We start from the raw sequence: 72089 nt of genomic DNA, 5'->3' as shown, positions 1-72089 counted from the left end.
TACTTGATCACCTACAAGAGTTATATGGTGAACAGAGTCGCGCAGCGAGGTTTGAAGTATCCAAGCGACTCTTCAAAGCCAAGATGCGCGATGGGCAGTCTATCCATGAATATGGTTTGACCATAATTAAGGATCTTGAGGAGCTTGAGAAGCTTGGCAGGACCATGCACAAGGATTTGCAAACGGATTTGATCCTACAATCGTTGCCATCTTCATATGGACAGTTTATTGTAAACTACCATATGAATAAAATTGAATGCACCAAGCTTGAATTGTTGAATATGTTGGTGACAACTGAGGGAGCCTTGAAAGGTTCAAGGGGCACAATTCTCGCTGCTGAGCTAGCTTCTACTTCCAAAAGAAAATCTACTGGGAAGAAGAAGAAGCCTGCGAAGCCTGCGAAGAACACTACAAAAGAAAGGATATCTCCCGGCGCTTTTTTTGGTCTCTCCCGACTCTTTTAAGCGTCGGCGAATTTCCAGCCCACGCACCGCAAAGCGTGGGTCAGACGTCGGGCAGGTGGGCGTGGGTCGGGTTTAACCCGACGCGTCAAAAAAGCGTCGTCGCTCTATGCCGACGCTTTTAAACGTCGTTCATTTTATACGAACCCGACGCTTAAAAGCGTCGGCGTACTTGAACCGACGCTTCCCAGCATAGTTTGTGTTGGACTATGCCGACGCTTAAAAGCGTCGGCTTATGCTACTTGACCGACGCAATAAAGCGTCGTTAAATATCAAACCTATGACCGCTCCCATTTTTTTTGGGTTGCGGTCATCGCTCAAAAGAATTATTTTTTAAAAAAAAATATGAAAGAATACCATCATCAGGGTTCACATGCCCCCACCAAGGTCCGAAGCCAGAAAACATTTCGAGTGGTGAAGAATGCGAATAAGCTGAGATTTTAATGCGATTCAGAGTCCAAACTGTTGGTGATGGACTTGGTAGAGCAACCTATTTTTATTTCTTGGATTTGGACAGTGCTTGCTTGTACCTTTTGGTGATCTGCCAAAAGACCAAACACTAGTCATCTACAGTATGAAGAAATACATACCTTTAGCCAACAATCTGGTGACCTGAAAGCACAACCTTTTGCAAACAAGTTTCTAATCATGATGACAAAGACAAGCATCAGGAAGAGGAGGGAGGAAACTCTAAAGAAAACACAAGACAAATGCACAATTCTTACAGCAAAAAAAGAAAAAGGGTATATGATGTTGTTGTTTTAGTTTATCATATATAAACTTTCAAAGCATTACTTAATTTTTTTACAAGCACCACCATCAAGCACTTGCTCATGAGTTCATCATGCCACTAAACTGAAATTCAATTTCCACAAGCTCTTATTATTATTGAAGATTTCACCTAAATCCTGCATATATCTATCAGCATTGAAGATCCCACTTGAAACCTCTTCATTTATCTTGGTTTCCTAAGAAGTAAGAACTGGTCAACATAATGTCAATGGGTTTCAATGGCTAGCAAGTTAACACAAACTCTTAGTAACCATTTTCTTGCTATGAATGCAATGCGAAGTTGTAAACTAAAATTAGATATCAAAAACTAATTCTAAGCCGAATAAGAACTCAGAAGCTAAAACTAGCACTTTCAAACGATGTCATATCAATCCCCACTTCCCAACATCAAAAGGAAACAAACTTGACCAGTTCCCACAAAATATACTGCAATACAGGAGTGGCCCAGGTAAAGTTTCTCCTTGCACGTAGGCCGAACTCAGTATCTTGATGGTACCAAAAGCAACAGCTCAACAGCTGAACAAATCTTCTCATACAACATGCTGCAATACAAGGTACAACAGCAGCAGCAGCACCAAAATTCAGAAACACTTGCTACACAAAGAAACTACCTGAAGTTTCAAAACTCTTGGAAGTTCAATAAGTGACGAGCAGCTGATCTTCTCAAACTTCTTCCATAGTTTGGGAAGGCTTTCGGTCTGGCTGCTCACAACTCCACCGCCACCGTCGTTAAATATCAAGCCAAAGGAGCCAAATTGAAATGCAATCCTTTAAATGAGTTTCATACTGTTTCAAAGACCTTTTGGTTTAACATAACTGAAAATATTTTCTCAATTTTCTCACAAATCCAAATATACAATTAATCCTGTGACCAGCAGCGCTGAAGAGGTTAAAAGAGTACCAGTCCAACCATTGCTTGTGTGTGGTTTGCACCAAAAGAACTCTCCCACACCCAGGAAGAAGACAGGTTTCTTGAGTTGATCTTGAATGTTTGAATGAACATAATGGGATAAATAGAATGAACAGTTTACTTTCATGAAGAAGATGTATTCCAGTTACCTCATCTAGTTCGTGGGAGTCAAGTCGTCCAGCCGGACTGCCTGTCCTGAAACCATGTTCCTGTCAAGTCAACATAGAACATACTAATTAAAGTCCTTTCCAAGATCTATACTTATCAAAGTTCTGGCATAATCATATTTTGGAAATTGAGGTAAGTATCAAAAAAAAAATTTTGTAAAAGCAATTTTTAATACTCTGTATACATTAATTCCTAACAAAACACATACACTAAATCACATAGATAACAAAATACACGTCACAAACAAGAACTTTTCATTCAAAACATCCATCTCAAATTCGTAAGTACACAATCTACGATGTATCAAGAGTCGACGGCATCATCATCTCTACGAGTAGATGAAGTATCAGCAACCTACAAGAAAAAAAATACTTTAGAAACTAAAAATACGAAAGTCATCACGCTCATACAAGAATACATTATAATTATATAAAATATTCAAATATATTTAGTTATGTACCGGAGGAGCAAATCTCTGCAAAAAAGATGAAATATGGTCAAGCTGATTCTGCAAAGATTGTATCTTCAACTCTTGGCTCTGCTTCAACTCCGCCATATCAGTCATATGACTCTGCCTCATCTCCTCTATCCTTGTCTCATATGACTGCTTTATCTGTGCCATCTCTGTCTTCAAACTACAAACCTCTGCAGTGCTAGTACCTTGTCTGGCATCTTGGGTATATCGGCTCACTGCAGACAGCTGAGTGGGGGTAACTCCGATACCGTAACCCCTCACGCGACCATAACGTTTTGGGCCCATCAATTCTGCATAGACCTGAGCCTCGACGCGACTGGCCACGTCGGATGATGATGACTCCCCGACGCGCTCTGAAATGAGATTTGTAGCTCTTTCCTATATCTCTCTCAAAAAAATAAACAGTCACATTAATAATTTAAAAGAAGTAAAATTAATAAAAAAATTATGATCAAATAAAAAATGAATACATACAACTATATCTCTCGACTCGTCCCGGACAAAGCTGCCATCTCGGTGAGTGTGGGTCATCTTATAAAACTCTACCTCACCAGGCTCTCTTCCATGCTCTACTATCTACACATACGGAAAGTATATTGCCAAACTATATATCATGATACGTGCTATATGTTAGTAGAGTTTCAAATAGTTTCAAAAAAACTTACGAATTCATTTCTACGTCTCGCATAACTCTTCGAGCCTGAAGTATGAGGAACTGCTTGAGATGCTCGTGCAGCTCTACCAATATTAGAATATGTCTGCCAAAATAAAAGCACACAGTATAATATTATTCAATGCATATATTTGCAATCTATATTAATAATAAAGATAATATAAGATATTGAAATAATATACGTGACCTGTCCTTTTTCAGAAAACCATTAGTGAACAAGCTTCCTCCACTGCTGAGGGTATACATCAGGAGGAGTCACACGAGCAACCTCCTCCTCTGTCATACCCTCACGCTTGAAGTCCGTCTTCAATTTTGCTTTATATTCTTTCCATTTGCGGTTGAGAGACTTTAGCACCCAATCATGGCTCTCTGGAGGGAGTACAAACTTACCCTACAACAAGATACAGAATGTTATAATAATATTAAACCTCAAAAGTAAAATCATGGTAGTAAGCAAATTAACATACAGAATGTGTCAAATTAAAAAGAACAAATTCAATTCATTACCTGTATGAGTCTAAGAAGCTCAACCTTATACGAAGGAAGCATGTCATTCCACTTCGTATAGTTGAGCGGACACAGCTGACCCTTGCGTGCAACCGATCCTAAAAAGCTTGATAGAAGACTTCCAGCTCTATTGATTGGCTGCTCCAATTCGTTGCATCGGATGATGATCTTCTACCCGGAGGAAGCTTCCACACATCCTTTGCTTGAGTGGGTCTCCGTCTCGTCCTCACTGTCCCTTGTCCATCTATTCAAATTAAATAAAATGTCTTAAAAAGTTGAAGACAAATATGAACATAAAATATGAACTTTAAATCGAATTATCCTGGATCCGGAGCTCATCCTCCGGAAAATTAGCAGGAGGCTCGCGCTGAGATCCTGACTCGTGCTGCTGGTGCTCATATGGCTGCTGGGACTGCAGAGACTGCTCAGAAGTAGATCCCACCTGAGAATGCTGGAACTCCACATCTCTAAATCGCCTCCCTCGGGGCATATTGTTACCTGGTATGTACAAAAAAGAATCAATATTTGGTTAAATGATAAATTTATACTAAATAAAGGGCTAATAAAAGATAATATAATAACTCATTCAACGTATGTTTCATAAATTTTACTTACCATTATGAAACTACATTCTCATTCAACATCCATCCTAATCAAACTCATTGGCGCATTTACTTCATCAGTTGGCACAACATTATAAGGCATACACTGAGTATAAGTATTATCGTCCTCCTCTTCCAACCTTTTTTCCATATCATACAAGTCCCTAGATTTCGTCTTAATAACGAGAGACCAATTTTTATCTTTTGAGTCTTGCACAAAAAATACTTGTCGAGCTTGAGATGAAAAAATAAATGGATCATCTTTCAATAACACACCAGTATGTATCAACCTTGAAAAATTTACAAGTGCGAATCCATTTATATCTTGCCTCAAACCTCTAGGTGAGTTTATATCCACCCAATCACATCGAAATAATACTACCTTAAACTTTCCATAATAATCCAGCTCATAAATATCTGTTAAAGCACCATAATAATTTTTTCCATCCGCCTCAACCATAACCCCACTATTTTGGATTTTTCTAAATTTCTCACGCTCTTTAGTATGAAATTTAAACCATTTTTAATGAACCCACCATATCTGTTGACAATATTATTCGGACCTCGAGCAATGACTATTAACTCCTCGGAACAATTCCTCTCCATCATCATTGGTACCTAAAAAGAATTATAGAAGTAATGATTAATTTCTCTCTATAAAAATTAAAAAAAAACTTAATATATTAGATATCTAACCTGTTTGAAAAGCCATTCTGGAAATAACTCAACCAACCATCGTTGCTCAATCCTTGGTGTAGGACGAATGTTATGGTTGAGACTTCGCTGAGCCATTAAAAATTCTCTGCACGATCAGAAAATCTTTAATTAAGTATCAATATTACATTCTCCTGACATGACAGTAAATTTAGATTTTCATTAACCGTACTAACCTGCGAGACGCGGATATTATATCACTATGAAGTAAGACATAGCGATGTGCCTGTGCCAACGATTTCTGGTCAAGAACAACACTTTTAACTTTTTCCAAAACTCTTCCACCAGATGAGAACTTGTAAACATCTGCATTCTCTATAAAATCACAATTCCTTTGAGGTCGATTGAAAACCGTTTCAATACCTTCAAGATATCTCGAACAAAATGTCAAACACTCCTCAGCAATATATCCTTCAGCAATCGATCCCTCGGGATAGGCTCGATTGCGTACATAATCTTTTAAGCGCATAAGAAACCTTCAACAATAAATTTATAAAATAAATATCAAAATCAAACTGATTATTAAATTTGGCTATTAGAGTTTAGAAAAATCACCTCTCAATAGGATACATCCATCGGTAGTGAACCGGTCCACCAAGTTTAGCCTCTGCCGCTAAGTGAATGAGTAGATGAACCATAATAGTAAAAAATCCAGGAGGAAAGATCTTTTCCATATGGCATAGTGTAAGTGTAACATTAGACTCCAATTGGTCAAGCTCCTTAGGATCAAGAACTTTAGAACATAATGCCTTAAAGAATGATGACAATTGAGAAACAATTGCGAAAATTTGTTTCGGTGTTGACGATCTTAAAGCCAATAGAAAGATATCTTGCATCAAAATGTGACAGTCGTGATTTTTAAGATTTGAAAGTTTACGCTCTTTGAGATTTACACATCGTGAAATATTCGATGAGTACCCATCAGGAACCTTCATATTTTTCAGAACTGTTAGAAAAAGATCTTTCTCTTGAGTAGACATTGTATAACATGCAGGAGGTGTATAAAATTTATCATTGGCAAGCTCTGTCGGATGAAGCTCTTGTCTTATGCCCATATCTTTCAAATCAAGACGCGCTTTCAAGTTATCTTTGGTCTTTCCATCAAGATTTAACAATATTCCAATCAGGTTATCACAAATGTTCTTCTCTATATGCATCACATCAAGGTTATGTCGAAGAAGATTATACTCCCAATAAGGTAAATCAAAGAAAATGCTCTTTTTTTTCCATAGTTGTTTCTGTGTAGATGCTGCCATTGTTTCCTGACCATATATGTTGTCTTCATTCTCAAAAAAGTTGTCAGCATCCTCTTCAACCTCTGCTATTAATCCCATACACATATGTAGTTTCATAGGAGCCTAAAGTTGATCTTATCATTTCTCATAAGGGTAAGTGCACCAATCCAAGATATTACGAATCAAGATCTAATATGCATAAGGGCAAGTAATGCATAATGCATCCACATTCCACAGTATACATGAAACAGATCCATAGTATATGCATGAAACAGAAAAAAACAAAAATCCATATTATATGCATGTGACAGTTGGGACGAATCAAAGCATCTATAATCCCACTAGGCTGTATTTCATCTTGTACATTTAAACCTATACAAAAAAGAAGAGAAGATTTCCAACTTATATTCTGCTTTTATTGAATGTGAATTGGATGCACCATTATCATATGAAGTATTCTGCTTCATATGAAGCATCCAATTTTATTCTGCTTTTATATGAAGATTTAGAACATTATCAATAGAAAGACACCTTCCGGCCGTCCATGAAGCAAAACAAGTAGAGAGTTAACTATAAAAGAGGCTACCACCCTCACAACAGAAGTATTCTTCTTCAAAAACATATAGCATTCCTTTCATTCCACACGCACACACACAAAACAAAAAAAAAAAGAGGCTCTTGACAATGACTTTATCATTGCCAGGCTAAAACCAAATCTAGAAGGTAGGTGCAGTTGAATTAGTTGGAGAAGTAAAGCTTATCTAGTTAAGATGTATGTCAAATATATTAATTAGTTTGAGCAGGACTTTGCAACTACTGCTAAATATATTAATGCAAGAGGTAGTAAAGCTTATCCGGTCAAGATGTATGTCAAAGTTCTCTGAGTAATTGGTTCAAAATGTGGAGCAACAATCAAGGACAACAAAAAAAACAACTGATATCCATGGAAACGCTCAACTCGAAGAAATGATCCCAGTGTTTTTACTGTATGATCTCCAAGGCTAAAATGGCAGACAAACTATAGCTCATACTAACTTTTCTGGCTATACCGTTTCGCATTAAAGCGATGATAGCATCGGATTTTTGACAAAGGCATTGATACTGCTTGGTGTTCTCAGCATACTGGGCAAATTGGCAATCAAATTCCTTTTGCATCAACATACAAAGAGACTTCAAGCTGCTGGCTTATGACCATTACACATTTACCAAATTTGGCTTCTCTTCTCTGAGTCTAAAAACTTTCCATAGTCTCTCATCCATTAATAGCTATTTGTTTGACATAGAGGATACTACATGAAACAAACAATAGGACTTCCTACAATCCCTCACCAAAACTTCTTTTGAATCCTTGAACAGGGGATCCCTTTCTCATCCTGAGAAGCTGACTGGGGAGGAGTGCTCAAGTAGGCATTCTATCAGTTTCCATAAATAAAACACCACAGATAAATCCTATACATCAATTTCAGAACAATGACCACTGCAGTACAAGTAAATGAGATGATGTTAATGGAGAGGGCACCTTCTTGGATCAGTCACACCATCCTGCTGGTTTAAGTGGAGTAGCTTCCTCTGTTGTTTAGATACCACATAATTAGAGGACTGATTGGTAGCAGGTACAAGTACATATCTGGTTTAAGTGAAAGAATGCTTCCTGTTTGAATGCCTGGGGATGCTCAACTTGCTATGTTTTTTAGGTCAGTAAATCAAGCGTTTTCGTGAGGTAAATTCTTGTATATAAACACCAGGGCAATCACCAGATTGGGGTTGAAGGCTGATGTGCCATGGAAAGAATAGCTAATCCACATGCTAATCAATTAATTTATCCCCTTAACATGCAAAAATCGTAGTGCAAACATTAATCAGTTAATCTATTCTATAAAAGATAGCTAGGAAGATGACTACACAGATGCATGGCACGCAACAGTTTCATCAGAACACAAATATGTGCTGTCAATTGATTTTTGTGCTGCAATGATGAGCTAGAAGGCTGCAGGTTATATAGATACCGCGACAAAAATTATTTGAACTACATGAATGAACAACAGGGAACCCGATACTTTCCCGATTAAAATCCTCAGAAAAACCGAGAAACATCATTTGCCCAAGAAAGAAGTGCATACCTGAGATCAGAGAAGACAACGGCTCGCGAGCTTCAAACTCGGATCTCAACGCCGTTAATCTGTTCCAAAATCTTAACCCTTGTTCCCCAACAGCTCCGATGTGGTAATTAGCTTCGGAATCCAGCCACTGGTGACGCCTCTGGATCGATCCACTGTAACCCTGCGAAGATTGAAAGAAGGGAGGAAGAAGGGGTGAAGAATAAGAGGTGAGATTGGGTATGGGAATGCGGGCAGCAGCGAAGTGAGAGCAAACGATACCCTTACCGTGGCCCAAAAACCCTAAAATTAAAGGCTGCTACCGTCCCAACTTGAAACCCTAGAGAGGAATCCCCTTTTCTTTTCTTTCTTTTCCATAATGGAATTTTTTTTCTGGATATGGTACGAAGAACCGAATCCAGGGGCGCTTCACCAGCTTCCCCTTTGTTTCCTCTCAAAGGCCCAAGGGGTGTTGGGGTCGGTCGTTCGGCAACACGGAAGCTTTGCAGAAGGAGGCGGAGAAGGAGGAGAACAAGCGAGAAGAAGGAAGCGGAGGGAGGAGGAGAAAAATACCTCGGTTGGGGTCAGTCGGTCGGCGCCGGAGAGGAGGGAGGAGGAGAAGGGGTTGGAGTCGGACGGCCGGCACCGGAGAGGAGCAAGACGGAAGTGATGATAGCGCCGGAGAGGAGCAAGATGGAACCTAGGGCAGCGCCGGAGAGGAGCAACACGGAAGCTGAAATAAGGGCTCGATCGGGGTCGGTCGCTGGGTTAGGGTGGTGTGCTTGCATTCGACGACGCTTATAAGCATCGTTGTAGGTCTGGAAGAACAATGACGCGTAATAGCGTCACCCTATAACCAATTCCCACGCTTACGAGCGTCAGTTGGAAATATGGACTATGACGACGCTTAAAAGCATCGTTTATTCCTTTAAATTGCCGACGCTTATCATAAGCGTCGGCAAAAGTATAAGAGGAGGCCAAATTTGCCGATGCTTTTCCATAGCGTCGGCATTGAAGAGTCGGCTTTGCTTCTTTCTTTTGTAGTGGAAGCAGAAGACCGAGAAAAAGCCGAAGAAGAAAGTTTCTAAGAAGAAGGCCGAACCCAAAGAAAAATGTTTCCATTGCAATGAAGATGGCCATTGAAAGAGGAACTGTCCTATCTACATGGAAAACATAAAGAGCAAGAAGGGTAACACACCTTCTGAAGGTATGTCTAGTATGCTCATTATTGAAACTAATCTAACGGTTTCTTCTATTTCCAGTTGGGTTATAGACTCTAGTTCTAGTGTTCACTTGTGCACTACCATGCAGGGTCTAAAGGAAAGTAGAAGGCTTATGGAAGGTGCGGTAACCCTACGGGTTGGCAATGGAGCAAGAGTTGCTGCTGTTGCTGCGGGCAATGAAGTCAGAAATAGACTCAATGCATTCCAACCAAGTATGGACCTTAGTAGATCCGCCTGAAAGTATAGTACCTATTGGGTGTAAATGTATCTACAAAAGAAAAATGGGTTCGGATGGCAAGGTAGAGACCTATAAGGCAAGGTTGGTGGCAAAAGGTTATAGTCAGCGCGAAGGCATTGACTATCAGGATACCTTTTCACTGGTAGCCATGCCGAAGTTCATTCGAACGTTGCTTGCCATTGCAGCTTATCATGATTATGAGATATGGCAGATGGATGTGAAAACTGCATTCCTTAATGGATATCTTGAGGAAGATATCTTTATGGAACAACCTCAGGGTTTCACTTCCAAAGATAGTGATCACAAGATCTGCAAGCTGCAAAGATCCATTTATGGACTAAAGCAAACATCTCGGAGTTGGAACACTCGTTTCGATGATGTGATCAAATCGTTTAATTTCATCAAGAACGAAGAGAAACCATGTGTGTACAAAAAGGTCAGTGGGAGAGCTATAGTATTCCTCGTATTGTATGTGGATGATATACTCCTGATTGGGAATGATATTCGTATGCTCACATCGGTCAAGTTATGGCTGTCTAAGAAGTTCTCGATGAAAGACCTAGGTGAAGCATCTTATATTTTGGGAATTAAGGTCTATAGAGATAGATTTAAGAGGATGCTTGGCATATCACAGAAAATATACATAGAGGAAGTGCTGAAGAGGTTCAGTATGGAAAACTCTAAGAAAGGATTGTTACCCCTAAGGCATGGGATAAATCTCTCCAAGAAGATGTGCCCCAAAACATCTAAAGAGATTCAGCGAATGAGTAGGATCCCTTATGCATCGGCAATAGGGAGCCTCATGTATACCATGCCATGTACTCGACCTGATATAGCATATGCTGTGAGTGTCACGAGCAGATATTAGTCAAATCCAGGTGAGGAGCACTAGATAGCTGTGAAAAATATCCTTAAGTACTTGAGAAGTACTAAGGATATGTTTTTGGTCTTTGGGGGAGGCACAGAGTTAAAGGTAGAAGGATATACTGATTCAGACTTTATGACTAATCCTGATGATAGAAAGTCTACATCAGGATATGTATTCTTATGCAATGGAGGATCGGTAAATTGGAAGAGTTCCAAGCAACCGATTATTGTAGATTCTACCATGGAAGCAGATAGTACATTGCTGCATCAGATGCTGCGAAGGAAACAGTGCATGGTCCACCGACTCATCGGCTCCGCATGCCGTGCATTCAAGAGGCATCCTCAATTCCCGTCCGCTAAGTACTACTTTCGTCGGAAGCCAATCCCATACGACATTTTATAAGAACAGTGCGGCCCTTGGATGGAGGCCTAGCGCCAGAGCCAGGCACACTCCGGACCTGGCTCATGCTCCGGCTGGAGCACACGGGAGAGCTCCCCCACCTTCACACTGGTCTTATACGACGTGCTCCACATCCAGATATCAGGATCCGCATATTCCGGAATTGGAAGGGACCGGACCCTTTCAGCTGGTTTTTAATGTTGAAACGTGAGAAAAATTAAAGCCAACCTTGTATATTCCCAATTAGCCGTAAGGCAGCCCTGGCCACTGCAAACACCCAAACTTGATTGTTTGGCGTCCCTTCTTTACGAATCCTCGTGTTGTACACCGCAGCCCGACGTCAGCCTTAATTATAGCAAAGAAAGAGAAACATAGCAAATCAAAGTGCTATGATGCTTGCACCAAAAGAAAAAAAGTGCCATGATGAATCCAGAGGACGAGGAGAACAAGCCTATCAACCGGCTATCCAAGCAACCAGAGGAGATTGGTGACTGGAAAGAGAGTGGGAACGGTTTAAGCAAAAGCATCGCGCATTTGGAATGGCCTTCTTAATTTAAGCAGTCTTCATGCCTTGAATCAAGAAAGTAGGATCCCACATGGAGACAGCAAGACACAAGTCTGCGTGGAGTTTGACAGCAAATGAAGATACTTTAGAAAAGAAGCAACTGGAATGGAGAAAGAGGGTAGGATCCGAAAAAGAAAGAGAAAAAGAAAAAACAAAAGGTCTACTTGATGTTCACCCCTCATGGAAGTTGTCTCTAAATATCTTCTTACATTATCAAAGTATTTTTCAAAAAAAAATTCTACCCTCGAAGCCCCCACTAATAGTACGTATGATGTTATTATTGTCATTTCTTTTATCTTAGTATCAGTACTCTCCTCTCTCCCACCCGTATCAGCAACAAGAGATTGGAATCACCAGGTAGGGACCCATGGAGAAAACTACAAAACCAGAAGACAAACAAACGCATATACTTAAATATATTGACCCCATCAGAGCTTGGGACAGTGTGGACGCAGTGACAAGCCACCAGAATCTGCTCCTCGTGTATCAAACCCCAAAGCCCATTACAATCATACCCATTCAAAGATTCAATCAAAGTGCTAAAAGCCATCTCAAATCCCATGAGGATTTAGCTTTACAGGAGCTACTTTCATGGGATTCTCTCTTGGAAGATGGGCTCAAACCATATTTAAACGAGTAGTGCCTGTGGGATGTGGTGGCTCCCCATTTCAAATGCCAAGCTTTTGAGGAGGGACGCACATTTATACATTTATAAATCAGTTTAAAACAGAAGAGAGAGTGGCGATTATGGGATGGCAGGCCTAAGAAGGAGATCTCCGAATCACACATTTAGCTGGTTCAGGGTGGTCTCTCACACAGCTCAATTCTTGAAACCAATCAACTTCGTCTGTCATCCTCGGACGTTGCAGCCTTTTGTTTTTGTTTTATTTCGCCCCCCGCCACCCCACCCCCCCCCCCCCCCCGCCCCCCCCCGCGCGCCTTTTCCCTCTCAGTCGTTTCACGTGTCATGGGTGTCGGGCCACCGGGCAAAACTCGCACCAGCTCGACTTGCCTCCGTAAAAACAGTTAAAATTTCTAACATGATAAAAATATTACAAAAAAAAATAAATATGAGAATAATAATTTTCTTAAAGACAAGGCAGCCAAGTGGACCCGGGTCGAGCACTGGTGCTGGCTTCAAACCGCTGCTACGTAATATTCGCAGTCTTTTAGCTGCATGTAGACTCTCCGGGATTATACATATCTACAGAGAGGCGAACAGTGTGGCTAACTGGGTAGCCTCATATGCTGCTCACCATACTAGAGGATTCATTTATGCTGGCATTGACGAGGTGCCTCACGCTTTGCATCATTTACTTTTCTTTTGATTCTGTTGGCCTAGCCCATACATGATATGTATAAGTGGCCGATGTACCAAAAAAGAAAAAGAAAGAAGCAAAATCCTGACTACATGAAAGATTAAAAATAATTAAGTACAAGTCAATTATTCTCCAAGATGGAATAGCCATGACCTGGATAATTAGACAAGCTGATTTAGGCTCAAGGATGCAAAATGCTCTGGATGCTCAATCAATTTCTTCCAATGTGGGATGAGACTTCATGTTGAAAAATTTAAGATTAAGTCAACAAATGTGGAATTAATCCTTTCAGCATCATTGTGATATATAGAAGACGTGTAAAAAGCCTTGTCCCTGTTGGGATAGTCAAACATTCACGTATATACAGTGTGAGAGAGAGATTGAATGAAGCCCCCGTCCTTTCCTTATGGTGCAGATTGTAGATCAAAGCATCTAAACTCATACTATTATAATTATCCCCTCCCTTTTTATCTCCTTTTCTATTTATCTGATGCCGGTCGAACGCTCTCCACGATCACAAGACTGGCTGCAGGGTTTGTTATCTCTTTACGGCATCCCTACGCGAAAGGAACCCAACACCATGATAATGAGCTTATATTCACGGTTCATTTATTATGCCTGTTGATTATGTTTGTCGATCATGGTATTACTCAATGAGAAGCTTTTTATTTTTAATCATCAAAAACATATAAAGATACTATTGATTTTTGAAAGATCGACTATTAAACACCTACTCTTTGTTTTTAGTGTGAGTAACCCTAATATCCAAAACATGCAAAAATAGCAGGATCATGATTTAATGTAAGTGGACGATTATGATCATTATCATCGATTGATATACATTTAAGCCTACTGAATTTCTATGATCAATTAACCTTTTTATCGATTAGTAATTTGATGACTTAATCTTTTTGACCAATTCAAGCCATACTTCTTATGCATCATTTTCTTCAGTTCGATTGACTTTTCTTAACCAATTTGATTGATGCCCTTAGTCGATCAGCTTTTTCATGCTGATTTGAATGATGCCCCTAGGTAATTTTGCCGTAGACTGGTCAACCTTTCCAAGCCACGTCGCATTTTCCCCCTGGGCAGCTTGCCATGATGAATAAATGACTTAATATTGTTTGATCTTTGTATGATGCCATTTGATAAATATGATGGCATGACATCCATGACTATCGAAAATGGCCTAGAAAGACTACATTGTAGAAACGACTATTTGACTGATTTCATGAAACTAAATCTTGCTACGTGATGTATTAGACATCCCATGGCCTCTATTGTCAAGATATGTGCTTTGGCCAATTTGTGCTTTGTTGAGAAGTTTCTCCCACTTTTTGGCTTCGAGAAATGGTTGAGGTTTCTTTATGAGTATCAAAAGTTTTCCCAATTTTCTTCAATAACAATTTATCTTCATTCCCAACTGGCTTACTACCTTAGTGCTTTTCTTTTGACACTTATCTTATTAGGCCCTATCGGGCATGCCAAAACTAGTGGCTGATTTGATTGTTGGCATGTTAGATCGATCACATCGATCCATAGAATTAGGTTAATAATGAGACAAGATTTGGCTTACTTTAGTAAAAAGACTTAAAATTTCTAATAAAATAAGAATATTACAGAGAAATAAAATAAGTGGGTAATATCTTATAAGAAACTAGCCAAATAGAGGCTTGATTACATGAAAGATTAAGAATAATTGAGAATAAGAAAAATATCCTTCATAGTGGAATAATTGTCATGATGAAGAACTAGATAAGCCAATAAGGGTCAAAGATGCAGAATCCTCTCCAGATCTAGGTCTAAATTAGGATTAGACTTCAAGTTGGAGAATTTTAGACCAAGATTAGGGATACAGGTTCCTCTTGATGCTCACCATGGTAAGAGATGCTTAAAAACTTTATCCATGTTAGGGTAGTAAAAAATTCATACATGTAAAGTGTGATAGAGATGTTGAATGAAACCGTCTTCTTCTTATGTTGTAGATTAGTAGTTATTTCCAGCAATAACTTTTATTTTTTAAGTGATTTCTTGTCTTAGTAACTCCCTCCTTGATACTTTCGCTTCTACTATCCTAACAACTCTTTCGTGATTAATATCGGTGATCAACTACTCAAATTTGGCTTCTTGTATGAGTGACAAGTTGTCAACTATGATCTCTCTAAATTTCTGGTTATCAGATATTAATCAAATCTTAATACTTTATTATAGTCGATCGAAGATTAATCGATTTTTGTAACAAAATATTACCTTGTTGTAAATGTTTGGAAGTCTGCTATTCTCTAATCTATCAAGATGTTGACAAAAATTCATAAATTTGTGGTGTGGTTAGTAGGAACCATTATATCTAATACTCTAGATGTAAGAATCATCTTTCTACTTGATATAACTTAACATCAAAGGCCACCTAAGCCCTTGGATTACATTGCTGGGTTCAATCGGAAGACCAGGACCATAGATTTTCTTTCCTTTGGATTACGTTGCAGCCTCCAAATTAAAACCTCAAGGTTTCACCAAGTTTCATTAGGTGGGTCCCAGCGCTCACTGGAGCATTATAGCAGAAGCTTGTGTCCCCCAAATGATCTCATAAAAGCCATGCATGAATAATCTCGGTCAAATTGCCAAAATGCACAAGGTCTAACCGCTGGACCTTGGCCCAGCTTTCAGCCCTCCTTGTTTTCTACCTCCTTTGCATGCAGCTTGCGTTTCATCCTTTAACAAACAAGCTGTTATGTCATGTATGGTAGCTTCTGACTGTATGGGCGTATATTTAGTTTCACATTAATTATTTTCTGAATAGATCTTAAATATTTATATAGAATCCAAAAATTTAAATAATAGCTTTTGCCTAGCCATTTCGACCCATGACCTATATAGTATCAGAGCAGATGTGGCCCATGACCTGTATGGAGTAGAAGATCTTATGCAAAATATGAATAATCGATACCGTCATTGTAATTTCTCGGATACATGGGCTCAAGCTAAGAACCTTAGCTTGTTGGATGGAGAGGTTTGACATGATGAGCCTCCGTAACGTAAAACTTTATGCAGGAATCTACATTTTTCTTTTTTTGGATAAGTATTACCCAAGCAATAATTAGTTAGAAAAATAATTTATCAATATTCGTTTATATATTGAAAAGTGGCTCCGAAACCTATTATCCATGCTTCTTTGTATTATGACTCTTTGGATAAGTTGTTAAGATTTATATCCGTTTTGTTTATAATACTCTTTATGCTTTCAAATCCAATTTGCATATGTATTGCCCCTTTATGATTGAAGCCCGGTTTTTTCTAACCAAACCAGGCTGCCCATATAAATCAGTGAAAATACGAAAGAAAGGGATATTTTAAGCGAAAAATATAAAAGGCTCACCAAAATCCATGATCTTTTGGCCTAAAATAGGCTGGGAATTGCAGCGATACTGCCTGGATTAGAATGGATTAGAATTCATTAGAGACGAAGAGAAGAAGTGAGCAGTTAGGATTTGTTAGCGTACCAACACAAGAGAGGTATTTTAGGGACAAAAAATACGATGAAGTTACTCGGCTGATGGGAAACTACTTTACTTATCTTCCAGATGGGTAAGTATTTCAATACTGACTATGGAAAACTTTCTTAGCAATCTCTTTTTTTTAGCGGAAGCACGGGAATGTGCATAAGTTGGTCAGCGAGAAAGTTGATAGATTTTTTTATAATATTTTACCCTAATAGAACCAACCCATAATGGTAACCTTATCCATTGCACGACGGATATGTTGGAGAATTTACATTGTACATCAGTACCTCACATGACATGCACGTGAGTACAACCAACAAAATTAGAAAAAAAAAAAAGTTGATGAAGAGAGTAAAAAACATCTGCTTGGTTCTTCCAGAAGAATCCACCAGAATGATACACGAAGCCACCCAATCAGTTGCACTGTTCGCTTTCTGGTAAACATAGGTGGCCTGAAAGGAGCCACATCCTCTTGAAACCTCCGGATATTATGGAGCAGTAACTGTCCGTCTGCCACAATATATATGCCGATCTTGAATTCACTCGATCACCGTAGCCGAGTCTCTCTCAAAAAGGATGCAAGCTGCACCCGATGAAGAAGAGAGCTTCCATTATAATAAAATGAAGCAACTCCAGCATGTTTTTGTGTGTTCTAAGAATGCTTTGGAAGCTACGATCGGCTAGCCGGCCAACCTAGCCCAAAGGTGGGCACATTTAACGGTCGCTACTCTTGAACAATATTAAACTGTCCACCCGTGAACCTGTTCTATTAAATAAAAATTAGGTACATATTGGGTTGCTTTGTCGGGGATCCAACCCATAGTTATTGAGAGATGACGTAGGGGTCTAGAAGTGGATACAACCCAACGCACTGCCGCGACTCCAATTGACAAATTTTAAGGAAAACAAGAAGCAAGGTCTGCGATTGGGCTACCCTGAAACAAACCTCTCCAAGACCGCAATGCTTCCAATTTCCATCTTGAATTCTAAGCTTATCATACCAAGACCCCGCTTCTATTAAAAATAATAATAAATAATAGTAATAACAGAAAAATAAGAAAGGCAATGAAAAGCAGGCCCCAAAGAATGAGCAACTGGGTAAGTTGCAAAGATGTATGATGAGTTCCTAAAACGGCTTAACCTAACTCTCCAAGAATGATCTAAAACTTGCGGCAACTTCAATCCCAAACAGCAAAGGCACAGTAGATAGACAGATTAAACCCTGCTGTCTCTTTGCGTAGCTCTGGTCCCAGCCAAGATGCCATTAGAGCGATAGTACTAACTATATATTCCTGCATGAGAGATGGATAGAGATGGATGACAAACAGTTTTCTTAGTGGGGCATCAAAGACAAACTTGGTCTCCCAACTACATGGCCGCAGGTCTGAAGGCGGGGCAGAGCACAGTTCGCCATTCTCTTTGGTCATTCATCAGCCAAAACAAGCCACAAGACTCCATGCTCACTGCACGGTTCTGACATCCCTTGCCAACTACAAAACCAAAACAGATCTCTGGTTACACAATCAACTAAAGTGATTTAAGGCCATAGGCAGCTAGGAAGGATTAAATAAATTCTTCCATGCATGTACTAAGCATTCCATTCCAGCTTATCTAAAAATGATACATCATTACCTGTGTACGTACGTCAAAGTCTTTGCAAGATGCTTTTGCCCTCTGCACAGACACTGGTCATCAGGGTGCAATAAAACGTTTACAAAGCTTTCTTCAATGCACGCAACCTATGTACACGAGCAACTAAAGTGAAAGGAAATCTTAATTGTTTGTCCGATGTTGAAGGTACCAACTCTTCGGTCTGTTAAAGCCTCCAAGGTTGGCTGCAAGTGGCCTGGGCTTAAGATGATCTCAATGAATTTTGATGGAACATAGCTAATTCTTTTTCTAAAAAGAATATATCCCGTATGGACGTACGTCTTTGTACAAATTATTAGACAACCTAAGAAACATGTTACAATTATCTAGTATGGGTTAATATGACTCAAATGATATGGCCTGAATCGAGCTTAAGAAACAAAGATGTTCTTTTTTTCACGTCATTTTGGTCTCCAGAATATTTCAACGAGAAAGGGCTTAATGATGGTGTTACGTCAATTATTACGAAGACATTTTCTTGAGTGGGCAAATTAGTTCAAACAACTTTACAGATTATCCAAAGATTTCTACCATGGGATTGTGTGCGTGCGCCTGATGGGTCTTTAATTTGATTGCCTATAAGTATAAACACCTTCACATATTCTAGCCAGACTTAACCAACTGGATCCCAAGCATGGAAACAACCACAAATTAGATGGAAAGGTGGCGATGACATGGATTATTTGGCGTGAAATAGATGCTCGGATCTTTACAAGGAGATTGAGCTATACCTTGGGCATGTTTCACTATATATTTTCCTTTGTAAACGTTTCGAACAACGCCAAAGAAGCAGTAATTGGTGCCTTTTTTTCTTATCTAGAACAAAAGGAGAGGACAAATGGAGCCACGGACTGGATGGCTTTGTATGTGGCCAATCACTCTGGAGGCATGCTATGAATTGAAGAAGAGAGTTGCTTAGAGCACTATGTGACTTGTTGTTTTCTCACTTTATTAGATATATCTATACTAAATTTGTATGAACCATCTGGGTCAAAACCTCGGCCGCTTTAAGCGCAACTTACTGGGTTCTCAAGATTGCATGAGCGTAGTGGGTTGCTTGGGTCCTAAGCCCATTGGGCTTTTTAATCTAGGGTAGTTTTCTGTTGGCAAGGTTCTCTTCCCTTGTTCTTTTCCCCTAAACTCTTCTATGGTTTGGATTTGTCGTTTCACTTAATGGAATCAGGGTCACTTAGGAGCTTTTTGGTATTGTTCTTGTTTTCTATTTTTCATTTTCAAAACTCAAGGAAAAAAGTCAACTAGACTGGACATATATGAAGAATCCTTTTTTTTTTCAAAATTATTTGTAAAATGTTTATAGCTTCCATAACAAAGATTCATTGTTTTCGAAAAATAGTAAAATAAAAGTAAGGGATATCAAAAGTTTCATGCAATTCATGAGATATTTTATTAATTTATCCAGAAACAAAAACAGGAATACAACAATGAATGCATCATCATCCACTTAGACTAACTTTAGTGTGACCGTAAGAAAACCCACTTGTTTCGTTTACACACTAAAGATGGAATTTTTCGGATGTTCTTCGAACTCTCACGTCTCTATGAAAGTAACTAGGCGTTGTTTGCAAGTTTGTCTTGTGTCGAAAACAAGATCTTGCTTGTAAAGCTGAGAATCGCAAATTCCAAAGACCATCATCGGTTTGAGAGTTGAGACTCCACCAAAACAACGGCAAGAGGATGCCATTGATGTTGGAGTCAAGCTTGACATGTCATTTTACCTGCCTTCCACTATATCAATGAGTACTCCCAACACATTCTCGCTCTCTCTCCGCGCGCGCAGCTTTGGCCTTTTGGCCTTCCACTTGTGCTGGAAGCGTCATATGGGACAAACGTCCCCTTTTGTTGGCGGTCTGGTGGAAACAAGGGAAAGTTTTTTTCGTTTTATTTGGGCGGCCGGAGAGGACCGGGTCAGTCGGAAAAAGAGTTGATCAAACGGAGGTTTTCACCCTCTGAAAAACGCACACTAAGCCAAGATTGTGGAGACTTTTGACACCCACGCATCGATATCCCCAGGTGGAGGGTTATCCCTCGGAGGTTACAAAAAAAAATTACACCTAGACTTCATCTACCAACTCAGCTGTGGATCGTATAGAAGTGGAAGAGATAATGCTTTATTGACCACACACGAGAAATATATACGTGAAAAGTAATCATAATCCTAGCTAACAGATTTGAACAAACACGCTAAACAAGGATAGAGTTAGAGTTGTTACAACCAAACAAGAACTCTACGGATAGGTCTTATATGTTGTAACACGCTAAACAAGAATAGAGTTCAGAGTTGTTACAACCAAACAACAACTCTACAGAGATTTTATCTGTTATAGATCGAGCCTATAGCAGCCCGCCATATGGTGCTACGATACTTAAAAGTAAAAAAAAAGCTTTTTTGTTTTTTTTGCTAAGCCAGAAGAATCATACTACACGGGTACGAATACAGTCAAGAAAATCAAAAAGCAGTACATCTCGGAGAGCATTAGGCAACTCCACCTCACCCACCCATAGGTGTCCTTCAGAATGATTGGCAACAAACGAAGCCACCCAATCAACCGCCTCATTCGCCTCACGGAAAGTATACTTCGCCTGAATAGCCATCCCATCTCGGACCATGGCCCGGATATCTTTAACGGATATCTCTACGATCATCATCCTCGAGCGCTGCTCGGCCCGATCCCCAAGCTGTCTCTCTCTCTCCCCTCCTTTCCGACTCTCCTGTGCCACTTTCTCCTTTGCCATTCCTCCCCCGCTGTCCCCTCCCTCTGCTCCCCCTCCTCTACTCCTCTCACTCCCCACTCCCCACTCCCCTCTACTTCTCCAACTACAAACCATGGTATTGTAGCTCTGTGGTGTAGCCGGTCATTGGCTCGGTTTATAGCTGAGCTGGTAGGCCGAATCTAGGATATAATTTCTCGAGCAGCTATCATTTTTTTAGACATCCATTCGATGCATTGCTGATGGCATGGATTCTCTAGTTTAGCGAGGAATCCTTACCCACTAGCTAAAGCAATTCAAGCTTTTGGTAGCTACAAATACCATATCATCATATAAACAGCCATTCAAGATGCATGTTACGTGGCCTGGCCATTTTTAGAACATGTACAACAAAGATTGTAGCCAAGCCTATGAGCTGATCCTCCCTACTATTGATCATTTTTTCTTGGATTGCTCTTTTGGGGTCAAATTTTAACCAAAAAAAATATATTTTATAAGGATATGTTTAACCCTAAAAATTTCAAACAATACCTTTCACTAAGAGTTTTTAGATGTGATAACAGTCCTACACTGTTACAAATGGCATTAAAACAAATTTGGCTCATAGCCCATTATAGATTAAAGAATACTGCAGCATGGATCTATTTTATATGAGATTTGAGTGTGGATTTAGTAGTTCAATAATGACCTGGATTTGGGAACACTAGAAATTGTACTTCAGATATGTATCTGACCTATTTAGCACGCACTTTACGTTTATAAACTTGATCTAGGCCGTAACAAATCTCCAGGTTCACTGGTTCTTCTGGCCTATGCTCTTTATGAGGACAAGGGACGTAGATCTGAAAACTGAACTGGAATTCCAACTGCATCCCTATGAGCTTATGCTAGACATAAAGTTATACCTTTACAAGAGTGGATATGAGTTTATCAAATATATATTAACCATATGTGTAACCCAAGTTAATCATTTGCAAACTCACTTTGGGAGATGAGACTTCAAATTTAACCCGCGCCTAGTCAATCCTGGGGTTCCATCACCCCTGCTGGATGTTATACATTGGTGGAAATAACGACTCGACGCTTTAGACGTTGCATCCTTTAAACAAAGGAGATAACTGACATGGAAAAGTTCTCCATTCAATCGGGGCATCAAGCCCAAGTATAAATGCATTCTAGAGCTGGATTATTAAGTTTCTTAGCAATCTCTGACTGCATGCAAAACAGCTATCCTTGCAATTTTCAAAGATTGCAGCCAGAATTACTTTCTAGCAATATAATATGCTCCCTGACTTGCATCTCAGCACACAAGATCACAAAGTCATGAGCTAAAACTTTCTCCACACTTAATGATGGCTACTTTGCAGTCCTAGAGGCCACCATGACTTTTCTAAAAGATACGATCCAGATGAAGGGAGGAGTGAGAGATCCAAGCTTAGTTGTCAACAATGGGATGAACACGATGAGTCACGAGCTGTCATTTGACCCACAGCGTTTCCTCTTAACTTCCTTCACATGTCAAGTACAATGACAACGCCGTTCCGTAGACTTACTTTAAGACATCCGACGGGTCTCCCTACACTGCAAGAGGAGAAGTTCTGAAACTCTAACGTCCACTGAAATTTTTTCACCTCTCATGACCTAGCTTCGGATTATAGTCAACTGGCCTACGTCAATAACTCTAAAAATTTTCTTTAATAAATAGCTTAAGTGTGTTTAAACTTTTTTTAATCTTTTTAAAATGATGTACTGCCACAATTTTTCGTGCTGCATGCATGGTACTACCACTCAAACATAACATCTCAATTCTCTAACTCTTATCTAGACTAGATGAATTCATCATGATTTATTTATAAGAGCCATCTAAGAGGCTAAGATCATGATGTGTCAACTTATCGATTTGTATAATTTCTATAAAAATTACTCTTTCGCAAGAAATTAGTACATGAAAACATGGTTGGAGATGTATAGAAACGTGGTATGTAAGCGAAAATAGTGAACCGCAGTCCCAGCAGTGGTTACACCACGCTTGCCACTGGAGGAGGTTCTAGGTTCTCCAATTGGTATGGATGTTCCCTCAAGTTTTGGGCCAACTTAATTGTACTATATAGTTAATTGTAAAATAGGCTTGTCCCTTGGTTTAAAGTTTGCAAAACTATCAGCATACTTTCAGAACATTTAACTAGACCCCAAAACTTTGGTACACATTATCCACATAACAAGTGCAAGAATATTGTACATCTAGACAACCATCCCCATAGAATGAAATTTAAACGTGATCAATCAGCATACAATCATTGCGAAAAGGTCATTTACCAACAATTCTTTGAACATTGGACACAATGAGGCATAAGCCTCCTCTACCAACCCACTACCCCTGCGTAAGCAAGAGCATCCATTGTTTGTCCTGGTCAAAAAATCATGTCCAAGCTCTAAAGTTTCGGTGTGATATTACTATCTGGTGTGATGTTATTTAGAAACAAAAACGTTGATTTTGGTTAAAAAAAAAAAAGCAATCCTAAAAATATTAAATTTTGTTTATTGCATTAATATCTGAATTTTATAGTATTATTTTGTTGATATAAATGGGTGGCTCTGGAGGCTCCTCTAATATAGAGCATGAAAAGATGAATATATGCAGCTTTATCTCCGCATGTGGAGAAATTAAGTAACAATGAAGCAATTTTATCATTGCACCAAGATACACTTCCTTACCGTAACAATTAAAATATAACTATTGTGAAAATAAAATCCTAACTAATGGATCGTCATAATGAAAAATGTAACTAATAGAAAGCTAGTGAAATGCTTGTACTAGCATAATAACAAGAGTACAATGAACTTCGACTTTATGCATATATGCACACAAGCCAAACTATAGGATGTTGATCGGCTTGCCTCCTTTGCTGTAAATAATTATCATGGCACTCGGTTTTGAGCAGTGCAGTACCTCCTGCCCTCATCCATGTTGTTAACCCGGATAAATCAACTTGTATCTTTTACGGATAATTTTAAATAATTTTTCCGTACACACACACAAAAAAATAGCAACATAACGACCGTTATTTTAGACCTTGCTCTCAACGATACCCAGGGAAGGTCGAGCGGGTGAGATGTTGGATCCACGTGGCACAGTACATTTTGTCTGCTCGTTTGCTCTAGCTTTGACCGGATCCAAGAGGCTGGACGAACGCGTGACGTACCGCGAATGGTCCAACGTCAGGAAAATGCACGGCCCACAAATAATAACTCGGCGAATGGTCCAACTTCAAGGACATATGGTCGGCCCACAAATAATTATTCCTCCGCGAGGTCTGGCCCACGTCGACGGAGATCGCAGTAATGGTAGACCACGTGTCCCTCTTGTCCTGCCTCGACATTGGACGGCTGAGATGAGACAAAGCTGTAGCTTTCCTGTGGACTTTATGCTGTGCAGGGAAATTACAGTGTACCCTAAAATCGCCTTTCTCTTTCTCTTATTCTTCTAGGTGGGCTCAGGAAAGGAGGATTAAACCGGGCGTACACGACTCTTAAAGGCAATTCACTGATTGAAACAGTGATGTTTAGCAAAGGACAGATTATTTGCAGGGTAATACAATGTGATAACACAGGGCTACTAAGGATCATGCCTCCTAATCTCCTATCCATTTTTTAGGAGCATCGGTTTGAGAATAACCAATTATAAAAATTACCTATGTCACACACTTGGAAAAGTATAGAAAGGAGAAAAGAAAAATCTTCCAAAATCCACATACGAAATTTTCACTTAGCCAAGGAAGGATGCAATGCTAGGCAACAATCTAATTTACAAGTTATTAACAATTATACTCTTGCGTAATGATGGATAAAAATCAACGGTTTTTTTTTATAAGAGATAAAAGTCAATGAATTTTATGTTATAGTGTTGAACCATCAAAATATCGTTATCGACTCATTTGGTTCGCGAGAACAGAAATGAGAAAAATGTGGTCAATGGAAAAACGAAGAAAAATCTCTTGTTTGGTTAGAATTTTTAAATGAGATGAGAAAGTAGCATTTCTATGGAAATAAAATTTTCATATTTCATGAGAAAGAAAAACCCACGAGGATCATAAAAAAGCTACTTTTTTCACATGTTGGGAATTGAGATTTTTTTTCCAAAGCTACTCTTAAGCCATCAAAATCCATTGATAATGTTTTTCTCTTTACTAAGGATCGATATAATATATATTTTATTCAACTTTTTTTAGAAAAGTAGTTACTTAACCAAATATAGGCTATTCTAGAAGGTACCATTTTTCTATAATCAATCAAACATGCCAAAATCATTTTTTCAAGCATCATATTATTAGAAATCAGCTTTCCAGAAAAAATATTTCGGTGAGAGAAAATTCTTCCTGCAAACCAAATGAGTCATATATGTATTTTCTCATAAGTTGGTAAAGATGAAGGATGATTTACTGGTCAGTTTAAAACTTGCATTTTTAATCAAAATTTTACAATGTGTTGTATCATTACAGATGTGATATAAGACTGTGACTTGGTCTTATTGCATGATCCAAAGAAGTATGGAGAGTGGTTAGGACCACATGAGGGTTAGATCACTTTGATTTTTGCTGCCAACCGTAATGCCTATGATAACTAGGACATGCAAGCCAAAGAATTAGTCATGTGCTACCATGACTCATGGTGCATACATAGCAAGTAGCCACCAATCTTCTCCATTCTAATGCAGGGCAGCCTAATATAATTTGTGGTCAGAATTGATTTGTAACTTAAGATATTGTGTTTCATACTTTTCCTTTGATACGAATGTCATCACTTTTTCGGGACAACACTACTCAAGAATAAGAGAGAAACCATATTATTTGTTGTGGAAATACCAAGAGAAAGAAGAGAAGTTATAAGATTCCACGTATATATGCTTGCATGGCATTTGTTAATTTATTGCAACTGTTTGCATGCGTATGTTTGAGTGTCGTTAGAGAGAGAGACCTAATTTGCTTCGTGTTTTTGTATGCGATACACCCAGAAAACTAGCTTCGCACAGCCTACAATATTTATCTTCTATTCTTCGATTTTCTCGAACAATAAAAAATCAGATCATTCAGGAAAACACGCTTGCATCTCACGTGAGCTTGACACTTACGTGTGTCCTTATTCTGATTTTCCCATTCTTTTTCTAATAATTAACATAATTTATCTCACTACTTCTGAAAAAAAAACATTTACGCCACCTCATCATTTAAGCTATTCTTATAACTTTTACATCAAGAAAGCTATTCTTATAACTTGAGAAACAAGTATCCATTATTAAGCAGCACAGAGCGCTGCATGATGTAGCTTCCATAATCGCATGATACACAAGCCGTGGAGATCGAGAACAAAAAAAAACATAGAAAACATATGGCAATTCAATTTCCAGGATGAACGCAAAGGAAAAAACTGTGGAAAGTATGTGTTTCATACATTCACGGAAGGGTAAAACTAATCTCTCTCTCTCTCTCTGTGCATATTTTCTCCTTCATCAGCACCTCTTTTTTTCTCTCTATTTTCTTTACATGTAGGCACTCACATCCAATAGATCAGGAATTTGGATTTTAAATAAGTTGCTGTAATAGCCATCCTTCTCATCCTGGGTGTTGCCATTCACGTACGTCGTTGAGGAGTTTAATTGGGTTGGGATCGATGCTGGTGCTGATAGAACAGAAGTTTGCCTATAATTCAGGCTGTTGGTCGCTTGAAAGTTGGAGTTCCCAGAGATCAGCTGGGGAATGGATGGGTCCAAATTGTCAAAGCTAACACTTGCACCGGGCACAAAATTCTCAGAAAAGTTAGCCTGAGCGACAACGTCTTGCCATAGATGGCTTTGAGCCTGTGGTTGGAATTGCCCCTCGTTGGCTTGCATAAGCTGGGCTTTATCAAGGAATCTAGCGTTAGAAGTGGTGCAAAGAGGAAACTCTTGAATTTGGTTTTGTAGCTGGTGGTCTTGGAAGGATGGGAATGGGTCTTGGACTTGGGGGTTGGGGAGCTGTGGCTCTTGGAGCTTTCGGCCAAGAAGGTTGAAGTTTTGGCTTTGAGATGATTGGAGATTGGTGGCTAATCTAAAGAAGTCGAGTTGGTAATTTGGGTTGTATGACGATCGATTTAGAAGCGAAGAGAGGTCGAGGAGAGGGCTGTGAGTTGCAGGATCAATTCCCATCCTTAGAAGCCTTTTTCTGATGCGGGTGTTCCAATAGTTCTTGATCTCGTTATCTGTTCTTCCTGGCAAGCGAGCAGCAATCGCCGACCACCTAAAACTCAAAACAGTGAAGACCATGTTTAGACCATGCGAATTTGTAAAGATGAAGGAACAATCGGAGAATTAAGACCTCTCAATCAGTTTGGGAAGCCTTTCCTTTGGTCGCGGGTAGGAAAACAAAACTATTTAAAGGTTCAGGCGGACAAACTTACTTGTTCCCCAACATACTATGTAATTGAATAATTATTCCTTCCTCTTCAAATGAGAACTTTCCTCTTTTAATATCAGGCCTCAAATAGTTCGTCCACCGGAGCCGGCAACTCTTGCCGCACCTCGCGAGCCCTGTGCACAAAACACTTCATATGAATTCGACCTTGCAAGACCCCTAACTTGATCATTTATAATCCAAAAACGACACACAACTATGAGTGCAACCCACAACCACAAGGACACAAGAAAAGAGTCGCTCACCAGCATTCTTGGGGAGGGTCCGCCAGCTTCCGTGGCCATGCTTTTGGATGTGGTCGATAAGTTTTTCGTCCTCGTCCGGCGTCCACGGCCCCTTCTTCAATCCATGCTTGTCGCAACAAGGTGCTCGTCCCATGGAGCCAACGACTTAACTTCGTTGTGCTAGAATCCTTGGTGTTTGGAGGAGAGGAAGAGCTCAATGGAAAGCAAGGGGGGTTTGGATTGGAGATGGAAGCGTACGCATGGTTTATATAGAATAGAAGGAAGGAGTAATTGCAGCGAGAAAGTCAAAAGGATTCGGTGCCGACCTTTGCTTATCACAAAGAAGACCTGCCTCGCTCCCAGGGTCTTAATCTTTCTCGGGCGTTTAAAACGTTGAGGGCCTCCGAGGAAGGAGGGAGCCCAAAAAGTCTCAGGATCCCCGGCGGTGCAGTTCTGCGCTATGTGCTTTTATTTTAAACAGCATTTCATTTACATCCGGCCAAGTCAAAAAAAAAAAAAAAAAACAAAAAAGAGGTAAAACTGTCGATGACGGCTAAATGAAATTTTCAGAGTATCAGGCTACAAATGAGGCGACTCAGTCAACTGTTCTATTTGTCTCTCGGAACGCATGCGCTGCCTGGACAGAGATAAACTTCCAAACCAGTCTGAGAATCTCACAAATCAGTGGATGGTCTCCCCAAACTTATCCACTCTCCGAATACAGTTGTGAGGACCCGTATGGGCGTGTGTTTAGTTCCACATCGGTTATGCTCTGGGTAGATCTTGGGTACTTATACAGGATCAAGAAATCCAAATAATAATTTCCAGCTAGTCATTTTGGGTGAGGTCCTGGGTTGTTACAAATGGTATCAGAGCGGACCCAGCCCATAATCTATGTGGATTAGAAGACATTGCAGCACGGATCCGTTGGGGCTGACTACGGGCCAATCGTAGTGTTTGTGATTAGATTTGAATAGATTTGAACCCTTAGTCTGACGAGGATGTTAGGGCTTGAACGAGGGGAGTATGTGAGGACCCGTGTGGGCGTGTATTTAGTCCAACATCGGTTATGCGCTGGGTAGATCTTGAGTACTTATACAGGATCAAGGAACTCAAATAATAACTTCCAGCTAGCCATTTTGGGAGAGGTCCTGAGTTGTTACAATAGTAAATCATCCTGAAAAAGTCTCCCTCGAGGCATACTCTATCGACACCTAGCACGCGTTTTACATAAAAAATGCCTTCCCAAGTTGTCCGTAGCTCTACTCCAATAACAACCGGATCTATGGTACGCCAATAGTTCAAAAATTATCTTACTTGTTAGACAATAGCTATCAAGTACTGTACGGTATCCTGCGATGCAAGCCGCATATGCTCGTGTTTGAGAGGAAAGAAAAAAAAACGAAAATCTCCGCTTGAGCCTTTTTTCCATCAGCTGGCGTTGACCACGTGGTGCCATGGAGCTTCGTGGTGACGTTTGGACGTTGATGGATGGGGGCGTTTCACGTTCACGGCGTCCTTGCGTGGCTCATTGGCTGGTGTGAGTCTTCACATGGATGATGTTGTAGTGATACACACTTAATTGGTGACTAACGGGCTGCTGCAATGGATATTGGCTCATTGGCTGGTGTTTTTTACCATTTGATTCAGGGAAATTGGAAGATTGGATTCGGAAGTAGTTGATTTTTCCGCAACGTATATGTCAAGATTCCTTTTAGACTTGGTATGTGCTAAAGGTTGTCCTCGTAGCATTTGTGGGATCTATTATTTGCTGGCTCTCCGACAATAAATTTGATCATTGCAGGCAAATATGGTCCCAACATATCCCCCAAGTCTAGACCTATGGCATTCTTGCCGAATATAGGATCAATAGTACATTGGATCATATTGAACTTAGATAAAGTAGGAAAAAGAAAATTTGACTCTTCTACGAAGCCTCCGTCCGATCAATCGAAGCCCGCCATGTGGCCCGTCTAGAAGTACACGGAGAGCTCTTCAAATTCCAAAATCTTCTCTTAGCTGGCAACACCTCAACTATAATCACAAGCGATTTTCTAAGTTGCGCTCACGAGATGCGTGAGGCATGATACACATGCGAAACGACCGCACGTAATCTTTGGAGCATGTGGTAGCTTGCCAAAGATGGCCGATCTGCATACCCGAGTTCCTCGGTGATAGCCATTGGCCGTTGCTTATATAATCCAATTTTGGAGACCCTCCAGGTAAGTGCTCTTGAGCTCTCATACGCCTCGTCCTATTGCTCTGCCATTCTCACAATCTCTACTGCTCTCGGAGAGTCCTTCAAATTTAGGTATCGGAGGAGTCTCTGTCGGATACTCTCCTGTAAAATAACTTCTTCATCTTTGTTATTTCCGGCTCGATCTTGGAGCGAAGGCTCAAGCACGATCATAGCTTTCCAGCACTATCTCAGGCATATCTCCACTTTTTGCCAATTTTTACCGTCTAAAAGGGTTGATCGTTGAGCCCTTCATTGACTTTACCAGCTCGGCGCCTCGGTCATATCGATTCTTGACGGTAATAAAATATCTTAGGAGAAAATTTTCAGCAGCGTCAATATTTTTTTGGATAGGAAAAAGGATATGTATAACTTAAATATATATAAAGATAACTAGGAAGTATATTCTGTTAGATTTTTATTAAATAATAATTAAAAGTTTTCATACTTAAAACATATATATTATGTATATATGTTAAGAAGCGAGTGTGGTGTGGATGGTTGGTGTGCCCGCTTGAGGTGCTTGAGGTAGGTGGTTCGAATCTCTGTTCCCTCCTTTTTTAAATCTCTCATATGGAGGATTTATTTACGTGAAGGCTCGGTTCTGTGCCTGTGCTCGTCCGACCCGACGGTCTTTGCGCTCGAGCCTGTGCTCGCTCGGCCCTGCTCGTCCAAGGTTCCTTGTGCCTGTGCGACCAGAGGTTCTTTGCGCATGTGCCCTGCTCGTCCGAGTTTCCTTGCGCTCGTGCCTCTGCTCGTCGGCCCTGCTCGTCCGAGGTTTCTTGTGCCTGTGCTCGTCCGAGGTGCCGAGGTTGAGGTCGGACCACAGGTGCAATGAGCCCAGAGGAGCCGAGGTCGGACAACAGGTGCGATGAGCCAAGAGGCGCATGAGTCGTGCTTCGCACCCTTAGCACGAGGAGCCACGTCGCTTTCTCGATAGCACCTCTTCGCAACCGACCTCGCATCCGCTGGCCATACTCCCAGTGTTTTTTTTTCATACTTTCTTACCGGTTTTGACCGTTGGATCGGTTTTGGGTCGCGTCTGTCCCGAAGAAGTCTATAAATAGACCTCTTCGGATTAGACAGGAGATATATATAAAATTTGAAAGCAGAAAACTACTATTCTCCCTGTTTGCTATTTTTCTTTCAATCAACGGGCTTGCTGCATACTGATTCTGGGTTCGAAAGCTTCTTTGATCCGTGCAAATCATTGAGGCAAAAAGAACAGTGCGAGAGGCTGTTGTATCTCAGGAGTAGAACGCCATCCAAGCCTAGTGCACTGTAAGGCGGCGAAATCTACTTCAAGGAAAGTGACCAACATACCACGCCTCAGCATCTCGGGTTCCATTTTTCCACTTTCTCTATTTATTTTCTATAAGCCTATTTCTGCCTATTATTTGTTGAAGTAGAGTATTATAGATTTAAAATTTTCTGGGACAGTATATTCCCAACATTCTTGAAGTAGATTTTTTCCTACATATAATAGGCTAGTACTTAGAGTTACCCCAATGGCCAATGCAAGTGACCCGGTTCCTCCTGAAAAATTTAATGGAAATAACTTTAAGCGTTGGAGACAGAAGATGGAAATCTTCTTAACCACACTTGGGTTATTTTCCATAATCTTTGACTCTCCTCCAAATGAGGAAGAGAATGAACCAGCTAGAACTTGTAACTTGGAGGAATTTAAGAAGAAAGACTACCTGTGTAGGGGAAGGATTCTGTCCTATCTTACTGATCCCCTTTTTGATGTCTACTGCACTTTTAAAACCTCCAAGGAGATTTGGGATGATCTTAATAAGAAATATGGTATCCAAGATGCCGGAATGGACAAGTATGCTGCTAGTCAATTCCTGTCTTATAAGATGGTTGACACCAAGCCCGTAGTTGACCAAGCCCATGAGTTAACAGTGATTTATCATGAGTTAGGCTTAAGGGGAATGGGAATAACTGAGAGCCTTCAAGTTGCTTGTACCATTGACAAGCTCCCACCTTCTTGGAAAGACATTGGGTTATCCCTGAAACATAAAACTGAGGATATGACAATGAAAACTCTATTGTCTGCCATTAGGATCCAAGAACAACACCTTGAGAAAGATAATGAGCAACTCATGAATCCTGAGCTTCTAACCAAGGTGAACTTTGTAGAAAGCCAAAATAAGACCCATAAGTTCAAGAACTCCAAATTTGAAAAGGGTGGACCTAGAAACAAAAGAAAACCTATGAAGCCAAAACACCATATCAATAAGAATGATCGGAAGCCGATTTGCTACAATTGTGGGAAACTCGGTCATATGGCTCGAGTATGCCGGATGAAGAAGAAGAAGTATCAGAACTATGAACATGCGCCTTCTCAACCTGCAAATCCACAAACCAACATGGTGCTATCCAGTACTGGTCCTACTAGTACTGATGATCGGTATGTAACTTTAAGTCCAGAATTAAATTTGGCAATTTGCTCTACCGATTGGTTAGTGGATACAGGTGCGAATGTTCATATGTGTACTGATCATACCCTTTTTACTACTTATCAGGTCCGGAGCGGCCTAACAGTAACTATGGGGAACTCCACCTCGGCACGAGTGCTTGGAACTGGAAAAGTACTTCTAAGGCTTACGTCTGGGAATGTGCTTACACTATTTAATGTGTACCATGTGCCCGATGGAAGGAGGAATCTGATCAGTGGATCTCTTCTAAATAGAAGTGGTTATTCTTTGTTATTTCAATCTAAGAAAGTGATTATAACAAAGAATGGGACATTTGTAGGCAAAGGTTATGAGTGTGATGGCTTGTATGTAATAAATAATATATCTTTGGATTTTTCTTCTAATAATAATAATAAAATTGTGCTTTCAATATGTTCTTCATCTCTTTGGCATGCTAGATTAGGACATGTGAATAATAATACTATTAAAAGAATGATTAGCTCTGGTTTATTATCTAATGTTTCATTAAATGAAAAGGAAAGGTGCCAAATTTGTGTTCAATCTAAACAACCTAGAAAACCATTTAAAATAGTAAATAGAAATTCAACTTTATTAGAATTAATACATTCAGATGTATGTGATCTAAATGGAACTTTGACTAAAGGGGGTAGAAGGTATTTCATTACCTTCATAGATGATTATTCTAAGTATTGTCAAGTTTATTTAATGAAATCTAAAGATGAAGCATTTGAGATGTTTAAGACTTATAAATCTTTAGTAGAAAATCAACTTGACAAGAGAATAAAGATTCTCAGGTCAGACAGAGGAGGAGAATACACCTCTAATGACTTGAATGAATTCTGTAGAGTTAATGGAATTCTACATGAAGTTACACCTCCCTATTCACCTCAGTCTAATGGAGTGGCTGAAAGGAAAAATAGGACTCTGCAAGATATGGTAAGATCTTTGCTTGCCAACTCAGGTTTACCTGAGGTTTGGTGGGGGGAAGCAATGCTTACTGCATGTTTTCTGCTTAATAGGGTTCTATTTAAAGGTTCTAATAAATCTCCTTATGAACTTTGGAAAGGAAGAAAACCTAACCTAAATTTTGTAAAAGTTTGGGGTTGTTTGGCTAAGGTTAATATTCCTTTAATCAAGAAAAGAAAATTAGGACCTAATACTTTTGATGCCGTGTTTCTTGGTTATTCTCTTAATAGTGTTACTTATAGGTTCTTAGTCATTAGTTCTGATATTAATGGCATAGAAAAGAATACTATAATTGAATCTAAAGATGCTTCTTTCTTTGAAGACATTTTTCCATTTAAGGATAAAATAGAAAAGCATGTAATAGATAGATCTAATGATGCATCTTGTAGTTCGCCATCTAATTCTCTAATTATTCCTAATAATGAAAATGAAAATGAACTTAATGATATTAATGAACTTGGTAAAGGGAAAAGAATTAGGAAAAAGAAAGATTTTGGATCTGATTTCTATACTTTTATGGTTGAAGATGATCCTAAAACTTATAAAGATGCTATGAACTCATTAGATTCTATGTTTTGGAAGGAAGCTATTAATAGTGAAATGAATTCACTTATGACTAATAAAACATGGTTTTTAACTGACTTACCACCTGGTAGTAAGGCTATAGGTTGTAAATGGATATTTAAGAAGAAATTAAGACCTGATGGTTCTATTGAAAAATATAAAGCAAGATTAGTTGCTAAGGGCTTTTCTCAGAAAGAGGGTATTGACTACTTTGATACATATTCTCCTGTGACTAGGATAACCACAATTCGTACTTTAATTGCACTGGCTTCAATCCATAATTTGATAATTCATCAAATGGATGTCAAGACTGCCTTCCTTCATGGTGATTTAGAGGAAGAGATCTATATGGATCAGCCAGAGGGATTTGTGGCTCAAGGACAGGAAAGAAAAGTTTGTAGGTTAGTCAAATCCCTCTATGGTTTAAAACAAGCTCCTAAGCAATGGTATAGGAAATTTGATAAAATAATTATTTCTTATGGCTTTAAAGCAAATGAATCAGATAAGTGCTTATATTCAAAGTTAGAAAATGATTCATGTATTATCTTGTGTTTATATGTTGATGATATTTTAATTTTTGGTACTGATATGAATATGGTGACTGATATCAAAACTTTCTTGTCTAATAATTTTGATATGAAAGATTTAGGTCAGGCAGAGGTAATTCTTGGTAACAGGATTACCAGAATACCTGATGGTATAATTTTTGATCAATCACAATATATTGAGAAAATATTGAAGAAATTTGATAAGTACAACTGTAAACCAGTGAGTACACCTTATGAGCATGGTTTGAACTTGAAGTGCAATAAAGGTGATCCAGTGGCCCAAGAGAAATATGCTCAAATTATTGGGACACTGATGTATGTTGCAAATACAAGTAGACCTGACATTTCTTATGCTATAGGAAAGCTCAGTAGGTTTAATAGTTGCCCTAGTCTTAGTCACTGGGAAGCACTGGATAGAGTACTTAGATACTTGAGAGGTACAATATATTATGGTTTACATTACTCAAGATTTCCCACTGTACTTGAAGGATACAGTGATGCTAGTTGGATCACTGATTCAGTGAATCGAAAAGGAACTAGTGGATACATATTCATGTTGGGTGGTGCAGCTGTTGCTTGGAGATCATCCAAACAAACTGTGATCACAAGATCCACTATGGAGGCTGAGATTGTAGCCTTAGATTCTGCAAGTCAAGAAGCAGAATGGTTTAAGAATCTTATGTCTGAAATACCTATTATGGAAAAGCCTATACCTGCTATCTCTTTGTTATGTGATAATGAAGTTGCAATTAATACTTGTAGAAATACTGAGTATAACAAGAGAAACAGAAGACACATTAGTGTGAGACATAAGACTATTAGATACCTAATTAAAAATGGTATCATAACTTTGGAATTTGTTGGATCTAAAGATAACCTAGCAGATCCTTTAACTAAAGGACTGGCTAGAAGCAAAGTCATAGAAACATCAAAGGGGATGGGATTGAAACCCATAAGGAATCATTGACAATGGTAACCCAACCTATTCTGACTGGAGATCCCAAGACGAAAGGTTCAACGGGAAAAACAAGTTGTTTAATGATTAGTTAGCACTATAATAAAATGACTTTATGTCATTTGGTCTCTCCCTGTGATGTGAGTGCTAAATACAGCAGAGGTATACGGAAGAGTTTAAAACTCTGAATGAGTCCGAGACTATGGCAAGGTGCTGTGCTGCGAGCACCTTTGGAGGACTCACCTATGTGAGTGTGACTGTGTGGCCGCAGTCTATGGGGATAAGGGTTTAACCCCTAGAGCACTCATGAAACTGAGATATTGGTGCATAAGGCTAGAAAAAGCACCACCTATAATGAACCCAGTATTTGCATTTGTCATGGGTGAAGTATATAGAAATCTGAACCAAAGGATTTGGTTCAAAGCTTTTTAGTTACCACTATACCTTTCAGATGAAAATATACTTTCACTAGGTAAAGGTTCAAAGCCGCAAGCTACCTTTATTGAAGTCGTGACATAAACAAGCCCAGTTTGACTATTTTTTATTTTATATAGTTTTTGAAAACATTTTAATCAGGTGGGGGAATGTTAGATTTTTATTAAATAATAATTAAAAGTTTTCATACTTAAAACATATATATTATGTATATATGTTAAGAAGGGAGTGTGGTGTGGATGGTTGGTGTGCCCGCTTGAGGTGCTTGAGGTAGGTGGTTCGAATCTCTGTTCCCTCCTTTTTTAAATCTCTCATATGGAGGATTTATTTACGTGAAGGCTCGGTTCTGTGCCTGTGCTCGTCCGACCCGACGGTCTTTGCGCTCGAGCCTGTGCTCGCTCGGCCCTGCTCGTCCGAGGTTACTTGCGCCTCACAGGCCCTGCTCGTCCAAGGTTCCTTGTGCCTGTGCGACCAGAGGTTCTTTGCGCATGTGCCCTGCTCGTCCGAGTTTCCTTGCGCTCGTGCCTCTGCTCGTCGGCCCTGCTCGTCCGAGGTTCCTTGTGCCTGTGCTCGTCCGAGGTGCCGAGGTTGAGGTCGGACCACAGGTGCAATGAGCCCAGAGGAGCCGAGGTCGGACAACAGGTGCGATGAGCCAAGAGGCGCATGAGTCGTGCTTCGCACCCTTAGCACGAGGAGCCACGTCGCTTCCTCGATAGCACCTCTTCGCAACCGACCTCGCATCTGCTGGCCATACTCCCAGTGTTTTTTTTTTCAAACTTTCTTACCGGTTTTGACCGTTGGATCGGTTTTGGGTCGCGTCTGTCCCGAAGAAGTCTATAAATAGACCTCTTCGGATTAGACAGGAGATATATATAAAATTTGAAAGCAGAAAACTACTATTCTCCCTGTTTGCTATTTTTCTTTCAATCAACGGGCTTGCTGCATACTGATTCTGGGTTCGAAAGCTTCTTTGATTCGTGCAAATCATTGAGGCAGAAGGAACAGTGCGAGAGGCTGTTGTATCTCAGGAGTAGAACGCCATCCAAGCCTAGTGCACTGTAAGGCGGCGAAATCTACTTCAAGGAAAGTGACCAACATACCACGCCTCAGCATCTCGGGTTCCATTTTTCCACTTTCTCTATTTATTTTCTATAAGCCTATTTCTGCCTATTATTTGTTGAAGTAGAGTATTATAGATTTAAAATTTTCTGGGACAGTATATTCCCAACATATTCTGCACTACATACATCACGTGGATTTGCTCCACATCAATTACCGACATATAATTTTATGGACTTTATTCATTATGCGTTTGTCTCATTGGTTGACCCATAAAGATATATTCCATGGTCGATTATATTGGTGCATGCGGTATATGATATAGTTTTCTAATCCTACTGAGAAAATAACTATGTCATTCGCGGACAACCACATCATCTTGAGACAAGTCGTAGCTTATCAGCATTCAAAAGTACCAGTAATCCTCTAAACTTGTGGTCGTCTTCTATCAAGGCAGAGCGGTGGCACAATCATTTGCCAAACAAGTGCTGACTAAAATTTTGTCCCATTCAAATGATGCATATGGCACAGTATACATATTTGATTTAATGCTTCTGTTTCCTAGCTACGAATAAATAATGACCACAACTTATTAATTTCTTTTATATGATATCCTAGCATGGGCCTCATTGTAATTCTTATCATATATAATGTAGTTACTTTTCTAACTTTATCATTTCGTATGTTACTAGCCATGTACAAAAGGTTGCCTATATTAGAGAAACCATCCTCCTCTCTCCGGCTTTTTCATTGAATGATTTCAATGAGTATCCTAATAAAAAAAATATATATTTCAACTTTTTGTAAAGTGGCATAATTTTTTGTTCAAAATATAAAAATTGTAAATGATTATCTCAATTTGTTAAAATCAAAGCTCTACAAAACAAGACTTCCACAAGCCTGACCAATTGTCAATCTTTTCTGCCACCCATGTTACTTATTTATACTTGGGAACATGTTGAGTCATAGGTCAACCATTTAACTATAGTCAATGTATACTATATATATTATTTAGAAGACTAGCTCCTGCACAATAAGTGTGACAATTCGGTTATTGTTTACTGATTTCATTTCATTATATCAATTGCATCACACTTTATATAAATTACATGTAAAACTGAACTAAACTTTTTCTTTTTCTTTTTTTGGCACAAAATTAAACTATTGAGTGTTCAGTCCGCTGTTTTGCTAATAGAAAATATTGAGTGTCCAAAAATCACAAGAAGGAGTAGCCAAAGGAATAAATAGTGCCTTTACGACAACTTGCACCATAGGGTTTGCTGACCCATTTCATTGCTGTCTTTCAGCTTGCTTTCTGTATTCCTTCCCATAAGCATGCACCATGCGGAGGTTAAGAAACTGGATGTTAAATGCATAGATTAGTTTACTATGGTAGAGACATAGCCTGATCCGTGAGAGATTAACTCAATTCCTTTTCTGAGTTCTCATGTCAAATTATGTTTGGAGGCTTCTCTTGAAAGGCAGATCAAAAAGGCTTATTAGGTTCGAAGGAAGAATGCGAGTTAGGGAAATCTTTTATGAATTTATCATCAATCTGGAAGGCTATCAATAGGGACTTCAAATCTTTTTGGAATATACCTCATTCAAGTTGGACAGTGATGATGATAACATCAGATTTTGGGAAGATACATAGGTTGGTCCAGTACAATTTCCTTCCTTTGTACAGAAGAGCGGTGCAAGTCAATTAATTCCTTGGTAGCTTCTCAATGGAACCGGAGAAGATTGAAATCGTGCATCAAAGTATATGGCCTATATATTCTCTGTGAAACAAAATAGTTGGCGATCCTGTTGCAAGTGTTGGATATCCCATCAGATCATCGACAATAGCCGATGTCCACTGAAATGGAAACTTACAAGTAATGGAATTAAATTATATAGCGGACACCTACTATAAATTTCTCAACCAAGGAGGTACCTTATGGCCCTTCTATAAAGCTATCTGGAAGGCAGCTGCTCTCGAAAAGATCAAAGTCTTTATCTGGTTGGTATTACAAAGACGTGTTGGCTAGAAAATGGTGAGGAATTTCTACAAGTTGCTCCCTATATGGTGCTAATGCTGAAACCATGACACATCTTTTTCAAATGCCTCTTTGCCTGAAGTATCTAGTCCACTATGAAGTTGTAACTCAAAATGGGAGATTGGCCGGCAAATATTCGGTTTCTATGGACCTCATGATGTTGTAGGTAGATAAAAGCTCACTCAAGAAGAGCATGGGACCAACTCGTTATGGCTCTATGTTAGCACATTTGGTTGGAAAGGACCTCCCAAATCTTTCTTGGTAAGAAGTCTTCTATTAATAAAATCCTCTTCATGATTCCAATTTGGAGGAAATTTGTGTTGCGAAAGAGCAATTGAAAGAGCAAACTCCTTTAGTTCATTGTTGCCCAAGATTGACCACTAGTCCCTCTTGTATATAACTTTTGCCCTATCTCTTGTTTTAAGTGCTTTTCGATAATAATATTGGCAGGAGGTATTCTACCTCCTCCATTTCCCCCTCAAATTATGATAACATAGCTTTGGCAAGCTGACATTTTGCTTCTGTAAGAAATAGAGAATAAATATTGCCAGTGGGTACCCAAGCGGAAGGGACATTGGTTATAGAGTTAACACATGCACAAAACAAAAGAAGTTTGAGAGAGAGAGAGAGAGAAGGGAGGGAGGGGTCTTGAGGATAACGGGTTGATTTAATCTCTCTCCCTTGGTTTAGAACCTTATATTAGATTTTTTTTTTTTTTTTTTTGATATACAGAAGAGTATACTGGGATTTTAATTGGCTGAACAGATGTTCAATCAATTAGACTGTTCAAATAGGAAAGTTTTTCGAAATTCATGAAATTGGGGTGTGACAATAGACAATGATCACTATCGTGATGAACTTCAGGAGCCCTTTTTATGCTGTATAGGTGCTTCTATTCGAAGGAAAACTTATTTCTTTTCTATACCAAAAAAAAAAAAAATCTTGCTGGTATTCATATATGTGGAAATCCTTTTAATCTATTAATTTTGTAACAGGAGTTGAACCAAATGATTGCCACCCAACATGTTAAAAGATAGTGAGGAAGCGGGCCAAAATTTATGAAATTAGGTTAGGGCATTTTGGGAGAAAAAAATTGGAATGGGAATGCAACTTGAAGAAGAGAGCGTGTGGACCATATCTATGAGAATGGGAGAGGATGGTTATGTGTTAATGGAGATAATATTGGAGAGGGAAGATTTGTATGTGGCCAATCACCACAAGAGTTACCCTGTGGGTTTTTATCTGGTCTTCCTTCTCCTTCTTAGGAAAATCTGTCTGCCGACTCTATCAATATATTTATACATGCACGATATGTATAGTATCTATTCTACGAAAACAAAAGAAAGAGAGAGAGGAATTATGACGTCGTTGAAGGAAGGTTTTTAATTTTTTTTAAAACCATATCAAAAATAGAGTGAAATGCATGAGGAAACTAGACCATGTCTCAAAATATAGGTGACGTGGCATTAGTAGAGCATGAGAGAGCTCAGAATTTTTACACATTGTTCGCTTTTTTGTTTCAAAAAAAGAAAGGAGTTTGTCTCCACCGCGCCGGGCGGCTTTTCCGTCTCCTCTTTGCTTAATACAATTGCAATAGTGTATAAATAGAGTAGTTAATAACCACGTAATAGCTAGCATGAGGTGTCCCTTTCTCCATTTTATTATTCTTTTAATACAGTATGTTTTGGTACTTGAATATGTTATACTATGATACTAGCACCCAATTTTTTTTAATTTTTGTGACGATACTTAGGAACCATTTTATACTTGACCATGCAAGTATATTAATGTATTTTTTAAACGGCTTACGTGAAGGTTTAGTCTCGCTTTTACTAATTCCACTTTTACGTCAATGTATTCTTTTGCTCATCCCTATGGCAGTAGATTCTATCTTCTCTCTTTGTTTTGCAGCTCTTCTTTAATGTCATCCACGTTCATAGATATTGGCAAGGCAGTCTCACTACAGAAAAAGCGAGATTTTTCGATGCTTTTTTTCCGACGCTAAGGGAAAGCGTCGAAAAATTTTGGTTCAGTGCCAAATTTTGCCGACGCTTTTTAGAGATTTGGAATCGACGACGCTTTTTAAGCGTCGTTGAAGACGGAACCTACGACGACGCTTATAAGCGTCATCGGAGGCCAAAACCATCTCAAAACCGATCCCCATCTCAAACCCCTCTCGATGCCCTAGCTCTTATAATTATAAGCGTCTCCTCTCCTCTCCTCCTCCCTCCGGCGCCGACATCAATCCACTGCCTCCCCCGTCTCTTGGATCTGAGCCACGAATCCAAGCCACTCTCTTCTCCTCCTCCCTCTGGCCGACATCAATCTATCGCCTCCCCTGTCTCTTGGATCTGAGCCACGAATCCAAGCCAGAGTATCTCACCACCAACCTCGCTTCCGAAGAAGAAGAAGAAGGGAGAGAAGGGAAGTGTTTGATGGCGGGTTTGGAAGCCCAGAAGAACTCCCCAAAGAACACCCAAATCCTCAGCAAGAGCTCCGTCCTACGAACACTTTCTCTCCTCCATTCCATCTCCAATCCCTCTCCTCCGAGCCCAGGTGAGCATATCTTTCCACTCGGCCCCTATGTGGGTATTTTGAGAGTACAAACTCCTCTCTCTCTCTCTCTCTCTAGAAGTTTTATTTTCTTTATTTTTGTTGCAGGAGTGACAGGAGCAAATGGATATGCATGGACAAGGAGAGCGGGAGGAGGGACAACTGCTCCCTCGCCGTCGCGGGGGCTGGAGCGCCAGCGTTGCACCACCGGGGGCAGGCGGTAGCCGGAAAGGGGCGGGCCGTGGCCAGGGGCTACGCATACTGAGGCGAGCAGGGACTTGTTTATTTAATTTTCTTTCTATTTTTAAATCCTATTTTCCTCATGCTGGTGTTCTGATCTCCTTCCCTCTTCTTGTTTATTTATTTTTCTTTTTATTTTGGGAAACTTGACTCCAGGTGAAAAGGAGGAGGAAAGATAGTGTTCAGATCTCCTCCTCTCTACGAGTTCTCCAACACCAGGTTCGACATCACCTCCCCCTTCTTTTCTTTCTTTCCGATTTTCCATTTCTGCATGCTTCTTTCGATTTTGAAATCCCGGCGCAGTGACCATGATCTGGATCTAAGCCTGGGGAATTCGAATCCCGGCCTACACGCGGTCCCCAGGTCCACCCGAAGAAAATAATTTTTTAAAAAAAATTGTCGGCTAACGCCGACGCTTATAAGCGTCGGCTTTAATGCTTTTAGCGATGCTTTTAAGCGTCTCTGCAAAGCATCACTAAAACCGACCTTTTACAACGCTTTTTCAAAAGCGTCGGGAAAAACTTTTTCCACTCAAGTGTTAGCGACGCTTTAGGTAGCGTCGGGCGGATATTTACCGACGCTTATAAGCATCGGTAAAAGATGTAAATATGCCGAAAAAGATCACTTTTCCTGTTGTAGATATGTTGATTCTAAGATTACCTAGAACAGTATTAATGAATAAATAAATATACTTGTGCACGTATTACATACAAGACTTTAAGCACGTTTAGACATGCATTTAACTGTATGAAGTTATATATTACATCATGTGGAATGACGCATTCTTCGAAGGTCTAAAAAGATAAGATATACAAGGTGACGTGGATCATGCAGCTACTAACTTGACGACCTCACAAAAATTACACGAAGGGATACGAGTGGATGGAGATCGAAGGAGAGCATTAGAACTTTAAGAGAACAAGGAGAAGGTATCAAGGATGGTGGTGTGGAGTGGATCACTGAGATGGGTAACCCAGTTGTTGAGAGGACCCTTCCCGGTGGCAGCAGCTTGGACGGCAAAGCCTAAGAAGGCAACCATGGCGAGGCGGGCGTGCTTGATCTCCGCGAGCTGTAGGGTGGCTTTCTTCTCTGGGTCAGACGCAAGGCCAAGGGGATCGAAGAACTTGCCACCTGGGTATAGCCTCTTCTCGGGGTCGAGCTCGGCGTTCCTCTGGAACTCGATGTAGCCGATCACAAGCACCTCAATCCATATCAATGCAGTAAGGGAGAAGGGAAGTGGCTGGCCGAGATAAGAGGGCCCATTCTCTAGCTCTACCTGAAAGAATTCCAGCCAGTGTTTTAAATCTTGGAAATTCGACCAACCGCAAGTTTAAGAGCTTATTGTTAAATTATTCACATCTAATTCGTGAAATGCTCCTCGGTTACTGATTAGTGATACCGCTGTCATTTATAGTATTATCATTGTTTATCAACTATTTTTGCATCCATTACACTTGTTTTTAGTCATTCATTTCTCTGAACATTTGGTGAAGTCTTCACATTTTCTTGGATTCCAACTATTTCCAAGTAGCAAATTTTTATTGAATGATGAACTCGTGAAAAAAAAAAATATTGTAGAGACATAAAAATTCAAAAGACAGTATCAAATTTGGAAGATTGAATCATTTGGATTATTAAAAATATGACGAAAGCCCAATGTAGTATTATATCACAGAATTCTTGGTCTTCTAAAATAGATACGCATGATCCACTTGTAGGGTACTTTTAAAGGGAGGATCTTGGAGATTTTAAGATTTTAACTTAAATTATTGATACAAAATCCAAGCTAGTGATCTCGGTAACTGATTTATCAAACAAAATGGCTACTGGCTATTCCAATTAGTTGGGCAATGCTTTGTTTTTTTTTTTTTCTTTTTTAATACTTTTTTATTGAAGAGTCTCATGGGCAACTTTGAAGTGGCTTCATTAACACCATAGGCCAATCTAGTTGGGCTAAGTGCAGCTAAACTTATCGGTTTTGCATCTAAGATTCAGACATAGATTTGATCCATTTAATGTGTGGTTGTGCCCCTCATGTTTTATCTGAGTCAGGTCTAAGTTTGGAAGGAGCTAGTTCTAGATTTTTAACTACTATTAGTTGGATCTAATGAATATATTTGGACCAAATGTCACAACTCAAGACTTCACCCAAAAAGCTAACTAGAAGGCTTTTTTTTTGGGTTCCTTGGTCCTGTATAAGTATCAGAAATCTTCAGCGAATAACTAATGTGGGACTAAACACACGCTCGCATGGATCCTCGCATATTCCCCCGTTACAAGCCCTGACGTCCTCGTTAGGCTAAGAGTTCAAATCCATTCAAATCTAATCACAAGCACTATGATCGGCTCGTGGTCAGCCCCAATGAATCTATGCTGCAGTGTCCACTACTCCAAATAGATTATGGTTAGGTCCGCTTTGATACCATTTGTAATAACCCAGGATCTCAACCAAAATGGCTAGCCAGAAGGTATTTTTTTGGGTTTCTTAGTCCTGTATAAGTGTTCAAGATCTTCTCAGTGAATAATCGATATGAGACTAAACACACGCCTACACGATGTTTGGAATAATTTTTACAAATTTATACTCGACATTGGTCACGGGTTTGAACAGGGACAGAGATGGGTTTGGCCTTCAAATAGAATCAAATGGTATAACCCATGCAACTTCCCCTCATGCATCAAATAAACTCATCTGATTCAATCAGTTTTAAGTTGCGTGTCTAATGTTGTGTGTTAGATTGGGTCTTGTTAGCCCTTGGTATCCATAACTTGCCCCAATTTCATTATCTTAAAATGTTGAAGGACTATGTTTGGTTCACCGAATGAAGAATGGCACTGCTATTCCAACTCCAACCTTCTTCCAGGGTTTGGTTTGACAATAAAGGGCAGAATCACAATTTCTTTGGAATTATGTTTCCTTCAAGTAGCAACAGACAATGCGATCTTATATAAATAATTACCAATGGTTATAAAACAGTCAAATATCAAGTAGCATATGTTGTAATATTATATGAACAATTACTTAAGTACATGTATGAAAGATTGTTAAATATTATCAACTAGAGAAGATAAATCTTAGATAAATACTTATAAATAATTATAAAATATAATTAAAAAATAAAAAATATGAATAAAAAACTGAAAAGAAAAATATAGCTAACAAAGATTAAAACAAAATTAAAATATTTGGTTCAAGATATAAAATATAAGTAAGATAAAAAAAATATTACTAATATAAGAGGAAGTGATATTAATGATATCATGTTACAGAAAAATAAAATTAGAAAATTAAGTTGCTGAATAAATCAAACATAAAACAAAAGTATATTAGATAAATTTTAAAAATTAATAAAATAATTGACTATAATGATAAATAACAAAATTATGAAATTGAAACTAGAAAATATTTTTAAACAACAAATAAGAAATATGAATAACTAAAGATAAAACTGAAAGTAAAATCAATAAAATAAAATTAATTAATGAATATATAAATAAATATAATATCGATAATATATCTAATGATTAAGATAAAATTGATTTTATATATATATATATATATATTGTTAAAATTAAACAAGAGACATGGAATTCTCTCTTTCAATCCTAAATCAAATGTCGGGTAGGAGACTTACCTTTCCAGCATCCTGCCATGGGACGCCAGTGAGCCCCTCGACCGCGAGCGCACCAAGCGTGGCCAGCATTGCCCACCGCCCATGGATGAGCTCGCACTCGCGGAACCGTTGGAGCCCGAACACCTCCGTGTAGGGCTGCAGCGGGGTGGACTTCACGTCCGCGTTTTCGAATCTGGTCCCGATCACGTCCCCGGCCAGGTTCTTGGCCAGGTTCTGGTCCAAAGAATCGAGATCGAATTGGAGGTACTCGGCCGGCTTGCCCAGCCCGAGCGGGTCGAACCCGTAGTCCCCCACCAGCGAACCGTCCAGCCACTCCGGGGCCGTGGCGCCCGGGAACCAGAGAGGCCGGTCCGGGACGGGGGACTTGGCGGTCTTCTTGGCCGCGGTCTTCTTCCTGCCACCCGAACCCGAACCGGGCCTGGAACCGGCCCCCGGTCTTGACCGGGTGGGAGTCGGGCACCCGGGCGCCCAAAAACGGGGAGGTGGCCGCGGCAGTGGAGGCCATTTCTTGCTGCTTCCGCTGCTCTGTTCCTTCTTTTTTTTTTCCTTTCTCTTGCCAAATGAGCATTGGGAAGGAGTTTAATGGTTTTGGGGTTCGTGTGGTGGGCTGCAGGGTGGCTGGGTAATCTTGGGGAGGGGAGATCGGATGGGTAGTGGGGGGATGGAGATCTATCTGACGGTTGTAGATGCACGGGCCTTATCTTCGCCTTATCTTCAAGGTGATTTGGAGGAAGATGTTACACGTGGAGTGTTTCGATTGGGTAAGCTGCCTCGCGGGTTTGTGGTTGGAAATTGCTGATATATGTGGTCTTTAACAATCGAACTCAGGTATCTGGTCCGGCAAAAAAAAAAAAAGAAAAAAAGAAAAAAAACGACTCGCATAAATATCAGGGAAAACTATTGGTAGTTATTTAGCACCTAGAGTTAACGAGTTCAGCAGTCCCTCCGAGGCTCAATGGGGTGGGACAAAAGAAAACGAAATAAGTGGGTCAACTACTCTAGCCACCAAAAGTATTAGTTTTACTGGCTACATAGGACCCTTTCTCTACAGGACATAGAGAAGGACTTAAACTGAGGGACTTATGCGGATGTGTATTTAGTTCCATATTGATTATTTGCTAGGTAGATCTTGGATATTTATATAGAATCAAGAAATCCAAATAATTTCTTTCCTGCTAGCTTTTTTGGATGAGCTCCTGCATTGTTACAAATGGTATTAAAGCCAAACTCAACCCATAACCTATGTAGACTAAAAGACACTGCAGCACAAATTTATTGAAACTGACCATGAGCCGATCATAGTGCTTTTGATTAGATTTGAATAAATTTAAATCCTCAGCCCGACGCCTTCCTTATATGGGATCAAGGAACCCAAATAATATTTTCTGGCTAGTTTTTTTTAGGTAAGATCCTAGATTATTGCAATATATATATGTTGATCCATTATTGCAGAGTTAACCCAGACAACAATGTGAAAGACATAAACTATATAAATATATTATAATTCTTTGTCTTTATGATTTTTTTTATTAAAGGATTTGCTTGATTGATTTTGTTCCGGTGCTTCGTCTTCCACCTAAACACCAAATCCTAGGGGTGTATAGAGGGTTCTACATTACAAAGTTTTCTTCATCTAGGTTTGTGTGGTTTGGCATGTGGGGCAGCTTTACTCCTCTTCTTGCTCATTTCGATCATTGACCTGAATGGACTTTTTCTGGTGTTGCTGATCTCTTAGACAAACCCTGGTGACTTCTGCGAGGTCAGTCCAAACTAGCCGTAGTTAGGCTTCTTATCAGACCTGATAAGTTAGAGTTGGGTTTCTGACTGGTTTGATTCTCACTAAAATATTTTTTAAAAAAAAACTGATGCTTATATATAAAATTTTTTGAAAATAGTTTTTGTATGTTTGAATTGATCATGAAAAATAACATATTTCAAAGAGGTTTATGTTTAGTTAAGCGTCTACTTTTTTTTAAAAAAATACCTTGTTATGTCCTTAATAAAAAAGAAAATTTTACCCCTTCTATCTAAAAGCTAAAGTATATTTTGGAGAAAAAAATTAATTCTTAACTTTTGGGAATTAGACTTTTTCATGTTCCACATAAGAGTTTTCTTTTTCCACAAATATTGAAATCTTATTCCTATAGAAAATCTACTTTCCTATCTATTATCTTTATAAAAAAATCCAACAAAATAGTGGTATTTTTCTATTTTTTTTGTTGGCCATACTTTTTTTTCCTCGTTTTTTCCATGAACCAAAATGAGACCTAAAACTAATTATGGTTTTCAGTTTTGCATCCCACTATCTGCTTCTAAGGGTTGCAGCCTGCTTATATAAGAGAGGGTATTGACCATAGTTAGTTATAGAGGTAGAGAACTCTCAAGCATCTCAAGTTAGAATGTCAATCACTCCTCCTCATCTTTGTTGTTCTTTTTAAACAATCTTTATATTTTTAAGGCGCATGGTTTAGATGCATGCATGCTTAATTGCTAAAAAACAAAACAAAAAACTTATATTTCTCAAAATAAATCTTTAATCTTGTTAACTTTATATATGTTTCTAAAATTTATTTGCATTCATTGCTTTCCTTAAGAAACCTTTGGATGACTGAGACATTAGGCCCTCTACCATGATTAGTATTTCATGTTTCGTCCTTTACTTAGATCAGTGTTTTTGCAGATATTTGTATTTGCTTTGCACACACATATATGTTTCTGTATGTTTTTTATATTTCTTTTGTATGTAACTATACTTGAGTGCATACAGGTTTAGATCGAGATTAAATATTTAAATAGCCACTGAGATCAAGAAATAGGAATAAAACTTTCCAGGTCCAAGAGAAAAAACAATTAATACAAAGAATAAGCTAGGTTTCAAGTATCCCTTCTTTTTTATCAGAATTTTTGGAGTAATCGGCTCACCATATACCTCCTCCATATATATAATTGTATTGATCAAAAATTAATTAGTAGATTTGTAGGAGGCAGTCACATGTTGGAAAATTCGTTGCTATATATATGTTACATGCATGGGAGGAGCTAAAGGACTCTTGAACAGTTAGTTATTGAGCTCTATCTTGTCCATGATTTACTCTTCTCTTTTAATTAATACTTCCATTTTATCTTAGAGCTCTCGTATAATATTGCTTTGAACTTTGTTCCCAATACAAACATCACCAAAAATTACCAACTTTACTTGCTTTTATAATTTTAGATCCCTTTGCAAATATTTTTTTTTTCACCATTATCTGTGACAAACCCTCTTTTTATCCATATTCTCTATAACCCAAGTCTTTTTTTCAAATGGTCAAACTCCCATGTGTCACTTTCATCAAGGAGAGGGGTCTTAACCTAAACATATTTTTTGAGAAAATGCCTAATTGATGTGCGTACATTTGCAACACACTCATGCATGCTGACTCTATTATATACATGTTATTTTAATTTGTTAGTTGTATCACAATTAGGATTCCTTGGCCAATTCAAAACTATACATTTTTACTGTCAGACCCTTGTCCAATCTTATACTAAGAAAGCAAAGCAACTCTAGTAAATTATCTATGATAATCAAGACTCTACTTGAATCTTGAGAAGCTTGAAGTGCACCAGTTAGAGGCATTACAGTCAGTATGAAGGTTTTGGAGTTTTATCCTCATAGTTCTAAATAGTTTTTTTTTTTAAAAAAAAACTCACTGCATGTGTGCAATGATATTATTAGATGGTAATAACTATTGTCTATAATAAAAAGGATGTTCTCATCTACTTTAGATTTTCACGACATTTCACATGAAAGCCAAAATAAATCTACAGGAATATTTCTTGTTTTCCTTCTCAATATTTCATTTGTGAAAATGCAAATGTAAAATAAGGTTAAAAAATAATAATTTATAAATCAAATATCATCTACCAAAATTATTCTACATAATTATGATTGATGGCATCATTGCCATCCGAAATGATGCTCCATTCTTATGCATACATGCCTAGTTTTGGCCTAACTTGTTTTGGAGAGAAGCATGTGATTTTTTGCAATTATATCTTAGTGTCATACTTACGGTGCTATTATTAGATAGTAATTACTGTTGTTTTTAATAAAAAGGATGTCCTCATCTACTTTAAATTTTCAGCACATCTTACTTCAAAATCAAAATAAATCTACGAGAATAATTATTATTTTCCTTCTTAATCTTTCATTTGGGAAAATGCAATGTAAAATAAAATTAAAAATAATAATGTATAATTCAAATGTCATCTACCAAAATTATTCTATATTGTCATGATTGATGGTATCATTATTGTTGCCGTCGAATCCGAACCGAGGTGGGAGAGTAGCTCGGTCGACTCTGAGATCGGCTGGAAATGAGCTGAGTAGGCTGATTGACACGTTGGGTGTCAAGTTCTTCCAGAGATGGCCTGTAAGAAGTCCGCTTGCCGAAGAATGTTCGACAGAGGACCCTCGATGCCTAAGTCAGAATAATGAGGCAACAATATGAAAGGAAGAGGGTTTCAGTAGAAGATGGCTTTTTGAGCAATATTGCATGTGTTATATGTTGTGTGATGTATATTATCGTGTGTGTCTAAGGTCCTCCAAGCTGTCCTTTTATATAGAAGAGTTCATTTTGTCGTTACTTGACTTCTCGTGGCATGCAATGATGGCCAAGTAATTGCTGGTAGTACGGCTGCGACATGAGAGCTAGTCCGCATGGGCAGTAAGCAGCGTTGGTGAGACGTAGGTCGTGGTGCTTGCCATCGCGGCTGATATCTTTCCTAAATCGAAACCGAAGTTGCTCACCTCGGCTGGTTGGCTGCTCGGCCGGGGCCGAAGTTGTTCTCTACGGTTTATATTTGAGGTCAATGTAGTAGGTCTGATCTAAGGTCAAGGTGTCTAATATTTCTTCCATCAATTATCATCCATTAGATGCTTTACTATCATATTTTAAATAAATTATGTGTATCCGACATGCCTAATTTTAGCCTACTTTATTTTGGAGAGAAGCATGTGATTTTTTACAATGATAAATTATTGTCATGCTTGCAATGCTATTATTAGATAGTAATTTTCCTTGTCTTTAATAGAAAGAATGTTCTCAACTACTTTAAATTTTTGGGACATCTCAATTGGAAATCAAAATAAATCTACTAGAATATTTTTATGTTTTCCTTCTCAATGTTTCATTCATAAAAATAAATGTAAAATTAAATTAAAAATAATGCTTTATAATGTAAATGTCGTCTACTAAAATTATTCTATCTAATTATGATTGATGGTATCATTATCATCCATTAGATGATTTATTCTCATATTTTAAATAAATTATTTGCATCCTACATGCCCAATTTTAGTCTATCTTATTTTGGAGAAAGGTATGTAATTTTTGTCCTAGAAAAAAAAAAGTATGTAATTTTTCGTAATCATATATTATTGTCGTGCTTGCAAGCTAGCCAAGTTCGTCACCATCCAACTTAAAACCCAAAAGGTGACGGTAAATGTTGATAGCCCGCATAGAATTCTATGCGGATGTTTGGAACACCCCGTAAATTCGCCGACATTAGCGATGCATCCATTTCGCGAGGACTTGAAGCCGTCCCTACTTGATTCCAATGCGGACTACCAGTAATCTAACGTTTTCTCGGCACGACACGTAATCGATATCATCCGCGATAGGCCTAAAACTCAATACGTTGCAGAAGTACATTTACCAGATCGGCTGTTTGCTGTTCGAAGTAATGGGGGAGAAAAAACCGAGACTGAGCCGCGCAGGAAAACGACAAGGAAACCTTATCCTGTGGCGAGTGCTTGCTTTTTCTTTGTGTCATATGGTCACCGTTTTGAGTCGTAGTAAAGGCAAATCCGGGGTTGTATACTTCCATCGAAGCTATTAGTGGACCAATAAATTCTCTCACTCTACGTATCTAAATGGAGAGTATTTAATGGACGCCCGCATAATTTGAATTGCATGAATAAAAGTAATCATCCAATTCTATTGGGCTATCATCTCAGCGGCTTTATTCGTTCGGGCATGCTTTTTTTCACTAATTCGGAATCTCAGCGGGCCCGCTTCTGGAATCTCGTATCCCACGGACACCATCAAGCATGAAAGAATTCTTCTCCATATCGCATTAAACGACACGCAAAGATATTATGGTGGGTCCCACACTAAATCACATTTTTTATCCCTTTCTTACGTAGCGGATCCACCGAACCGTCGAGCGTCGAGAATATCGAAGGAGAAAGAAATGCTCCTCCAAATTTTCAAAATCCCAATTTTGCCCTTGCAGGTGGTTATTGAATGTCCGGACTCCGGACCCGCTGGCGGCCTTCAGTACTGTTCTGACAACTCTAAGGTTACTTGGAATCGCCTCAATCGAATTCCTTCTGGTGTCGGCTTTGGACTCGCAGGGAAAGGAATCGAGTGAGGAGGCCGCCGCTTCGAATCTCCTGAGGTTTTCTCTCAATCCTTCAAAAGCGAGCTTCTTCCTTAACGGCGTTTCGTCGATTAAGGTTCGTGTTCTTGCTCGATTTTTTAGGTTCTGATGTTTAATATTCTGCCTAGAGCTGGACTTCCTTGGAAAAATTAATATTCTCGTTTGAATTAGGGTTTTTATCCATGTTTCATGGATCAAGATGTATGATGTTCTTATTTCGGAGCATGTGAGTTGGTGTTTGGTCTTATGTCTGTTTTTGTCTTGTTTTAATAAGGGAGGAACTAGATTTCCATCCATCTGGGAGTTGACTCCCATACTTCTTTCTCTGTTAGGGCTGGGAATCAATTGGAAGTTGCATTTTTAACTATTCTTCTTTTACTGTACATTTCTTTCTTGCCCGTTGGAAATGGCGTCGATTAATTCTGCGCTTGCTGCATAATATATTGGCAGAGTAGATTGGTGCTTCTGTTACTTTTGGGGCATTTCATAATCAATGATGCCAGTACTGCTTTTGCTGATTTTGTTCTTATTTTCTTCAAATATGTATGATGTAATGTTGCAGGTTGGTTACCAGAATGGATATTGCAGTTCGGGGACGATCAGTGCTGAAGGACTTTTATATTCCGGAATATATACTACAGAGTTATCAGCAGAGCATATTTCTTATACACCAGTTGTCCTGTGATAGTTTTTATCACCCCCAAAGTGGGTGGCCAACTTGGAGGTGATTTGATTGTAACATATCGTGAGCTTCTCAACAGAGTACAGGTAATACACTATATCTACAGAAGATTATTGCATAGAGTTGTGCCTTGCATGATCAGATTTTAAACTTAAAATAATTTGTCTGATTTAGACTGAAAATGCATGCAGAATTCATTGGTGGTATTTAAATTGTATAATTCTTAGGTTTTTGATTTGAGTGAGGAGCACCAGACAGGTGTTGCACAAGCTTTATCACAATTTGGAAGCTCAAGTCTGAGGAGATAATCTTGCTGCTGAAATTCAGAGGAGATTGAAACTGATAGTAAGTAAAAGGGTCCAAAATAAAATAAGAAAATATCCCTCCTCGATCCCCATATTTTTTTTGCATGTAATATATTTGAAATTTTCTGTCCTCTTTGGTTTGTATTTGACATACAGGTATTTCATTAGGTTGCAGGTGGTGATGGTACAGCAAGTTGGTTGCTTGGAGTTGTTTGTGATCTCAACTGGATCACCCACCTCCTATTGCTACAGTGCCTTTAGGAACTGGAAACAACCTTCCATTTTCATTTGGTTGGGTATGTCAAACAATAGAGTTCTTTTGAACTTTTAAGTCTATCCAACAGCTGTTTTTTTCCATGTAATAATGCAGCCTGGTGGTTTAGCACTATTTTGGGACCAAGCCTCATAATAAGCCAGAAATATAGATGTATACTTGGTCATTGACAGAATGCATGCATATGCACACCTCCATTGTTTGAATATTTTTGTGTTTTCTGCAAGTTTATGAGAATAAGGTTCTTTCCTATAGAAACTTTAGAACAGTATAGGAGAAATTGGAGATTGCGATCCAATATTATAATAAAAAATACTTCTTAATTCCTGTCAGACCAGGAAAAAGAAAGATATAATTCAAGCAGTGTTTGTTAGAGGTTTGTGTTACTTTTTCATTCATAACATGCACTCATTACTTGCAGGGTAAAAAGAATCCTGGCACTGACCGTCAGTCTGTGAAATCATTCCTAGAGCAAGTGATGAAAGCAAGAGAAATGAAAGTTGATAGGTTAAGCACTTTGTGCACCCCCTTTTTTAGGATAAGAAGTACAATTCTTGGCATTATCTCATATGTCATCTCATTTTCTTTTTGTTCGTAGGAGTTCTGTTCTTTCATTTCACTTATTTGATTTTGAAGAATCTGGTAAAGGATAAGTGTAGCAATGTGCATTCTTTTATGGGCATTCTAATTTTTTGAGGTTCAAAATTTATTCTTTAAAAGATATTATTTTCTCACTTCAGCTGGCATATCATCATGAGAATGCGAGCTCCAAGGAGGGTACTTGCGATCCAATTGCTCCTCTGGAATTGCCACATTCACTGCATGCTTTTTGTCGTGTTTCAGATACAGACTCACTTAATATGGTAAGACATATCCTATTCTCCATATTATTCCATATTAATATTGTTGATATATTATAACATGTTTTTCAGGATTTGGATCTGTTGTTTTATGTATCTGTTCTTCCAGAAATGGAAATACGTTATGCTCTATTTGATTGAATGTAATTAGAATGCCTGTAAATTCAGTTGCTTGTAGCTGGGAATTTCAGCTATTGTTTTTTTTAAAGTTAAGATTCATATGTAACTTTAGCTTCAAAAGGAAGCTCAAAACTGCGAACCAACCTGCAACCAAAACAACTATAGTTTTAGTTGAATTACTTGGTGGAATTTGGGACATTTGTCAATGTTGTTAAAATAGCTCATGATACTGTCATTAGAATTGCTTAATTCCAGCCCATGCAACCAAAGTTACTAGTCTTCAGCTAAAGGACTGTTTACATGAGAGCACATAGGGTTTTCTTTGTTCGTTTTTGTACATGCATGATGTCTTTCTTTATTTAAGATCAATTAGTGAATGTGAAAAATTTGTAAGTTAGAGAAATGAGTGAGTAGGCATCTAGGATATGAGAAGGATTTTAGCCATATGGTCGATAGACTAGAATTTAGAAGATCTTGATTCAAAGGAAAAAAAATGAAGAGAGTATTAGTTGCAACATTCTTGATCAAGGTATTAAGTTTTAAGCCAAAACCAATCCATTCTGGCCGAAATGGAAACTGAATCAGCTTTGGCCGATGCCAATTGCTGACCCCTAGTTTCGTTTGGTTTGTTTCATTAGTTTCGGTTTAGTTTCAGTATCATAACGGACTGATTTTGGTTAAATTTCAGTGGTTTTCAGTCAATTTCAGCAGAACGTATAACCAAAAACTAGCTTTTGATTACTATTATAAAGCTTTATCTTACTGTTGATATCATATGGTAGGCATTACCTATATTTGGTTGTATATAGGCGTATATCGTGTCAATTTTTTATGTTTTTTTTCTTTCCTTTTCTTGGGTTAAAGAGGGCATACATAATCCGTTATAAGGCAGAAGAAATAGTTGTAAAGTGCCATTCTTTTCCCCAGCGTGGTCTGGGCCTTTCTGATTGATTGGACAAGAACTCTAGAATGGACACTTATTTAAAGTACTTTACATAGATTACCATACCATAAACAATTAATATAGTATTTTTTCACAAAAATAATACTTTTATATAAAATAAATGTGAGATTTCATAGCTAATGTGTTTTGATTGAATAGTCTCTTAATCTCAATATGTGAAAAGCAAATGCCTAACTTGAACATATTTGTTACTTCTACTGAAAAAGATGAAGAAAAGGTCAATGTACCCGGCACTAAAAAGTTTCATGTTTGCTAACATAATGAATTGTGAACAAGTAAAGTTTGAGAAAGTAATAAAACACACACACACACACACAACATATATAATGCATTGTCAAACAAGTAAAGTATGTATGTATGCATGTATGTATGTCCACAATACAAAATATCATTACACTTAATGAATTTCTCTTGTATGCATATCGACTTTAGCGTAAAATTGTTGAAATGACACAAATAAAGAACCTTACATAACGACATACTTCAAATATCATGTAAAACTTTCTTGGCTTTTATTGTTCTTTTTTTATTTTTCCCTTTTTTTTTGCTGAAACTCCAGAACTTAGAGTGAAACTTCTGAAATCACCGAATCGACACTCCATGAACCAAGTCTTGATTTTTTGCTTCCAAAGAGGTATTTACGCGACCTACATGTTCGAACTTGTTGGAGTGTTGATTGTTCAAGTAAATATTCTCCCCCTGCTCCATCCTTCCTATTTGTTGAATAAAGAGGTATCAATTAAAGTTCTTACTCCATTGTTCTGGACATATCTATAAGGTTCTTGATACATTATTGAGGATAATTTATGAGAGTATCATAGGAGAATGTTATGTTGAGAAGTACTAGAGCTTTCTGCTATGCTTCATTTTAGTAAACTCATCCTATCAAGGACCGCCCGTACCAGGTTCGGTAGGCATACCGATTGCCGAACCGGACCGGTACGGTTTTGGTTTGTACTGGAATCCGGGCGGTACGAACCGGCCAGCTCTTTTTCTACCAGAGCCGGAGAAGAAGAAGAGAACGAGAGAGAGCGCGGGGAAGAGAGGGAGGGAGAAGACCTGTGGCCTCCATCGGAGAGCCGCGGAGGGGCGGCGGAGGTGGCGGGGGGGCGGGGGAACCCGCAGGGGCGCGGCGAAGGCCGAGGCGAAACAGGGGGCCGCGGATTTTTAATTTGGGGGTTTGAGTGAAATCGGCAAATCGGTTGCCGCCCCTCCGCGGGTTCCTCTGCCCCCCGTCGGGCTCTGCCGCCCCTTCGGCCTCCACCGCCCCTCTGCGGCTCTCCGATGGCGGCCACAGATCTTCTTCCTCCCTTCTTCCCCGTGCTCTCTCTCATTCTCTTCGTCTCCGGCACAGAACTAGCCCCGTACCGATTTCCCACGGCTCCGGCGTACCAGTAGCTAGCCGGACCGGTTCGTACCGGCCCATACCGGCCAGTACGGGCCGGTTCGGCAAACCTTGCATCCTATTACTTTTCTATATTAATGAATATCAAATTATAATTCTTTATTGTCGAGGCCGTCCTTTAGTGATCTTCAAACATTGACACCATGGCTTCAGGCTATTGTAGTGGTTGGATTTGGTTAGCTATATAACATTAATTTAATAATGTCTCATCAATACAGCCTTTATCATCTTGTTGTTACCTTGGTCATACAGAACGTTATCATCATAATTACTCTGCCTTTTATTCTAGTCCATCATGGTGTGTGCTGCATCACCCTTCTTTTGATCCTTCTTGCCCATCAACCGAATATTATTTATTGAGTGGGTTTGAATTTCAGATGGTTAGACTCTTGAATGTATATTCCAAATTGAGTTTGAGAAGTGGTCTCGAGACAGTTAACTCATTAGATTTGTTGTTTATACATGACCATCTCTGCAATTTTTGTATCTCTGCATTATATTGTGAATGTGGATAGTTTACAATAGTTGTGTCATGTTGCTCTTAGTGGGTGGGACAAATAGATCAATGACTGATCGACAAAGAAATTTACAGACAAATTGTTCTCTGAAGCACCAATTTTCTCTGCTGCATGACATGGGCGTTATAAAGGATCTAAGAATATAAACCAATGCAGCAGAAATGGGAATACTGATATGAGTTTGTAATCAAACTAGAAAAGAGAGTGAGGAATGAGTGTATTTGAAGAGTTGTAGGAATTGCGGTGGTAGAGAACAAAGTAATGTTGCAACCTAGATGGTGTAGGCAAGTACAATGAAAATTTGAGGAGGCCCTTGAATATTTGTTGAAGGATCTAGCAAGGGGAATCTCTAAGAATGGAGTGACAAGGATTTTGAGAAATTTGAAATAATATCATAGTTACCCTAAATAAGATATGCGGCAAATGAGGATCTATAAGGGTAACACCAAGTAACTGGGACAAGGCTTGATGGCTATGGTGATGTATAGTTAATATGCTACATCAGAGCACACCCTTGAGCCTCATCTAGGGTTCCCTTCAATTAAGTTTCTGCTTCTACCATGGGAATGAGAGCACTTATTTCTGCATGCGAGACTGGAGATGAAAGTAACCTTACTCTGACAGTCACGACATTTCTACAGAAGCCATCTTCCATAGGATTGTATTGAAAGAGTAACATCCAATTTATGTTCTCGATGAATGCATCAGAAGAAACAACAATCTTTCATTCAAGTGGGCTGAGGAAAAATGCAAAACATTAGTAATATTTGAAGCCATAGTTATTCATTTGTATCATTTCACACTAAATGGGTTAACTTTTTAAAGTTGCTTTCAAATATTTAGTTCCATATAATGTGAGATCCAAATGCTACATTTGTTTAATTAGCTTAGCTAATCCATGTTGACCTGTGCTCAGGAAGGTTATCAGATATATCGTGGAGGATTTTGGAACTACTTCAGTATGGGTAAGATTTTTCTTTGAAAGAGGACATAAGCGTTTGCTTATAACTATAAGAAAATATTGGATAATATCAAAATGGGTGCTTATAACTGTAACATAAGCAGATGCTTATAATTTCAGTATCATGTACACCCAATGTTTAAACTGAGGTGATATCCTGTTAAGGGGAACATTCCAGTGTTTTTTGGGAAACATTCCCATTTTGCCCTTACATAACTGGATCTCATGATGGTTCGAAACTTTTGGGGAATTAAGGGGAGTGGTTCTATGATATTTTGAAATATTTGAATCAGTTTGCTTTAGAGGCTTCAATATTGTCTTATTAGGTAGATTACATTAATAATCTTTTGATTTGTCCTTTCCGTAAATGGGAAAACCTAGCTGCATATTTATGATTAGACTTTTAGTTTTGCCTATATTCATTAATTCAAGAAGATATTTGCATAGTGTTGTTATTTTAATAATAATATACCCATCATTCTTGCACTCCCTTGTGCATGCAGATAAAATAAGATGACATGGAATAAGAGATTTGTTATCGGGAAAATGCTGGATTAAGCATTTTTTTGAATGTTTTTCTGAGTCCTCATCATAACATTTGCTGTCTTGAGTGAAATTTATGCATTAGTTACTCATACCTTTTTTCGAAATAAAAGAATCCAGACAGCCTTGTCAGTTGTCACTATACATTGCAATATGTATTATTTTGCACACATTTAGCTCTATGCTTGCATTGTGATTCATTTAGAAAATACGTGATTCTTTTGGAAAATACTTTAAACTTTTAACACCCATTTAGGAACATATCTCAACCCTCTACCTGTGACCAGTAATTTGCGAGTGCTATGTAAATGCTATCTTATGAAAGCAAATAATGAAGGATGAGGTAAAACATCTACATAAAACAGTAACATGTAACTTTTATATACTGTGATTTAGTTATAATGAATGAAGGCATACTAATAATGCAAAATGAATCTTGTATAACACTTTGAATATGGTCGTTTGCATCCGAACTTGACTTTTGGTGTTATATCGATGTCTAAATATATGCCGCCTGAAAGTGAATGTCTTCATGCTGACATGCAGGCTTGTAAAGAGTGTTTTCCAAATTTTGATGATATCTCTTTTGTATCTAAATATTTCACTGAATACTAATACTATGTATCTTATGGTTAGTTGCTAAGATATTTAAATTTTTTTTGATCGTTTTTAATTTGAAAACAAACAGATATACCAAATAAGTTTTTATATGATATGCAAAAACCAATGACTTCTTTTTTTCAATTATTAAGAGAATGCAAATGACATACTTCCTGTTTTTTTATAGGGATGGATGCCCAGGTCTCATATGCATTTCATTCAAAGCGCAAGTTGTGTCCAGAAAAATTCAAGAATCAGTTGGTTAATCAGGTCAGTTTTTCTACATGCATGTCTAAATGCGCATGCTGCATATGAAAATTCTTAGTCATTGTTGCTGATAAATGTTCTTCTGTTTGCTTAATAATCTTAACAATAATTTTATGTATACTGATTATAGTAATTATCTTTATAACAAATAGAAATAGATTCATATGTGTCCTTTATGTTCTCGGTCATCTCGCTATGGATTCTTATACACACCTCTATCCCAATTATAATTCAGAGTACCTATGTCAAGATTGGATGTACACAAGGATGGTTTTGTGCCTCTCTTTTTCATCCTACTTCAAGGTAAACATTTTCTTTTGTAGAAAATAGATGAAATGCTAATTGTTTTTCAGTGTTTTTGTTATCTCAGTTCATAGTAATTGGTGTTAATTAAGCTATAAGAGATCACTATTTCTGCAACATAAGTTAAAGATAAGTAGTTCTGATAAAGATAAAATTAAGTATAGCTGATTAATGATAACCATTATTAACAAGTGTTATCTCATCTATCAAGTGTGGCAAAAACCTGTAGGGTCTGTTTGGATGCTCAAACAGCCTATCGATGGGTAAGTCCATATACCGGAGAAGTTAAACTGTGCAGGAGAGAATTTGTACCAAGTTGAGAAATTTAAATTCATAGAATCCCAAAATAATTGGGATACTATAGATTACCTTTTAAATGGAACTGCATATCCTAATAGTTTGTAAATTTGCTAGCTAGATGCTTCCCAATCGAATGAAATTCTTCTTGTAATTTACTGTGTTGGGGTTTATCTCACAGGCAACTTAATTAGACATCCAAACAGGCCCGTAATGTTGTCTTTAGAAGATTTTAGATGTTACACATCTCATAGACTGATGTTCCGTCTCTACTTTTTATGATGCCACTTCAACCACAACTAATTGGTTGGAATGTTCATATGATTAACCTACTCATAAACATCATGAAATTTTAATATAATGTTCTGGGATCTAGTTCAAATTGGTAGTTTTGCAATTTGACTATTCCTTTTTTTGGGGTGGTTGAATTCAAATGCAGGAACATAGCTCAGCTTGCAAAGGTGAAGATCATGAAAAAACATGGAAAATGGGAAATGCTCCATATTCCTCACAGGTAAAAGATCTACGTGACATTTCAAATTTTTGTTTGAAGTGGGACAAGTTCAGCATCCACTTTTGCATCCATGAACATATTGCCCTTAAATTGTGCAACTCTTACAAGTATTCAACTCAAATAATCCTTTTTTTTTTTATGAATAAAGTGCTACCATGTACATCTGGTAGTGGAATGGACCTCAAGGTTGGAAATTTTCTTGGGTATTTGAGGCTTTACAAAGATTGCACTTTACCTTTTCGAACTATTCTGTACTGAATGTAGTTCATAGAAGACATTAGCATGATGGTTACTTGTTTCCATCTTATCATGCTGAAGCCTATAGACATGAAAATGTTCATCGACCATTTTCTGTTGTCTGAACCTGTTTATCTTATTGTGCACCAATTTTCAGCATCAGGTCGATTGTTTGTCTTAACTTGCCTAGCTTTTCTGGAGGTCTGAATCCCTGGGGAACTCCAAGTACGAAGAAGCAGAGAGATGTGAGCTTATTCCCCTGATCAAGTTTTAGAAATTTCATTTTCTTTTAATAATAGAGGGGATTCGACCTGTATAGTAGTTCAGAGTTCCTATTTTTTCCATCATCTCTTATTTTTAGCTTTTGGTTTTACAGAGGGACTTGACTTCGCCATATGTCGATGATGGCCTTCTTGAGATTGTGGGTTTTAAAAATGCTTGGCATGGACTTGTTTTGCTCTCCCGAAAAGGACATGGGACTCGTCTTGCTCAGGTAAATGAAGTATGTGTTATTTTCTAAATGACCAAGCTGCTACCGAACATACAAAGGGAAATAGAAGGGTAAAAACTGATGGTGATATAAAAATAAGATATCAAGGTTCAATTTTTTCTCATTACAACCCTTAATTCGCCCAGCATTAGTCAAAACAAATGCCCAAGTTAAATATGTTCTCTAATCATACATAGGCACATCGTATTCGATTTGAGTTCCACAAGGGTGCAGCTGACTATACATACATGAGAATCGATGGAGAACCTTGGAAGCAGCCTCTACCGGAGGATGGGGACAAGGTTGTGGTGGAGATCTCCCATCTTGGACAGGTCAAGATGCTTGCAACTCAGAACTGCAAAGCTCAATGCATCTGTGATGCCTCTGCACCCTCATCAGTCATTCATAATGATATAGACGTAAGCGATGAAGATGTAGATGACAAGTCCGAGGAGAGAGAGAAGTTTGGTGCGGCAGACACATTCAGATATCGAGACAACATTGACAGTGCCCATTTCAGTTGACTCTTGTCTGTTTGGGCTGCGCCAGATTTTATTGTATAGGCATTGGTTAAGAGTAACAACACAAGCTTTTTGACACCTGGTTTAGAGGTTTGTGAATCAGAAACAAAAAATCAGGCCCAATTTTCGGGCACATTTCAAAATAACCTTGTTCTGCATCTTCCACTAGGCTCATGAGATCAAATATGATAGTTGCTGTGGTTGTGTTTGGCTGTGGAATAAATTTGGAAGGGCAAGCGGAAACTTATTCAGATATTGTTGGGGAGATAGAATTCATGTGCATTTGGTTGAAAGGGTAAGTGCATGGAAATAGCATTTTGATTTTTTTCATCATAAGGATAAAATTGTTATTACTTTTTTTTGTGCGCTTAAAGAGGGGATAGGGATAAAAAGATAATTGTATGGTAATTTTTATTCTTTATTGATGAAATTATCCTTGTATTTTTTATGTGCTTAGAGAGAAGATAGGAGCAAAACAGTAATCAGATAGGATAACTTCCCCATGTTGTGGAACAAAACTAGTAAGTCCAAATGATGAAATAATTTTGCCCCGAATAACCCGGGACTTATCCTTCTAACCAGATAAGTCTATTCCATGGCCCTCAAATGATGCTTAGCAGGATATGGAGGACAAATCTGCTATCTTGCGTACCAAAGACAGCACTTAAAGTCTTAAACCCTTGTCTAAAAATTGATTTGGGAGCTTAAAGCTCCCCTACACCGTACGAGGGAGCCATCCGATAGCACCAGTTTAGCCGACCGGTTGTGGGAGGACAAAGCTCTCTGTGCTCAACTTCATCCCGATCTTACAAGCAGGCATCATCGCAGTTTCTTAAGCATCATTTGGATACTGCTGACTTCTTGGGAGGTGTCGTCCATGAATCGAGACTGAAGCTAAGCAGTTGATTTGCCATCAGAATTGCTTTTAACCACCACAATGTCCAAAGAGCAGCAAAGGTGATCAAACTACTCGAGTTTTATATTCTTCATAAAAACTATCCATTATTGACAATGTCCAGAGTGGCTGCAAAAACCTCCATTAATCTTTTCCATGCCACATTCCCTGCAACTTTCACGTACGAGTCCTTCTAAGATCCTAGAACTGAGAGCACAATAAAACGAATATGAAGCTGTCAATGTAGCAAAATAAAAGAAAAAAACGTGCATGACTTTGGAGAACATCGATCCACATGCCCTTTGCATGTTGCAAATAATAAAGCCAGCATTATGATGACACATACGTATATGAAACAAAAGTATAAAAATTGGTGCAACTGAATAACTATGATACATTTGGATCCTCAAACTCTGAAATAATAAACATTAAATTGAAACATATCTTCATATATGGCTCAAAGTTGCTTGAAGTTTCCACCTTGCTCCAGTGAAGATAAAAGGAAAAGCAAGCTGAAGTTTCATCAAGCTTTCGAACAGGTCAAAACATTGACTTGCTGATGCCTTGCACAATGAAAACCCCCCACGCATTTAGTGGTAGCCTCATTAGCCTTCTGAGATTCTACTCTCTCCTCTCTTTTCTTCTTTTCTCTGCAGAATTAATATATATAAAGAAAACATTAGCTACCTCAGAAGTAAATAAGCTTTCATAAAATTAAGCCACAGCTTTAATAGTTAACTCAGACTACCAATTGAGTTAAAAATAGGTTTCCCAATCACCATCCGATAAACCTAGGGGGAAATGCATCAAACTTCAATAAACCGCATGAACATAATTTGCAAGAGGCACATTGGACTTAGGTATCCAACTATTGCACTCTTGACATTCAAAACGAAAAAACCATAGCAATTATAGCATCCATTGCAAAACAAACTAATAGCCAGTTATCTTTCTCTGACTTCTAAATCTTTCTTTTATCCCACTGAAGCAACTATTATGCAAGAAAGGAAACAAAAAAACTTTGCGGTGCATGCATTAGTACAATAGAACACACTTGTCGTGCTGTGAATTATTATATGTATATTCATCTAATTTGCGTGGCATTATGAGAACAGAGTAAAACGAGTTGCAAGATTTTCTTTCAGGATAAAAAAATTACCTATCAACATACTCCTTCAGAAGATCCTTGGCCTGGACAAATTTTGAAAGAAGATTGCGGTATACAGTGAGGTCCCTATCCACACTTTGTTTGTCTATGTTTAAGGCAGCACAAAGCTGTCAAACAGAAATAACTGAGTCAGCATGAACCCACAAGCTGGGAGAAACTGGATTTTCATGAACCAATGGACCTTATACTCAGCTTCTTTTTTTTCCACCATTTGGACAAACATAAATACCAACTAGTTAGACCAAATGATCTGAATCCATATTTTTCAAATGAGAATGGAACCTTAAATAATGATCTAAATTACATAAAATTGAATGCAGAAAATTGACTAATCACGGTTGAGTTGAAAATGATACATTGAAATAAGCATTTCCTTACAAAATAAGTAATTTCCAAGCAGAAGCTTATAGGTCAATGTATGAATGATTTTTTATTTTTTAAGGAAGCAAAAATAGAATATTTCAACTAGAATTCATGGAGGTTAATAAGTGGTGTATCTACCTAGAGATCCACTGACCAAACCAAGTGTTAAAGAAATGATGAATAGAAGTGACTTGAGTCTCCCAATAGAGTTTATTTGGATAGTAGTAAGCATATAATGTGCTTCCTAAAAATGCCAGAGTGAAGCTCAGGGGAAAAATGTAAAACTAAATTCTAGCATTTTTTGAATATTAATCCAACATCTACCTATCTGATTATTCAATATAGATATGTTCAAAAAAATTGGTTCATTATCCTCTAGGCTTGCACATGTGCTACTTCTGTTTCAACTTCTAACATTTTTCCTGTAACAAGACATGTCTTGGACACAAAAGAAAGTACACATCAAAAAAAGCCATGTTATAATAAAGTTTCTTCATAACATTTTGGGGTACTCTCTTAGCTTGGCAACATTGTGCAGTCAGCATAAGCTCTAAATATTGAGTGTAAACAAGAACACCAAATTTCCTAACAATAATCCAAGGCTTTACTTTTTTTCGGGTGAAATGGGTAATTCACACAACCCTTTATCAGAGTACAAGGATTCACGGAAATGCCTCGAAGAGCAAGCATCAGGGTCCCACACAAAGTTACCCAAGTGATCTGATAACACTAATCCAAGGCTCAAAGTGCACATCATGACCAACAAATATGCCAGCACTGTGTCAACAGGTTCTAATGGTGCAGGGATATGCACCATTCTATAGATTATGCTGGCCAATATCCATGTGCATCAACTCTTGCAGATGCACACTGAAGCAATATACTCATAGAAGATACTGATTCCCATTTTAAACCTATGCTCACCATTTTTTTCTAGATTACCTGGGATTCATGCCCTTAGTTTTTTTCTATTTTTATTTAGAGGATTTAAGAATCAGTCTACAAATTGGAAATGGTAATCGCAAAGTCACTCTGAATTTCACAAAAGATAAAGGCAACACATTAACTTTTCATGGTACTGTCAATATGTAATTATCCTACAGTACTTGCAATACATTTACATTGCCTAAAATATGCTCTTGTTATCTTAGTTATCCCCATAAAGAATTTAAGGCCTATATTTCTTTTTCAATGTGAGAAATATAAACATGTAACGTTAGCTTGTTCATTAAATTACTTGAACCCATTATTTAAAAAGCTGCTGACTGGGCCACCAAGACTGAAGAGGTCCTTTGACAATGCCACATAGAGGCGAACCATTTAGGTGGACAATCAATCTGGCCAGCTAGCTAGTCAGTACGTAAGCACCTGACTAGGCCTCTGCAGGAGACAGAAATCAGGTTTGGACTATACTCTCAGACAGATATAGGTACTAAGCATGTCGAGTGGGTATATTAGAATCTCCAGTTATTGGTGCTCCAACTCTTTGGTTACTACCTACCAATTTTACTAATTCTTGATTAGTTCTTTATATATACTTATAGATAATTCATCCTTTGGTAGATTTGCTTATTGCATTAGCTCATCCATTGGCATGTCATGTTATACTGAAATATGTCCTAAAATTTACATAATAACGAAATAAAGACAATGTAAAGAACAGAGACGAACAGAAAATCTAGTAGAGACAATTCCATAGTTGCTTGACCAAGAATAAATAAATTAATGCTAGCTAAAATATCAGTTATAAGACAGCCCAATTCATAAGCAACAGCTATCTCTAGTATAACAATTTAGTACTAAAATGAGTACAACGAAATACAGAAGACAAAGTGTGGGTAAATGTCAGCAAACATGAAGAAAGGACAACCTTTTCTAAGATCGTTGGTTCTGTTGCATTTGCCTGCTCAAGCAGACGAAATAGTCCAATTGCAAAGAATCGACTATAGCTGAAATTTCCCTTACCCTGAGCCCGTTCAGAAATATTTTTCAAAATATCTTCAACCTCTCCTTCTCTCGAAGAAAAATCTGCTAATGAATTAGCATTTTGAGCACGAGCCCATTCTTCCAGCTTTTGTGCATCACATCTGCAATGGACAAGCACGACAAGATTAAACTATAGGATCTTGAAAGAATGGAGGCTATAGTTGAAGACTTAAAGCATATTGAACATCACAATTACCAATACTGTCTACTTGTCTAGGAGAAATAAAGTAACAAAGATTAACCTGACAGTACTTGTGGATTATCTAAAGATCTTGTAGCCTAATAGAGATGGTTAATGGCAGAAATGAAACATACACTCATCAAAAGCGCCTAAAACAATTCCATAAGTGAATTGGTTGAAAATCAAATTTCAAAATTTAACAGATTATTCTTTACACTACCTACCTCCTAAAGATAAACTGTAGCAACAAAAAATGCCAGAAACCACCAATCCATTTGCTAATTTAAAACATTACGATTCAGATGGTAGGCCCATTGCTTTGGTAGAGAGCAAGGTCATGCAACCCAAGTGCTGAAACCAAAAGAATATCACATGTGATCATCAATTTGCGAACTATGCAAACGCCTGTCATCTACTTATCAGTTGTCTGCTATAACTGAAGGACCAAATAGAATCAGACCAGTGATTTCAGTGTTATCAGCTTCAAGTCAAAACCCTGGCCAAAAAACTATGGGCAAGCATATTCAAATTACAAAGACAAAAATATTCATATGGTAGGACCATTGCTTATGCAGAGAACAAAGGTCATGCAACTCAAGTCTTGAAAACAAACAAACATCGCATGGGGCGATCATCAATTTGCAAATTATATAAATGAACACCCTAGTTTACCAGTCATCAACTTATTGGTTGTCCACTGTATTGAAGGGCAAGATAGGATCAGACCAGTGATTTCAGTGTTGCTAGCTTCATACCAAAACCCCGGCTAAAAACTATGGGCAAGCATATCATTAAAAAATAATTTTAGTGGTAACCTTAAAATTTTTCATGAGAAATTATATGATAATAGAAAGCTTTGACAAAAAAAAAAGGAAAAAATTTCAGAACTAAACATGCCTATTTTTATGATCATTTACTAACATACAATATGCTCACTGTGATCCACGATGTTGTTCAAGCCTGGTCCCATTTATTTGGAGTCTGTTATCCTAGTACTAGTTAAAAACTAGAAAGCAACATGCATAATGCATGTGACTGGTGGCAGAAGAATGATTGGAACATAATGCCAGAGTGAGAAACAGATACTTGTGACAAGAGGCCTTACCATCTCCTAAGTGGCCCCATTGTGGAGTCCCAAACATGTGGAAAAGAGTTGGGGCTCAAACTCAGGGGTGGTTACATCCTTAGACTTCCCATTGTAATAACAGAGACTTAAAAAAAAGAAAAAAAAGGATGAGATAAACTTTCTTTCCAAATTTTATGTATGCCTTGCATTTAACTCATATACATGTGACAATACAACTTATACGGCATTATCTAGTTACCAGTTCACCTATTATCATGCTTTGAAGCTTTGACCAAATCAATCTGGTACATTGGTCAACAAGTCATCTTGTGACTAAGCCATAAGAAAAATGTGATTGGATTAACAATCTGACCACGAACTTAGCAAATCACACCTAGTACTTTTTCAATTTAAAAAAAAAGGGGGCAATAACCCCAGTACTCATCAACAAAATAACTGATTCAGCATCTATTTATTGGTAATAACTCCAGAAAAATTAAAGCAAAATTACATTATTGCACAAAGTTCATTGAATTACATTATGATGAATATACCCTGATTTATTTGTAGTTCTTACTCTAGTGAAAGACATAGAATTGCATAGCTAGAGTATAAATGAGCTTTCAGGAGCCTATGAAGATTTACCTGTACTGTTCAGGATCCTCCTTTAAGGCCTGGATATATGCTCTGAAGATGGCATCTCGATCATCATTGCTAGGATATCCTTCCATCAGCTGCTCAAATACAGTGACAAAACCAACTGCAAAGACAGCATCATACTGATAAGATCTTTTGTACCTCATCAGATGTTGCTGCACAATGAGTTCTTGCAATACAGAATTGTATATGCTCGGAATAGGTTGCTTGTATGACTTGAGAAAATTCAACTTTGTTTCTGATACAGTGGGTGGCACATCTGGAAATAAAAAGGAAAACTCAGACAATGAAAATCCAATCAGCTGCCTAAGAACAGACCAAGAGTTAAAAAGTACGTTAAAGAATCTTTTAAATAACATTTTTTTGTTCATTATCAGGAGCTGTTTTATTGCACAATCCATGACTCAACTATATTTTAGGAACCCAACTCTTTTACAGAACTTCAGATATTGACGAGGATAAGAAAAGGTGAATATGTGGAAGTAAGGACTAACAAGTAAGAAAGGAATATTGTTGCTTATAGTTCTATACAATTCTAGAACAACAGAAGAAAAGGCACACAAGCCAAGTGGTTGGGGCACAATTTAGCTTCTAAGAACAGTTTTCACTTCATTATGCTTCATCAAGCACTTCAAAGATGAGATTTTATTATATAACAAAAAATGCTGAGTAAAAGAATTCTTAGAAAAGAGCGAATAGAAGAAGTTGGATATATGGGTTGCACAAAATAATATTAAGTACTCAATTTAGGTAGATAATAGGCAAATAAAGAGTAAACCATAATTTTGCGGAGTACATACAAAGAATAGCACTAGCACTATACCTCTTTAAGACACTAAACAATTCCCTTAGCACATCAGTTACAGGTTGATCTTGCATCCAGCATCGCTACAGAGAGAAACCCAAAACCATCATCTACAACCTTTAGGTTGTTATATAGAGTATATTAGGACACAATTATATGCATGGTTTCCAACTAACTCCTGAACATAAATTTTAAAGAGGCCACTGAGTTATTTATTTCAAGCTATGAGATATGTGCACAAGAACATAGTTCATTCACCAGCTGCAAGGAGAGTCTGAACTTGTCTTATGTCAGTACGAAGAGGAGTCTAGAGTGATACACCACGCTAGGCTGATTTTCGATTAAATGACTGCACATTCCATAAAGTTTTGACTTTTGCGTATGCTGGATAGTAGAGACTCTCAATATCACTATGTGCATCACCAAGCTCAACTCTAAAGCCACACCAATCACAATTTAAGAAGATGAGTACAAGAACATGGAAGGGAGAAGATTATAAAGAGGGGGCTTTGTTATCTGCTGATATGGTCTAGAAAAATCAGCATATACACAATCTGACTTGGATACTTCAGTTTTCAGATTTTAGAGTTCTGACACTTTCTTGCACTTGGACATTATATGCAATAGCATAATACTGCTCGGGAAATTGGATGGTCATACTAAAATTAGCCAATAAGTGTTGGCACTTTGGAACACCCTTATCCAGTGTCTTGTCAAAGCATACTCTAATGCATGCTGTATATCCAATTATTTTAACAAGAAAAAAAAAATTACTCAAAGTGTCAACTCATGCCCAACTCAACTTAGTCTACCGGCAGAGTATGCTAATAATTATATATTTTTAATTTTTACATGTATCAACCGTATGGAAGCATAATTTGCACTCAAAGAAAAAAAAGGAAAAGATGTATGGGGGTGTTCTAATGTCAAGTTTTCAAAGGTTGAAGTGTCAGATGCTTTGGGCCACTAGAAAGCAATGGTAAAAGTCTATAACACGTTGCTACCGAGTAAAAGAAAAGGAGACCACATATTCTATAAAGATTGCAGTTACGTTTCGCAAAAAGTTGAAGTGCCTATTTGTATTCCATCATATTTGCTCTGTACCATCTGTATGGCTCATATGATTGTGTATCAAAGCGATATTATGCACTTATATTTGCCAATACATTGTGATACAAGCAGGCATCCTAATTTTCCATTCTAACTCTGCACCTGACCATTCTGTACTTCTGTAGTGGACTGAATTTTACAATTGAACAAGTTTTTCATGAGCTTCTCAACAACTCAATGTGGACTGCACAGGCATGTATACGCAAGTGCAGCTCAGTAAACAAGCAGCAACAATTCAATACCTAAGCACAAGTTTACCAAGCTGGAGCTCTTCAGCTCATCTTGGGCACAGGTTCAAATTCATGTGCAACTCAGTCCTAGCAAGCAGTGGATTCCAATACATTCAGTTTGCCACCACGGCTGGGCACAGCCTGAGTTGAGCAGAGGCGTGTACCTCTACAATGTGAGAAGTGCACAGTTTACCTACGTACTCCCCAATACACTTTTCAACTTGCAGCTTACATGCAATGCCAATGTGTCAATATTATTGTCAGAAATTCCAATCGCTTTAAGCAGCCGTGAATTTGCTACCATTCTTGAACCGTGAGAGTATATGTATACTGTTCTATAACTGGATAGAAGTTTACGAAGATTCAGCTCGGCTAGATTCTAAAAAGGATCTTCTCTTTTACTCAATTATTTCTTTACTACCTTATTTATTCGGTCGAAGAGGCCAATAACTTGCCCAGAACCCTTGATCTTTTGAACAAGAAACGAACTTTATCCCAAAATGTCAAAATACCAATTAGCGAAACGAGATTTACAGACCCAAATACTGAAACGATTAACGGAAGAAAATTTCGAAGCAAAAAAATTGGCATCTAAAGATAAATATTTCAGCTAAACATACACCCTAAATGCGAAGGAAAATGGATTTCAGAAAGATCCAGATTAAAACTTCAACTTTACGGTATCAATAACCCATAAGAATCAATGGAAAAACCCCAACCGCTGCTATCACGCACGAAATCCTCAAATAAACCACAAAATTCTGCGAATAAAGTAGGAAAGTTCACCGCTTGTGGCCGCGACGCACCGGACCACCATTCGAGAGCGCAGCTTAGGGGGTGTGAGTCGAGGGCCTCTGAAAGCCGGAGTGGCGAAGGATCCAGAGGCGGAGGGCGTCGGTCTCCTCCCCGAAGAGGCTTGCCGCAGCGAGGCGAAGGAGACGGAAGAGATGGCTGCCATTAGGTCTAGGGCTTCTATGCCTCGTCGTCTTCGCGGGTAACGGGAAGGAGGAACCCCGCGGAAATCCGCAGTAGTGAGATCTTTTCCGGTGTACCGAGAAGTGATCCAGCCAGTAGTTTGTGGACACGTACCCAATCTCCTCTCGCCTCACGGGCACCATGCCCTTTTTTTTTTCTTCTTTTTTCTCCTGCGGTGAATTTTTGTGGCGGTTGGCGAGGGCGGTGGACCAGAAAAACTTGATATATCATATATACTTCAACATTGGAATATTAAGGTCTCTTACCAATTCTTCCCTTTTTGTCTCTGCTCTTCTTCTCATCTCATGCTTTTCCTCTTCTTTTCTCTGGTTACTGATTTCTCGTGATGTGATCTAGCTCCCAGGCAATTGCCATGATTTGCTATTGCAAATAAGAGATGTCAATGAGCCAACCCACTGGCCAAAATCATTGTTTTGAATCAGAATAATGCATGGGGTTGTCTTTTTATACGCGAGAGTTTTTTGGAGGAAGATTGGTGCAACTAACAAAATTTATTTCCATTTATGAAATCCGGTCGATTATAAATTTGCCAAATCAGGATTGATAAACTTTCTCTGCTCAGCTGAAGAAAAACTTTTACAGAGCAGCCATACAATTAGCTAAACTTTATGGTGCTAAATGTTGGATAGCTAGAAAACAACATATACACAAAATGAGTATAGCTGAAATGAAGTCATTTATAGAAAGAAAAAAAAAGAAAGTATTAATTAAAGACAAATTGAGAGAAAGACGACCTTCATAACTTGGATATGTATTATGAAGGAATGATTTGATGCAGGTAAAAGAAAAGAGTAATAAAGGTAAACCAAAAATCACATCAGATGAAATAGTAAGGAAAGATCTAATATCACTAAATCTTTCATAAAGTATGGT

The 72089-nt window shown here is 38.4% G+C and overlaps 4 protein-coding genes and 1 pseudogene across 5 annotated transcripts; 2 read left to right on the top strand and 3 right to left on the bottom strand.

Annotated features, from left to right (window-relative positions):
* Positions 1–26553: 26553 nt before the first annotated feature.
* Positions 26554–28223, bottom strand: LOC103714777 (transcription factor MYB41-like). The gene is made up of 3 exons (XM_008802183.4): positions 27820–28223; positions 27561–27690; positions 26554–27400 (listed from the first exon to the last, which is right to left on the bottom strand). The coding sequence occupies exons 1-3, from the start codon at positions 27950–27952 to the stop codon at positions 26665–26667; spliced, it is 999 nt and encodes a 332-aa protein (XP_008800405.1). The 5' UTR covers positions 27953–28223; the 3' UTR covers positions 26554–26664.
* A 3242-nt stretch (positions 28224–31465) lies between these two features.
* LOC120112411 lies at positions 31466–32764 on the top strand. Its single transcript, XM_039131776.1, has 2 exons — positions 31466–32450; positions 32566–32764. Exons 1-2 carry the CDS (start codon positions 31543–31545, stop codon positions 32579–32581), a joined length of 924 nt encoding a protein of 307 aa, XP_038987704.1. The 5' UTR covers positions 31466–31542; the 3' UTR covers positions 32582–32764.
* Positions 32765–42512: 9748 nt separating this feature from the next.
* On the bottom strand, positions 42513–46068 carry LOC103714751 (chlorophyll a-b binding protein CP29.1, chloroplastic-like). The gene is given in 3 exon segments (XM_008802131.3): positions 42513–43113; positions 45473–45874; positions 45876–46068. Coding segments are annotated over 3 exon segments (933 nt in total). The 5' UTR covers positions 46041–46068; the 3' UTR covers positions 42513–42747.
* Positions 46069–52281: 6213 nt separating this feature from the next.
* On the top strand, positions 52282–62200 carry LOC103714752 (annotated as a pseudogene).
* A 729-nt stretch (positions 62201–62929) lies between these two features.
* On the bottom strand, positions 62930–71384 carry LOC103714754 (protein THYLAKOID FORMATION1, chloroplastic-like). Of its 2 annotated transcripts, none has more exons than XM_026807539.2 (5): positions 71007–71384; positions 68064–68334; positions 66056–66272; positions 63814–63929; positions 62930–63304 (listed from the first exon to the last, which is right to left on the bottom strand). In XM_026807539.2, the coding sequence occupies exons 1-5, from the start codon at positions 71176–71178 to the stop codon at positions 63178–63180; spliced, it is 903 nt and encodes a 300-aa protein (XP_026663340.2). In that variant the 5' UTR covers positions 71179–71384; the 3' UTR covers positions 62930–63177. The 2 variants fall into 2 exon arrangements, with proteins under 2 accessions (XP_026663340.2, XP_026663341.2); XM_026807540.2 differs by having other exon boundaries at positions 68064–68178; positions 71007–71346.
* Positions 71385–72089: the final 705 nt, after the last annotated feature.

Source organism: Phoenix dactylifera, chromosome 11 (assembly GCF_009389715.1).
Source record: "Phoenix dactylifera cultivar Barhee BC4 chromosome 11, palm_55x_up_171113_PBpolish2nd_filt_p, whole genome shotgun sequence".
NCBI classification, from domain to species: domain Eukaryota; kingdom Viridiplantae; phylum Streptophyta; class Magnoliopsida; order Arecales; family Arecaceae; genus Phoenix; species Phoenix dactylifera.
The sequence above is the reverse complement of the archived record's forward strand: the minus strand, read 5'-3'. Positions and strand labels throughout refer to the sequence as shown.

What these genes read in the sequence shown, in the direction of transcription:
- LOC120112411 (XM_039131776.1), top strand. Translation starts at nt 31,543, where the DNA reads ATGGCCAATGCAAGTGACCCGGTTCCTCCTGAAAAATTTAATGGAAAT.
- LOC103714754 (XM_026807539.2), bottom strand. Translation starts at nt 71,178, where the DNA reads ATGGCAGCCATCTCTTCCGTCTCCTTCGCCTCGCTGCGGCAAGCCTCT. An exon ending in AACCAACGATCTTAGAAAAG is followed by an intron (nt 63,930 to 66,055) that starts GTTGTCCTTTCT and finishes TCTGTTTGACAG; the next exon opens with CTTTGTGCTGCCTTAAACAT. An exon ending in CTGAAGGAGTATGTTGATAG is followed by an intron (nt 63,305 to 63,813) that starts GTAATTTTTTTA and finishes TTAATTCTGCAG; the next exon opens with AGAAAAGAAGAAAAGAGAGG.
- LOC103714777 (XM_008802183.4), bottom strand. Translation starts at nt 27,952, where the DNA reads ATGGGACGAGCACCTTGTTGCGACAAGCATGGATTGAAGAAGGGGCCG. An exon ending in GACCCTCCCCAAGAATGCTG is followed by an intron (nt 27,691 to 27,819) that starts GTGAGCGACTCT and finishes TTTTGTGCACAG; the next exon opens with GGCTCGCGAGGTGCGGCAAG. An exon ending in CATAGTATGTTGGGGAACAA is followed by an intron (nt 27,401 to 27,560) that starts GTAAGTTTGTCC and finishes TTTGAGTTTTAG; the next exon opens with GTGGTCGGCGATTGCTGCTC.